General features: G+C 32.7%; 5 protein-coding genes and 3 long non-coding RNA genes across 8 annotated transcripts; 2 read left to right on the top strand and 6 right to left on the bottom strand.

Annotated features, from left to right (window-relative positions):
* Nucleotides 1–4,756: 4,756 nt before the first annotated feature.
* On the top strand, nucleotides 4,757–12,255 carry LOC111713696 (longitudinals lacking protein, isoforms H/M/V). The gene is made up of 7 exons (XM_023488628.1): nucleotides 4,757–4,878; nucleotides 5,291–5,436; nucleotides 6,319–6,434; nucleotides 7,214–7,556; nucleotides 7,846–7,909; nucleotides 10,226–10,461; nucleotides 11,336–12,255. Exons 1-7 carry the CDS (start codon nucleotides 4,803–4,805, stop codon nucleotides 11,432–11,434), a joined length of 1,080 nt encoding a protein of 359 aa, XP_023344396.1. The 5' UTR covers nucleotides 4,757–4,802; the 3' UTR covers nucleotides 11,435–12,255.
* Nucleotides 12,256–14,018: 1,763 nt separating this feature from the next.
* Nucleotides 14,019–19,661, bottom strand: LOC111713695 (uncharacterized). The gene is made up of 6 exons (XM_023488627.1): nucleotides 19,413–19,661; nucleotides 18,516–18,919; nucleotides 17,399–18,173; nucleotides 14,796–17,238; nucleotides 14,445–14,572; nucleotides 14,019–14,161 (listed from the first exon to the last, which is right to left on the bottom strand). Exons 1-6 carry the CDS (start codon nucleotides 19,500–19,502, stop codon nucleotides 14,072–14,074), a joined length of 3,930 nt encoding a protein of 1,309 aa, XP_023344395.1. The 5' UTR covers nucleotides 19,503–19,661; the 3' UTR covers nucleotides 14,019–14,071.
* Nucleotides 19,662–21,774: 2,113 nt separating this feature from the next.
* Nucleotides 21,775–62,313, top strand: LOC111713688 (transient receptor potential cation channel protein painless). Its single transcript, XM_023488624.1, has 31 exons — nucleotides 21,775–21,904; nucleotides 23,254–23,370; nucleotides 23,504–23,677; nucleotides 24,064–24,124; nucleotides 45,826–45,953; nucleotides 46,431–46,544; nucleotides 46,666–46,735; nucleotides 46,805–46,907; nucleotides 48,126–48,297; nucleotides 48,368–48,544; nucleotides 48,920–49,084; nucleotides 49,420–49,551; nucleotides 50,673–50,747; nucleotides 51,187–51,257; nucleotides 51,321–51,383; nucleotides 52,202–52,378; nucleotides 53,679–53,771; nucleotides 54,138–54,244; nucleotides 54,461–54,509; nucleotides 54,988–55,032; nucleotides 55,202–55,233; nucleotides 55,581–55,731; nucleotides 55,949–56,066; nucleotides 56,384–56,522; nucleotides 56,771–56,906; nucleotides 57,576–57,693; nucleotides 58,434–58,482; nucleotides 60,869–60,921; nucleotides 61,192–61,271; nucleotides 61,543–61,606; nucleotides 61,933–62,313. Exons 1-31 carry the CDS (start codon nucleotides 21,806–21,808, stop codon nucleotides 62,014–62,016), a joined length of 3,216 nt encoding a protein of 1,071 aa, XP_023344392.1. The 5' UTR covers nucleotides 21,775–21,805; the 3' UTR covers nucleotides 62,017–62,313.
* LOC111713690 (uncharacterized) lies at nucleotides 24,356–30,621 on the bottom strand. The gene is made up of 14 exons (XM_023488626.1): nucleotides 30,445–30,621; nucleotides 29,606–29,673; nucleotides 27,824–27,915; nucleotides 27,257–27,339; nucleotides 26,964–27,038; nucleotides 26,602–26,677; nucleotides 26,511–26,540; nucleotides 26,187–26,264; nucleotides 26,090–26,129; nucleotides 25,943–25,968; nucleotides 25,627–25,679; nucleotides 25,235–25,288; nucleotides 24,696–24,710; nucleotides 24,356–24,533 (listed from the first exon to the last, which is right to left on the bottom strand). The coding sequence occupies exons 3-14, from the start codon at nucleotides 27,872–27,874 to the stop codon at nucleotides 24,440–24,442; spliced, it is 675 nt and encodes a 224-aa protein (XP_023344394.1). The 5' UTR covers nucleotides 27,875–27,915; nucleotides 29,606–29,673; nucleotides 30,445–30,621; the 3' UTR covers nucleotides 24,356–24,439.
* Nucleotides 31,023–31,905, bottom strand: LOC111713693 (uncharacterized). Its single transcript, XR_002767769.1, has 3 exons — nucleotides 31,535–31,905; nucleotides 31,127–31,158; nucleotides 31,023–31,068 (listed from the first exon to the last, which is right to left on the bottom strand). It is a non-coding gene; the product is annotated as an uncharacterized LOC111713693 (long non-coding RNA).
* On the bottom strand, nucleotides 32,760–34,996 carry LOC111713691 (uncharacterized). Its single transcript, XR_002767767.1, has 3 exons — nucleotides 34,918–34,996; nucleotides 34,181–34,238; nucleotides 32,760–32,829 (listed from the first exon to the last, which is right to left on the bottom strand). It is a non-coding gene; the product is annotated as an uncharacterized LOC111713691 (long non-coding RNA).
* On the bottom strand, nucleotides 35,045–36,078 carry LOC111713692 (uncharacterized). Its single transcript, XR_002767768.1, has 3 exons — nucleotides 36,030–36,078; nucleotides 35,520–35,574; nucleotides 35,045–35,463 (listed from the first exon to the last, which is right to left on the bottom strand). It is a non-coding gene; the product is annotated as an uncharacterized LOC111713692 (long non-coding RNA).
* Nucleotides 40,350–45,708, bottom strand: LOC111713689 (uncharacterized). The gene is made up of 12 exons (XM_023488625.1): nucleotides 45,611–45,708; nucleotides 45,047–45,137; nucleotides 44,017–44,100; nucleotides 43,486–43,536; nucleotides 43,040–43,124; nucleotides 42,943–42,980; nucleotides 42,809–42,871; nucleotides 41,603–41,656; nucleotides 41,298–41,337; nucleotides 41,183–41,243; nucleotides 40,933–41,024; nucleotides 40,350–40,433 (listed from the first exon to the last, which is right to left on the bottom strand). Exons 1-12 carry the CDS (start codon nucleotides 45,646–45,648, stop codon nucleotides 40,384–40,386), a joined length of 747 nt encoding a protein of 248 aa, XP_023344393.1. The 5' UTR covers nucleotides 45,649–45,708; the 3' UTR covers nucleotides 40,350–40,383.
* Nucleotides 62,314–64,556: the final 2,243 nt, after the last annotated feature.

The following is a 64,556-nucleotide window of genomic DNA, read 5'->3' as shown; positions in this document are numbered from 1 at the left end:
TGGGGGGGGGGGCGTCCTTAAAAAATAACAATAAAAACCATTATTAAGATGCCATGCTTACTTTATATGTTACACACATATCGAATTTTAACCACTTTATCCTGGAAATCTAGAAAAATCTCAAATGTGAAGTATAAAAGGGAAATTGCTGATGGTTTCAAGGATTTAATTCTTTGATTAGGATATATAGCTGCGCTGGCGTTTACAGAACCAAAGTATAGAAAAAAAATTAGCTTTTTAACATGAAATGAAAAATACAAATGTTTTAAATATTTTAAGTTCTGGTTTGAATTGATTGATTTATAACTTTTTATCTCTTAGGAAGTTAATAAATATAGAAGGAAATATTAATAATAATATTTTAATTTACATCAAAATCTACCTTTTCCAGGTTTAAAAAACTGTAAAATCTATTTAGTTTTGTAACCCATATTTTTGAGTTGAGAAATCAAATCTAATTCATGTTTTCGGAGTTGTAAACCCGCAATTTCTTGACAGACAAATTAATTAGATTGCATCCCTAGGGTTGCAATCTAACATTGTGGTCCTGTTTTTAGGGTTGCAATGTAAATATCAGGGATTCAATAGGGTCATGATTTTGTTCAAAAATTGGAAAAATACTTTAAATGTGGGGGGATAGCGAAATGATTTCGCCTTTGCAAGTACAAAAATATGGAAGATTAAGCATGAATTCATTGTCCAGAGCTTGGGCTATATTTCAATTTTTAAACATTTCGGGGGCTTTATTACTTGTTGACAAACATTAACTAGTAATTAAGTCAAGTTTATGTAGCCTTTTTGAATATATTTGTTAAAATATGTAACTTTCAGATCTATATTTTAGTGATTTCATTCATATTTCAATGCACTAAATCCATAAAATTGTCAATTTAACAATTTATGTTGAAGACATGGAAGACGACATTTCATAATAGATTTGAAAGAGTTCGGAGTGTTTGATATTTTTCATTTTCTTCTTTCATATTCTCACACAAGTTCTACTTTTTATATATTTAAGTTTAATTTGAGATTTGGTTTTAGCCTTGTTCCTAGATTCCCAAGATGCTTAAAGAAAAGCTTGGAGGCTGATGGTTGGAAAACATTACCAATACTTACGATTCAATTCAAATTCACGTCAATCTCATAACTAAGAAAAGAATTTTTACGCTCAAGTAACTTCTCGTTTTTATTTTACACCAAGTGTTGTTGGATCGTTTTGGATCGTTTTGGATCGTTTTCTGAAAACTTTTATTAAAACTTCCAAAATTTAAAAGGGTTGCTTTTATTAAACTTTTTTAATAAAAAAGTTCAGAAACTTTTCCTATATTTTCTGTCAGTGTCAAAGTTTGGCATAATCTAAGAAAGACACGATTTTGAAAACAATTGCTTTTCTTGCACTCTGCCAAATTTTGATCCTGAAAGAACATATAAGCAACAAATCTATTCAAAAACTACAGGGTGTCCCAATAAACATGGGAATTAATGACGACTTTTATATTGTTTTTGGTCCATGCGGGATTATTTCGTTAAAATAATTTTGTAATATCCGAGTTAGAACAAAACTGAAAACTTCTAGTCTCGGGATTTCCAAAATGTGGTCTACCATTTTTTTACCTTGAAAATTGACTGAGATTTTGGGAAATATTTTAAAATTCCAGTTTATTTAAAATCAACATAACGGTTCAAATGTCTAATAACTTTTAAGATACAAAGAAGGTAGACCACATTTTGGAAAGCTCATTAGATGCAATATTTGTCCCCTGTATTTAGAATTGAGAAGTCCAACTTGTTAAGTTTCCTGCAAAAACTTTAGTTCACGTCAAACTAAACTAACTGCCATCTCTAACCTTCTTAACAAATTATTGTCTTAAAGATGATAGGAGAGCTGTGTGAAAACGGATCTAAGCTATCAAAGCTCTCCTGCTGCAGTAATTTTATATATATTTAGTATACTAATGTTTTGTTCATAACTGTTTTGATTTATTATTACTGCAGAAAATTATATGATTTGATTTGAAATTGTAAGTATATCAGTACAAGATTGATCCTGAAATGTTTTCAATCATAACTCCTTTAATTTCAGAGTTATTGAGCAGAACAAAAATGTTTTATATTTCTAATACAGGGTGTCCCAAAAAACATGGGAATTCAGTGACGAATTCGATATCGTCTTTTCAAATAATTCTTTGATTTAGTATAGTGATACCTACTGAGAAAGCTGTAATCTGTAAGAGTTTCGTCTGCTATGTTTACATTTTGTTTGTTTATGTTTTGACTGCATACGGTTGTACTTAGTAAAACAAGAAAATTACAGTATACAAACAAAGTAAACTTGTCCGTATTCACTGTTCATCTTGCGGAGACATTATAGACACATCTTTACAGTCTTTTACCCTTTTCATAAAATAAACTCTATCAGACATAATAATATTATGGCTTTTGAAATTAGGTATTACAATGCTAATTCATAACAAAGACGATATCGAATTCGTCACTGAATTCCCATGTTTTTTGGGACACCCTGTATGTAACCAAATTAATTTTCTTTTCTCATGCTTGTGCAATCCAAGCTAGTGGAGCTACGATGTCATGCACTCCTGTATGCCGAGTCCATTAGCGCCTGATCTAATCACGGTTCAGTCATGTGTTTGTGGTCTATTCTGAACCAATAGAAAAAGTTTGGCAGTAACATCTATCTTTCTATCTATCTCAAATTGGTAATGTTGATCCGCTCTTCTACCGAGTCCGAGTCCGACATCCGACATACGACAGCTGTTTATTTTTGTATTATTTGAGGGTTAGGTTAGGTTAAGAGAATTTCTGGGCCGAGCACTGCGGCTAGGGGGCCGAGCGCCACGGCTAGGACAGGCTAGGAGGCCGGGCGCTTCGGTCCGAAGTCCATCTAGCAGCTGTAAAACCACGTGCTAGTAGGTCGGATTGGCAGTAGGACGGATGGGCGTAGGTCCAGAAATACACCATCAGAGTTTTGAATTTTTCAATCGGCGCTATGAGTTAATGGAAATATTTACTTCTACTAAAAACTATAGTCACGTGACGTCACAAAGTGGTTTTCCTTCTGTCTAGTTTAGATGATCTGCATGATGATAGGTAATTTCCCAAGTGGGAACTTCCCAAATGTATGTTTTCCCAAATGAAAATTTCCCAAGTGACAACTTCCCCATGAAGGAAATAAGGCACCTTCCCAAATTTAAATTTTTCGAAATGACAATTTCCCAAGTGAACAGCCTGTCCTAGCCGCAGTAATTGCCCCCCCCCCTTTGTAACCTAACCTTAGATAATGTACTATATTTTTTAAAATTGAATTATAGCTGCAGCCCCGGCCCCCTAGCCCGTCCTAGCCGCAACGCTCGGTCCCCATTGTAGTCTGCGGCGGCGCCTCAGAGGGTCTAACCTAACCTTTTATAATAGACTACAAATAGGTTGTCAATACTTGTACTCGACAATCTATTTGATGTACTACATTTTCTTGAAATCAAATTACATCTGTTGTGCACGGCCCCCTAACCCATCCCAGTCGCAGAGTTCAGCCTCCCCCCCCCCCATTGTAACCTTCGGAGCCTCAGAGGGCCTAACCTAACTTTAGATAATGTGCTTTATTTTCCTAAAATCAAATTATAGCTTCAGCGCTCGGCCCACTAACCTAACCTAACCACAGCCAAAACAAATTGTAAGAGTTTTGTTTTCCAATTTCCGTATTCTATGTTGTTAACCTTAGAGAAATACTTTTTAACAAGGCTATATTACATAGGATAAAGTTTAGAATTTACACAAATAAATTATAAATATAATTGATGGTTAAATTAGAAATGTTTTCAGCAGTGTTTACTCTAGCCCCGGCAAGGCATTTAGCAGATTTCCATACAAGCAAGAAAGACTTTATGAATTGTCTTGCTTTGAAAGTTCTAGTTATATATCAAGATTTTTTAAAAAAAAGGAGTGTCCGGTGTATGCAGCCAAAATGTTAAAAATGAAGTAACAAACTTTATTCATTTAATAATGCCCTCATCCATGGGAAAATGCCGTTTATCCTTATCTTATTATTTAAGAAGTTGTCACTTCGGAAATTATCATTTGGGAAGTCGCACTTGGAAAAGTACGCAACACCGATCCTGATCCAATGTGTTTGCACCCTTAGATCGGACATTTTTTGTAAATATTTTTAATGTCAAATTAACTACTGTTTTTTTGGATACACCCTTTAAAGTGCTTTAAGTTTTTCAAATTAAATCTAAACAATTTTGGTTATTATGGAAAATGAATTAAAAGTATCTATATATGTTTTAAAGACAGTGAGTTTGATTCCTTATTTACATACCAAGGAATGAGTCTTTGCCAAAAATTCAAATTTTCTTATCCCTGTATCTTTGCCACTTGATGGTTTTAACCTTTGATATTTCAAACTTAAACTATTCGATCTAACATAATTCATAGTTTAAAATATCTAAGGTCCGCGACATTGGGTTGCAAAGATATGGGGATATAAAATCAGGGTTTGTGGTAAGGACTCAATTCCTTTCAACGATTGATTTGAGTACCAGGATTTAACCTGAATCACGTTAACAGACCCTTTTTCTTGGTTTTATAAATAAAGGTAGGTTATTGTTGGAGGAGATGTTATGTGATATATATATATCTATATATATATATATATATATATACATATATATATATATATGTTTATATTGATTTGGCAAGCATGGTGAGCAGAGTTGGAGCTGAGCCAAATGTTTACGCAGATCCTAGATATACAACATTTACCGAGGAACCACGGAGTAGGAAGGATGTGTGAGGAATATCTTCTTGCTTGGAACGATCATCATGCCTCGATTATTACCGCAATGTCGGAGCTGGCATCAGGTATTATTATTATTAGTGTTATAACCATTTATCTTGATTACCTTCTTCTTATGATTGATGTACGTTGTGTTCTGGTTCTTAAAAATAGAATTATGATGATGATGATGAAAATAACATTAAAGATTATGATAACAATAATATTTATAAAAATTATTAACATGAACGATTTTTATTCCTCTATATAATTATTATTATTTATCTTGAATACCACATATTGTTTCCTGATCATTTAATAATAATTATCATTATTACAATCACTCTTTACTATCATCATTACTGTCATAAAAATAATTAGTATTACTATCGCAATTGTTTTTATTAGTATCATCCTGAAAAAAATAATGATTATTATAATGACCCACTTTTAATGATTATTATGCCTTGAACTATGTTAAAAATTATACTACCCCAGGGGATGTACTGACTGATGTAAGCGTGTGGGCGGGAGAAACCATGTACTCCGCCCATCGTCTAGTACTGGCACTCTCCTCACACTACTTCAGGCTGGTCGTTACAGGACACAATGGGGAGGGGAAGCATCCCGTCATCTTTCTCAAGGTAGGGTTATATATACAGGAAACTTCTCAAGGTAGGTTTAGTTATCAAATATTTCTCCAGGTTGGGTTAGAAATACAGAATACTTCTCCAGGTAGGGTAAGATATAGAGAATATTCCTAAAGATAGGGTCAAATATAAAAATACTTCTCCAGGTATGGAGTTAGATAAACAGAATAGTTTACAAGGTATTGTTATATAAATATTAAAATTGAAGTAATTCAATCTTTTTGAAAAACTGATGTTCTTCTTAAATCGGGGAAAAAAACGCAACTGAAGATATCGTAATATCCAAGCACCCTCTGCGAGGAACTGAAGATATCGTAATATCCAACCTGAACCCTCTGCGAGGAACTGAAGATATCGTAATATCCAACCTGCACTCTCTGCGAGGAAAGTATTTTCTTATTGCGTTTTTACCGTTTGATAAAGTGTTCACGGAAGGGAAATTACTTTCATATTGCGTTTTTACCGTTTGATAAAGTGTTCACGGAAGGGAAAGTATATTCATATTACGTTTTAACCGTTTGCTAAAGTGTTCACAGAAGGGAAAGTACTTTCATATTGCGTTTTTACCGTTTGATAAAGTGTTTACGGAAGGGAAAGTATTTTCATATTACGTTTTAACCGTTTGATAAAGTGTTCACAGAAGGGAAAGTATTTCATATTGCGTTTTTACCGTTTGATAAAGTGTTCACAGAAGGGAAAGTATTTTCATATTGCGTTTTAACAGTTTGATAAAGTGTTCACAGAAGGAAAAGTAAAACCAACTGTAAACTCAAAAGTTTGAATGATGTCCATCTCATTTACATTGATTTCTTGTATCAAAAAGTAAATAAATTCCTGTTAATGAAATGGTGAAGAATTGAATGTATCTTGGTTTAGGATGTTAGCAGCAGAGATTTCGAGAGATTACTCCAGTATATGTATAGAGGAGAAGTTAGTGTTCCTCAAACAGAACTCTTCAGTCTTATTTCAGCTGCAAAATCTTTAGGAATCAGGTAAAAGTTTATTATTTAGTGTAGGAGCTGATAATATAATGTAGGAGCTGGTAATATAATGTAGGAGCTGATAATATAATGTAGGAGCTGATTATTTAGTGTAGGAGCTGATAATATAATGTAACAGCTGATAATATAATGTAGGAGCTGATAATATTATGTAGAACTGATGTAGGAGCTGTTAATACAATGTAGGAACTGATAATATAATGTAGGAACTGATAATATAATGTAGGAGCTAATAAGATAATATAGGAGCTGATAATATAATGTAGGAACTGGTAATATAATATAGGAGCTAATAAGATAATGTAGGAGCTGATAATATAATGTAGGAGCTGATAATATAATGTAGGAACTGATAATATAATGTAGGAATTGATGATATAATAAAGGAGCTAATAACATAATGTAGGAGCTGATGATATAATGTAGAAACTGATCATATATAATAGGAGCTAATAATATTATGTAGGAGCTGATAATATAATGTAGGAGCTGATATTATAATGTAGGAGCTGATATTATAATGTAGGAGCTGATAATATAATATAGGAGCTAAAAAGATAATGTAGGAACTGATAATGTAATTTAGGAGCTGATAATATAATGTAGGAGCTGATATTATAATGTAGGAACTGATAATATAATATAGGAGCTGATAATATAATGTAGGAGCTGATAATATAATGTAGGAGCGGATAATATTATGTAGGAGCTGAAAATGTAATGTAAGAGCTGATAATATAATATAATGTATTAATAATGAATATTTCCAGAGGACTGGCCGAGGGAGATCCTTCCTTTGCTGATCTTGAAAAATCTTCTGGTCCATCCGTCTCCCCTAAACCTGATAACAAGGATAAGAGAGAATCAACAGACACGGATACTTTAAACCTGTCAAAACGGCCTAGATATGAGTCAGGTTCGGATGGGAGTCCACCTGAACCAGGACGAAGAGCAGGAACCAAGGATGGGAATGAAGAGAGAGGGTCGGAGAGAAAGCGAAAGTTTACTGATGCGTCCAGGAATATTGGGATTAGTATGAAGGAAAATATTGAGAATGAACTTGGAGCAGAGGAACAGAGTTCTCAGAAGAAGCAAATTATCAAAGTTAGTGAGGTGAAAATTCTTGTTCCTAATCTTACCCCGTCTCGTCCTTATTCTCGGAAATCCGTTTTTCCACGTTTTTTAACATTTACTTTCTATTAACTAGCACAGGGGGTTTTAAAGATGTAATTATTTCCAAATAAAAGGATGTTTTCACCAAAAAGTAAATCAGTTTGCGTTTCTGTCATCTCAAAACGTTTTTATCACAATACCCAGAAAAGAAAATCACAGAAAAAACTAATCCTATAAACTGTCCGCTATACATTATTTGACTAGGATTTTGAAACTATGAAATATTCAGGTTTATGTAAAGCAGGAGAAGGATGAGGAGGAGAACGGAGAAAGATTTGATGAGTATAAAAGAGGTAAAACAAAGATTACACAGATAGAATTTAGGAGATAAACATTTTTTGGGTCGGTAGGTTTTGTTCACATACTCCGCCGAGCAAAGTATCTATACTAAAGGTAGGAGGGGGGGGGGGGGTAGGGTTAGCTTACATCTTACTGTACAAAAACTGGTTTAAGGCAAAGAAACAGCAGGAAAGTTCCGATATCTGTTTACGATCTTTATTAATGATATTTTTATAAAAACTAATTGCTAGCAGTTTAAATTAGTCAAAGTGTTCAGAAACCCTACTAACCCTACCTTTAGTATATTACCTTGATTACGAGTTAGAAAGCAGAAATAAGTAAGCTAGAGATTTAAAACAAAACTATAATACGTTAAAATGAGCCCCAGGGAAATATTACGGCCGGGTAGTTTACCTAATCACAGTACCCCAGACATAATCTCACGCCCAGGCGTTTTTTAATGCGACACCGATCTTAAATCTTTTTGATCCCTTTATGGTGTAAACCTTTGATATTTCAAACTTAAATTATTTTATCCAACAAACTCAATTTGGGCAAAGAATCAATTCCGTTACAGCTGTAGGATACCACAATTGTAAGAAAAAAGACTGGATAAATTCCGTACAGTCGTCTCTGAAGTCTCATCCTTTGTGGGTAACCCTGTACTTAAATCTAAACAGTAACTTCAGTTATTTAAATAGTTTACTCATCCCACCAGGTTTCATACACTCTATACAACAGTTTGGCAAGAAAGATGAATTTTGATCCAAGTATGAAATAAAACAATATGTTCATCAGAAGGTTGGATCAAACCCAGATAATACAAAGAAATACGGGAATAATTAATTTTCTTTCGAGAAACATAGGGATAAGTTTGTTATTATAGAGAAATACAGGGATAATTAGTTTAGAATAGAGAAATGCAGGGATAATTAATTTAGAATAGATAAATATAGAAATAATTAGTTTAGAATAGACAAATATAGGGATAATTATAGTTTATTATAGAGAAATACAGGGATAATTAGTTGAATATAGAGATTTTCAGGGATAATTAGTTGAATATAGAGAAATACAGGGATAATTAGTTGAATATAGAGAAATAATTAGTTGAATATAGAGAAATACAGGGATAATTAGTTGAATATAGAGAAAAGGGATAATTAGTTGAATATAGAGAAATACAGGGATAATTAGAGCAATTAGTTAAATAGAGAAAATCACACAGATATGCAGATATATAAACAAACAAGAAAACTACAGTATAAATAAACAGATAAATGAAAAGTAGTTGATAACTGAGAGAAATACTAAGAAAAAAAGAGAAACAAAGAAATATATGTTCGCACATACGTGTTTATACTCAGGAATACAGAAAACAATCAAAACAATACAGCGAGAAACACATAGAATACACCAAAATACTACGAAATATACTTGTTGAAATCAATCTTTCATTGTTGAAAGGCATAATGAGAAATCTGTAAACAGAAAATAGAAAATCAACAATGAATTAATAATTAGATTGATGGATTGATGAGAAAATGAAATCTGACAAATATTTAAGGAGTGTAGAAGAAAGATCTAGAAATATTGTCTATGACAGAAAAACCACGAGTTTCAGAATTTCTTGGCGGAGGGTTCGTAAACCGTTGGCATGTCGTAGATTGAATACTAGTTGGCAGGACGAGGTATAGCGATATTATTCCTTGGCAGATTCTAGACCTTTACTCTGCCAACTCAACCAACATATACACCCAACCTTACTCCACCTCCTCTACACCATACATAGTCATATATATATAAATATATAGACTATTCAGTAGTCTAGAGTATACCAGGGGAGTAGTCTAGAGTATACCAGGGGAGTAGCCTAGAGTATACCAGGGGAGTAGTCTAGAGTATACCAGGGGAGTAGTCTAGAGTATACCAGGGGAGTAGTCTAGAGTATACCAGTGGAGTAGTCTAGAGTATACCAGGGGTGTAGTTCAGAGTATACTAGAGGAGTAGTCTAGATTATAACAGGGGAGTAGTCTAGAGTAAACCATGTGAGTAGTCTAGAGTATACCAGGTGAGTAGTTTAGAGTATACCTGGGGAGAAGTCTAGAGTATACCAGGGGAGTAGTCTAGAGTATACCAGGGGAGTAGTCTAGTGTATATCAGGGGAGTAGTCTAGAGTATACCAGGGGAGTATCCTAGAGTATACTACGGGAGTAGTCTAGACATAGACAAAATAAAAAGTCCATGTGAATGATCAATTAAATGATCAAGGAATATTTCGTATGATCAGAGACCAAAAACGAATATTTTATAACATGACTTTTGTTTAGAGGAACGGAGTAACCAGTCTTCTCCAATAAGAATGGTTCGAAGACCTCTTCTCTTCTCTCATCCTTCTGCAGGACATACATCCCTCCCCTCCCCTCTACATTTAACCTCTCAGAGCCAACCATCTCCAACCTCACATCTATCCATCCTCCCTCCGGCATTACACTCTCCGCTTTCTCTCTCCAGTGTTAAACTCAAGGATTCAACATTGATCTCTCCAGCTTCAGTTTCAGTTCAGGTATCAACAGATTCTAGTTCCGGGTTTCTCACCGGATATATTTAGTATATGGGGGGGGGGGTTCTTAGTTTTCGTTGCTAGGAGGGGACTGGTTCCTTTAAAGGGAGTGACAGGCAATGTATGGTAGTTGAACTGTGAATGTAGTATTATAGAGTAATTGTTTAGGAATCATTTGAGAACTATCGATCAGACGTTTTTATGGTGCATATTTGTTTAGCAAGAGTGCGAATTCAATCTTTAAAATCCTAATAGATTGTCCATTTTGGAGGGATGGTTTTGAGAATAAGTTTTTTTTAAATTATTCAATGACGACCACGAGAAATGTAACAAAATATCGACAGTAAACTAACTAAACGATGAAATTTGAAGAATTTGAAGAAATATTTAGAATTTTTGTTACATTTTCCGTCGTTGTTATTTAAAAAAATGATTCTCAAAAGCATCTCTCCAGAATGGAAAATGAAGGAGAATTTTAAAAATTGAATTTGCACGCTTGCTTAACAAATATGCACCGTAAAAACGTCTGATAGATCCCAATGAATCCTAAAAAAAATCTTTACAAAACTGAATTATCAGTTCAACTACCATACGTTGCCGGTCACTCCCTTTAAAGGAACTATGTTCTTGCTACTAACCCAAATTTCTAATTATTATATCTTGGCATTCTGATGGTGTAAACTTTTGGTATTTCAAACTTTTTCATTTAACAAATTCATAGTTTAAAATGTCAAAGGTGTACGACAAAGGGTTGCAAAAAGAGAAAAGGATTAGAAAATTAGATTTTGTGGAAAGTACTCAGTTCCATAATGCGGAAAGAGATATAACTAACATCATTTCTTTCTTCTAAACTGAATTCCTCTATAATACATTTCAGAGGAATACGGGAACCTGTCATTTCTGTGGAAGAAGTTTTATGAAGAACAAACAGCTGATGAATCACGTCTGTCCAATGCGTCCACCTGCGAAGAATTAAAGAAAACCCAGAATTCTTTACACCCCTCCCCCACCTTCATCCTCAAAAAGAGCTCGCTCCCCTTCTTCCTCAGCTAGACATTCATGCTCCACTAGAACTCCTTATTCCTAATCCTAGACTTTACCTAGATCCTCTACTTCTAAACCAAGATTTCTCTATTCTTAAACCTAGATTTTCTACTCCCAAAACTAGATCCTTTATTCTTAAACCTAGATCCTCTACTTCTAAACCTAGATCCTCTACTTTTAAACCAAGACCCTTGACTTCTAAACCTAGATCCTCTAATCCTAAACCTGGATCCTCTACTCCTAAACCTGCATTCTCTACTTCTTAATCTAGATCCTCTACTCCTAATCCTAGATCCTCTACTCCTAAACCTTGATCCTCTACTACAAAACCTAGATCCTCTACTCCTAAATCTAGATCCTCTACTTTTAAACCTAGATCCTCTACTCCTAAATCTGTATTCTATACTTCTAAATCTTGATCCTCAGCTCCTAAACCTAGATCCTCTACTCCAAAACCTAGATCCTCTACTTCTAAACCCAGATTCTCTACTCCTAAACCTAGATCCTTTCTTCCTAAACCTATATTCTCTACTCCAAAACCTAGATCCTCTTCTCCTAAACCTAGATCCTCCCGTTATAAACCCTTTACTCCTGAGTCCACTGAATATAATGTTCTTAATACTTCTATGCTTCCTTTATATAAGCTTTATTCTTGTCTACGTATACATAGTCCTATATTTTCATTCACATTTTCTTTTATATCATATCTATGTGTTTTAATTGGGTTCAAAATAAATCCTATCATATTAATAACCATGGGAGATATTATGTTATATGTTAGAACGTTTTTTATACGTAAAGAAGTTTGCATATACCAAATATATTTTAATCCGTTCAGAGCTTTGGATTTTGTCAAGAGTTGAAATTTTACTTTTGTTTTGGTAGAAAAAGTAAGTATAATTTCAGTACATGTGGATAAAATCTTTACTATGCATAATGTGTACATATATCTGGTATATTTGGAATGGTATTCCAAGTCTATGCCAGAATTGATTGTAAAAGTTTGAAAGTCTGCCAAAATTATTGACTGTGAGGGAGGAGGGGGGTCTATCTTTTGGCAGGGGTTTCGGTCTTTCCTTCTTTCCAAACTCATTGTATAGGATTGCCAGGGGGGCCAGGGGGGGATAGTTCATGAGTATGAACATTATCAAAACAAGGAAGACTGAAATCCGCGGGGCATAATTCATGAATATGAACATTATCAAAACAAAAAAGGCTGAAGTGCAGGGGGGGGGGGGTTAGTTCATGAGTATGAACATTATCAAAACAAGGAAGAATGAAGTGCTGGGGGGTTTCGGGTTATTTCATGAATATGAACATTATCAAAACAAGGAAGACTTGAGGGACAGGAAGGGATTGGATGGTTCATGAGTATGAGCATTATCAAAATAAAGAAGACTTGAGGGACAGGAAGGGATTGGTTGGTTCATGAGTATGAACATTATAAAAACAAAGAAGACTTGAGGGACAGGAAGGGATTAGGTGGTTTATGAGTATGAACATTATCAAATTAAAGAAGACTCGAAGGACAGGAAGGGATTGGTTGGTTCATGAGTATGAACATTATCAAAATAAAGACTGGAGTGCTGGAGTGCCAAAAACTAAGATCAAATTAAGCGAATCTAGAGATTTAGGTCATTTTTTTCCAACAATAGCATAAGGAATAAGGATCGAATTTCACGTGGCTTAATTCAAAAATTAACTTTCTTGTTCATATTTAAATATTGATACTAACACGACTAATTTTTAATTGACATTTTTCACAACTTTTATCAGTTGTTCTTTGGATGTAAAACCGTTTTCTAATGGGGGGGAGGGGAAGGGGGTGATGCAACTGAAGAATTTTTTAACGTTCTTAAATTTAATGACAAACCTTCTCCCACCTTCATTTAACTACAGGGTGTCCCACGAAACATGACAGTTGATGAATAGTTTAAAATATCTTCTTCATTAATTTGTTCAGTTGTTTGATACCAAAGAGAATAATAAAAAAGATAAATTATATGCCAGTCCTGAGTAATATTATAGTAAAATATATTTAAGTTCAATATTTTCTTAACGAAATAAACTCAAAAAGTATTTAATATCTGATAAAGTATATGGAAGAAGACATTTAAAACTATTCACCAACTGTCATGTTTCTTGGGACACCCTGTATATCACAGCAAATGTCCACTGCTCAATTTTAAAGGTTTTTTATATAAATGTAATAAAATATTTTTACAATTGATGATATTTGCACACCACATGATAATAAGATCACCACCAAAGAAACTGAATTCTCACCACAAACTCATCTAATCCCTTTATCTTTGAAACATGATGGTTTAACCTTTTGATATTTAAAATTAGACTATTTGATCAAAAAACAATTCAAGGTCTGGCATATTGAATTGAAAACATATATGGATTTGACAATTTGAGGTTGTGATAAGAACTCAGTTCCTTTACATATTGTTAACATAATTTTACAACATTAACACCTTCTTATAAATTATTTAAGTACTGTAGACACGTTGAAATGTAAATTTTATTGGAAATAACAAATTTTCGGAATCCCAAATATCTTTCAGTTTCCTGATTTGAGAATAAGATCTTGCAGGTTCTGGGGAATCTTTTCTTCATGAGCTAAGGCTTGTTTTAGCTCAAATGCACAAACCTAAACATTTATATTTTACTAGCTTGGGAACCCAGCCTAGGGTACTCATAGTTACTAAACCTGTTTACCCGCGCTTAGTCGTAAATTATGGTTTTAGCTATTTTTCCCTATAAAAGTCGACCCACTCAACTTAGAATCTCAAGTTCTCCAGAGTTCCACAACCAAAATTTGAGGTCAATCGGTCAAGGGGTTCCTGAGTTATATTCGGACATCCAAACAGACATCAAAAACACAGATTAATACTTTTTATACATAAATAAAGGAAACCTTTCTTAGAAAATACCTGTCCTTCTCCTTTCCCATCTACATATAGAGCTGGTAATCCGTTCTCCTCGTACTCATCAACCCAGGTGTGCTCTCTACCCTGAGCATCTTCAAACTTAACCAGGTAGGGTCTCTCATCCTTCACATCTATACAGGCATATATTAGTACACGGATAATATCAATGATTGAATTAATCTTTTCAATATGGATGTAGGACGTCCCTGTGAGTCTTATTTAATTTAATTTTGGACTAGAGAAAATGTGTTTATCATGAGATCTGACATTCAACTTTAAACCAGTAAGTACCATTTAAGGGGGAGCTTTAAGAAAGGAATGAATTAGATCATGTCTAAAATATTTTATGCTTACCCTCTAAAGATTCTTGTTCCCTGGAACTATCTAAATAATCTCCAACTGTTGAGTAGAGTAGTTTAAAGCTTCTAGAACCAGAGATGGGTTTTGATTCGTCCTCTGTGCGCCAGGGGCAGAGTGAAGAATGAGAAATAAGAAGTTCTTTTGCCGTGAACACTTTTGTACATTTGTTGCATTTATAACTTTCGGGATATTTATCTTTCGGAGATCCCGATTTAGAAGTATGAGAACCAGATTTCGAAGCTAGAGAACAAGATTTAGAAGCTGGAGAACCACATTTAGAGGCTGGAGAACAAGATTTAGAAGCTGGAGAACCAAATTTAGAGACTGGAGAACCTGATTTAGAAGCTGGAGAACCAAATTTAGAGACTGGAGAACCTGATTTCGATACTGGAGAACCAGATTTAGAAACTGGAGGACCAGATTTCAAGGCCTGACAATCAGATTTAGGCGCTGGAGACTCGGTTTTTGAAGCGGGAGTACCAGACCGCCTTTCTGATCTTGTAAAACATGAGGGATTATTATTTCTCGGTAGAAGTTTCTCTGTAGATTTGTCTCTTGATCCAGATCTCAGAGATGTAGATTCCCTAGACTCAGGGTGAAAAGGTATGATTGAGATGGGAGAATGGTTCTCAGGGTTAAAAGGAGAGTTAGAGGAACGGATTCCGTTGGCTCTTGGAGACGAGTTTCGGGAAGAGGTTCGAGAACCTTCAGGAGCGGATACTGGTTCAGATTCAAGCTGTATTGGCATTTTACTGCTCGATTTCTTTCCAACCTGGTCCCAGCCGAGAAATCCTTCTATTTCTTTTTTCTTGGTCCTAATCCTGGTCCCGGTTTGGTTCGGAGAGGGGATTAACTCCTGCATATCTCTGTCTACATCTGCACTGTTCATAGGATTGGAATCTATATCAGAGATAGGATCAGACATATCGTCACTAACATAGTGAACAAAACTAAACCGCTCCAGGTTCTTAATATAGCACAGCTTTTCGTAGATCTCATCAAAGTTTGTACTCTGAGCTGACCTCAACTGTTCTTCCTTCAGCCTGATATTCTTGGTAAATATTTTCATTTCTTGAACCTGACGAGTTGGGTTGGAAGACTGATGAATATTAAGCAAATGGGTTTTCATGGTTGGTTTGCTATTCGTGGAGAATATACAATGAGAACATTTATACTTTACAACCCGAGGATCTGGATATTTATTTTCGGTCAGGGTTTCAATTATCTCCTCTATACCTATATCATGGTTCTCGGACCCAGATATATCAGAGAAATCTCGGTCTGGAAAAACTTCTTCCACCAGATTTTCATCTATACCTAGCCGAGAGAAATCGATGTGATCACATGACCCATCTTGTTGAATAAAACTTGTAAAGTCTCCTCCTCCTCTCGGAGATTTGGTCTCAACCTTGACAATATCTTGATCTACATGTTTAGTCGGAGTAGGTGGAAAGACCTGGAGAGGATCAACCTCGTCCGAGATATTGTTGGATCTAGTATTCCTTCTATCTCCCAGAAACTCCTCAATGTTTTCTATTGTTTCCTCTTCATTGATCCTCTCCTCCTTCACTTCATCCTCTTCATTCTTTATCCCGGAGTCAACTTCTATAAAATTCTTGTTGTTTACTGACTCTAATTTTCTCCTGGTAGGTCTAGAACGTTTTGGTAACTCCTCCTCTTTCTCCTCATCACTTGAATCTAATCTATCTAAAGAACCACGTGATTTTCTTAATCTTCTTCTCCCGGATAAATTTTCAAAAGATTCTTCTATACTCACATATTTACTTTTTAAAATCTTCTCTAGTTCTTCTTTGGCGGATTTATAAATTGTATTTGAGGTTGGTTCAATTCTTCTCCTAGGGCGGTTGGATCTTCTAGCTGTACTCGCGTCATCTGAACTACCTACATCATAATCATCAAACAGTTTAGGTTTTATTATTGCCCTCTTAGAACTAACTGGTTCCATGTAAGGTTTTTCTATGTTCTGCTTCTTCTTTTTCTTATCTTTTCTTCTGTCGTTTCCATTTAGGTCTTCCATTCTTTTTCTTTCTAACTGTGATTTCTCCTCTCGTCGTATATTCTCCACCATAGATCCAGGCCTGGAAGACTTTTTATTTCGAATTTGATTTTCCTTCTCATCCTGAGATATTCTTTTCTCCGGTATCAATCCTTTAACCGTCAAAATATAATTCTTCCCGTGTTTCCTTCTCTCCGTATGGTTCGGGCAATAGGAGTCAAAGTTTCCATAATATTCGTTCACTGATCCGTTCTTAATCCCACAGGGTAAATGATAGGTTTTCATGCACAGTTTCTGACAGCAGCCGACAGTAGCGTAAAGCTCTTTACAGAAGTAACATTTGAGTTTGGATCCGCGCTGCCATTCCTTGATTATATCATCAGGGAGAAACCCAACTATTCCGTCCTCTTCATCTCCACCCTAAAATATAAACTCTCCTCAACAAATGTATTTGACGATCTAACAACTTGATGAATTCTAAACTTTCTAACCCTTTCATTATCCCTCTTTTATCTTCAATAAATTAGTTTTCAATTTCGCTTTAAAACATCTCTCTCAAGTTCCATCCTGATAAACTAACCTGAATAAGTCCACTTGAGAACATGAGACAATGAAGATGAGCTTGACAAACTCCGAACCTGAAGAGTGGACCAAGTTCTAACTCATTAGGAAGATCGTAACCATAACCGCATAGTTTACAGAGTTCATCGCCTGAATCAATCTCTTGTAGTTTGCAGATATCCCCCCCTTGATCCCAACACTCATCTGAATCCTGGTGTGAGTTCTCCTCCGTCCCAACTTTACTTTTTTTAGATTTGCTGGAGACCTTCCCTCGGTCTTCTCGAACCTTTCTATGAGTTTTCTTGGTTTTCACTTTCTTTTTTCCAACAGATGTGGTTTCATGAACGGAGTCGGACTCAATGTCAGGATGGTCCGAAGAATATGAGGGAGTAGGAGGAACAGGAGAACTAGGAGATGGTGGGATAGGTGAACAAGGAGTTCTCCTTGATGATTTGGATTGTTTCTCCCTCATCACTTCTTTGGACCGTTTGCGTTTAAACGATCTTCTCCCAGGTTTATTAGGAGTATTCTGAACATCTGTGGAAGTATCGCTGTCACAAAATTTCTCTAATATATGGCTTCGTTTAGGTTTTACAACTGCCGTAACCTTAATCTCCGTCTCCTCCTCAACAGATGAACTGCTGCACTCAACCCTGGAGTCGGGGCGGAGATCATCAAACCCAACCTTCTTGTGCTGAACCTTCCTTCTAGGTTTGTTTCTACAATCTCTACACTCCAACTCCTCTCCTTTACTAGTGCTAGACTTTCCACCCAGACAACTTCGATGAAACCATCTAAACAAGATTATAGAGGGTTATAATAATTTTTAGATTTGGAATGGATTGATTGAAGAGTTAAAAATGTTCAAAAAAAAATACAAAGAATTGGCATAAGCATGTAGCGACAAACATTTAATGTATTATGTTTGGTGCACTTTTTATTAAGAACATATTAAAAATAAATTATCCAAATTGCATTCCAAAATATTAAGGAATTACCTAGTCCGCAGCAGTAAAGTCAAAATGATTTTTAATGAAAGGGGTCGTGGGGTGGTGGCAGTTAGAACAAATTTAATGAAAAAAAAACCCTCAGCATAAAGAATTCATGGATGATATTTAAATAATTAAAATCCTAACCTATCACATTTCTTGCATCCAATCATGGCTGCTCCATCCTCAACCTCTCCACAACCAGGACATGTAACCTCATCCTCACCATCCAGAACATCTACACCATCCTCACCATCCTCCTCTTCTTGAGCTCCGACTATTACCACATCATCATGTTCTTCCTTCTCCGGATCATTTCTCCCTTCTTCCTCAGTAAAGTACTCAGTTTGTCTGTGAACCCATGATATATTTGTTTGTGATGATACCGAGGTTTGAGATGATACCGAGGTTTGAGATGGTTTGTGCAGCTGGTACATTTTATCCACTAGGAACTCCTTGTTGATCAGATGGTTGAATCTAATATGATTTCTCAGATATCCAGCTGTGGTTGTACAACCACACATCATGCATTCAACTAAACTCTCTTCAACCTGCAGTAGAAATTATTATAACCACGGGGCGTCAAACTCAAGTTACAAACTTATTTGCGATAATCGACAACAGTTATTATCTTATACAAAACCTTATGCTCAAATGCCTTATCATTTCAAGGGGATAATAAAAATAATACCATGAATTTAACGGTAATTTCATAGAGAACGATTTTTGGACCCCCCCCCGCCCCCCCCCTCCTTGTACATGGATCAGCTAAATGAGGCCGCAGCGCTCAGCCCCCTAGCCTGTCCTAGCCGCAGCGCTCGGCCCAGAAAGTGTCTTAACTTAACCTAACCCGTGGCCGCAGCGCTCGGCCCCATAGCCTGTCTTAACCACATCGCTCGGCCCTGAAAGTGTCTTAACCTAACCTAACCCAAAATAATACTCAATAAATACTAATTTTGTCATGTACAAAATTGATAAAAGGGCGGCCCGGGGGGGGGGGAGGATCCAAAAATCGTTCTCTAGGACAGACCCAACTTAACATACCTCACAACATCTTCCAGTTGAACCTGGAGATTCGGTTCTTTTCCCAAAACTTGGGGTAGGGCTACAGTTTACTTCGTTACTCATTTTCATTTCTTACATTTCAGTCTGACATTTTCATTTCAATGTATTTCAGTTCCATCGTTTTCATTTTGAAGAATCATCCAGTGAAATTTGATCCCTAATTAATGTTTATTTAGGTTTCAGATTTAGTTATTAGAATCAGCTGATCAATATTATTTGTTGAAGTTTAGTTGGGTTTGGCAACCAGTAAAAGTCGTCTTCTACGTTCTGATTTTATTATTGCGAAATTATAAAATAATTCAAATATACGTCTTCTTTATTTTTGAAGAATTTGGAAGAATATCCGTTATTCCTCCTCTCCTTTCTTATCCTATAATTCCTTCTCTTCTTTATTATTCTTTATTCCTCCTCTCCTCTCTTATCCTTCATTCCTCCTCTCCTTTCTTATCCTTTATTCCTCCTCTCCTTTCTATCCTTTATTCCTCCTCTCCTTTCTTATCCTCCTTCATTCCTTCACTTCTTTCTTATCCTTTATTCCTCCTATCCTTTAATATCCTTCATTCCTCTTCTCCTTTCTTATCCTTCTTTCCTCATCTCCTCTATTTCCTTCATACCACCTTGCCTTTCTTATCCTTCATTCCTCCCCTCCTTTTTTATCCTTTATTCCTCCTCTCCTTTCTTATCCTTCATTTCTTCTCTCCTTTCTTATCCTTCTTTCCTCTTCTTCTTTCTTATCCTTCATTCCTCCTTTCCTTTCTTATCCTTCATTCCTCCTATCCTTTCTCATCCATCATTCCTCCTCTCCTTTCTTATCCTTCATTTCTCCTATCCTTTCATATCCTTCATTCCTCCTTTCCTTTCTTATCCTTCATTCCACCTATCAGCTTTCTTCTCCTTCTTTCCTCCTCTCCTTTCTTATTTTTCATACCTCTTCTCCTTTATTATCCTTCATTCCTCCTCTCCTTTCTTATCCTTCATTCCTTCTCTCCTTTCTTTTCCTATTACCTCTTCCTTTCTTATCTTTCATTCCTCCTCTCCTCCCTTATCATTTACTCCGCCTCTCCTTTCTTATCCTTCTTTCCTCCTCTCCTTTCTTATCCTTCTTTCCTCCTCTCCTTTCTTATTCTTAATTCCTTTTATAATTTATTATTCTATATTCCTCCTCTCCTTTCTTATCCTTCAATCTTCAGTCCTTGTTTCCTAATTCTAACCCTTTATTTTTTTCCTATTTTAAATAAACTTTTTTTTCTCCAATTTTTGATAAATAAATCCTGCATGTTTTCTCCTTTTTAATTTTAGAATATATTAACTGGTTGATAATTATGATTGAGGTAGCCGGATAAATAATCCATCTGATACTCGGTGGTTGTTAAAATATATCAGCTGATCCATACTTTCCCTTCTCATGTTTATATTGTATAGTTTAGGTCCTGTAGTGAGTAGAGTAGTGGAGTGGGCTCCAGCTCCTATACCTCCTCTAGCTCTAGTCCCACCCTAGATCTCAACCCACCTATTCTAGCTTGTTCTACTCATCAACTGCAGTTGCAACGTTATTTAATGAGTGTTGCATCCGATGCAGTTTTGTGAATAACGAATTACGTGGTAAAGGAGCGGCTAAAAATTCCCATTTTGACATAGTTTGCACAGTGCTCAGATACTTGAACATCAACATGGATAGAAGACATTATATTTCTGTTTGCGTCGAAAAGTTAAAAATAGTATTGATTCAAGTGAAGAGAAGCGGTGACATTTAAAATAATGATCTTACAATGTAACAATTACATTGGCCTCGCCTTCTACAGCTTTCTTACATAGAAAAAGAAATTTTTGGACCAACAAAGCCTACAAAACGTCTTAATATACATTTATTACCATAATTTTCATTTGCTTCTTATTTTCTACATTGCAATTTTTTATTTACGGAAAGAATAATTAAAGCTTGATTTGTCTAATATTTCGATAGACTTTTTTTTTTTAAATGTCAGATTTTCATTAAAAAAAAATTAAATGATTCAATTAGTTTTCTCTGTAGAAAGTATGCATAAGAGAACTCAATACTAATATTCTGTAGAAAGTATGCATAAGAGAACTAAATACTAATATTCTGTAGAAAGTATGCATAAGAGAACTAAATACTAATATTCTGTAGAAAATACTAATATTCTGTAGAAAGTATGCATAAGAGAACTCAATACTAATATTCTGTAGAAAGAATGCATAAGAGAACTGAATAGTAATATTCTGTAGAATGTATGCATATTAAGAGAACTGAATACTGATATTCTGTAGAATGTATGCATAAGAGAACTGAATACTAATATTCTGTAGAAAGTATGAATAAGAGAACTGAATACTAATATTCTGTAGAAAGTATGCATAAGAGAACTGAATACTACAGGATGAATAAGGTTGTGAAGGTTGATGAACCTGCTGCTGTTGTTTGTGCACAGCTCAGCTGCGGAGATCCTCAGGTTTTAATACTTGTTTCCTACAGTGAGAACCAGAAAACTATGGAGTAGGAAGATAATTGATGTTGTTACAAAGCAAATATAATTAGTAACTAGAAACTTCTTAAATCCCCTTTAAGTCAAATTATAGTTTCTTAACAATGCACAATTGCTGTGTCTCAGGTTTATTGGACTATTTAATGTCATAACATTAGTCTAAAAGTCGTCTTCCATTTCCAGAGATATCTGGTTCTCATTATATATATATTTGGCTCGTCTGTTTCTTGGTTTGTTTGTTATGTTTTGTCCAAAAAACGTAAACACGACTCATCCGATATTAGGCCCAAGTTTTTGTTAGTAACTCAATGAAAGACTTATGGCCGGTCAGATTTTAAAAAAGTTGCCTGAACATTTTTAAGTTGTTATTAAAAAAAAATCAAAATACTTGCAGATGCAGATAGACCATCCCAGTAAACCAGAAACCTAATAATTTATATTTTGATCAAACGTTCAATTTTATTAAACAAAATCAAAGGTTGGAGTTTTAACATTTTTTTTTGTTTTAAATATGATCCTTTCTGTATATTAACTGTATATCAATGTATCCTGAAGCTGTATCCTAAGAGTATTCTAACTGTATCCAAACTGTATCCTAACTAAATCCTATTTGTATCCTAACTGTATCCTAACTGTATCTTAACTGTATCCTAACTGTATCCTAGCTGTATCCTAACTGTATCCTAACTGTATCCTAGCTGTAACCTAACTATATCCTAACTGTATCCTAACTGTATCCTAGCTGTATCCTAACTGTATCCTAGCTGTATCCTAACTGTATTCTAACTGTATCCTAACTGTATCCTAGCTGTAGCCTAGCTGTATCCTAACTGTATCCTAACTGTATCCTAGCTGTAACCTAACTGTATCTTAACTGTATCCTAGCTGTATCCTAACTGTATCCTAACTGTATCCTAACTGTATCCTAGCTGTATTCTAGCTGTATCCTAACTGTATCCTAACTGTATCCTAGCTGTATCCTAGCTGTAACCTAACTGTATCCTAACTGTATCCTAGCTGTATTTTTACTGTATCCAGGAGAAGCTGTCTAACTGTATACTATCTGTAACCTAACTGCATACTAACTAAATCTTCATTGTATTTTAAGTTTATCCAGGAGAATATTTTTAACTATATTCTAACTGCATCCTAACTGTATCCAGAAGAATCTGTCTAACCGTATTCTAACTGTATCCAGGAGAATCTGACTAACTTTATCCTTACTGTATCCTAACTGTATTCTAACTGTATCCAGGATAACTGTATTCTAGCTGTATCCAGGAGAATCTGTCTAACTGTATCTTAACTGTATTCAGGAGAATCTGTCTAACTGTATCCTAAGTGGAGATCTAACGACGTTCTCCTGTATCCTGGCTGATATTGCACCACTAGACGATCACCACCAACTCTCTCTATCAGATGACGAGAAGAAGGTGATTACAGAATTGTTACTATTCACTTCATTCATCAAGAATTTACCATGTTATCCTTTAAACCTTCAGGAGACATCTTTGTTTTTATTTCAACTTTATTTTTATTTCTATTATTTTTCAATATTTTTTACAGGTGTATCCACTCCCTGAAGAGCATTGGATAAATCAACCTTTAATCTCCGATAATCCGAACCTAGCGCAGCAGCTCCTTCTCCAGGTCTCGGTACAGCAGGGAGCGGTAGAGTTCACCCAGCTCCTGGTCCGAGCAGGAGCTAGAGCAAACATGTACAATGATGAAACTAACCAGGATTGTCTAAACTTAGTTCCCATTTCAAAAAGATATCTTTCACTATTGGATTTTAGAATTTTTGTTTTAAAGTGTAATTTCCAGTGTCCCTTAATGCAAAGATAGAAATCCCCAATTTACAAGGGTACCCTTGAAACTTTTATCAGATCGATGATGTGGAAGATATGGTCGGGTTTTTCTAAGGCCTTAAATACGATAATTGCTAAATGTTTTCATGCTGTAGAAATGCGGCAGTTACTTTTATAGAGAAACCTCAACTGAAATTTTTTTAATAATGTTAAAATAGAGAACTAATTCATTCATGATCAGACAAATCTTTTAATGGTACTCTTGTGAATCAGGCGTCCCTTCACCCCAAGAAAATTCTAATATTTAGATATTATTAGGCTGTAATACACACAGCAGTTCTCAGTCAACATGGAGAAGATCATTTAACAGCCCTACTCAGTAAGTAAATTATTTGAATCCAGGTTTAATCTGTGACGTGTAAAATTATTTAAAAACGTCAAATCATCAAAACATTATGCATCAAGGGACCGCTGAACTACATACCGGGGATTCAAATACTTTTGGTTATCCACCACGATCTCTAGTTGCGCTCAAAAGTTTTCCAAGGTCTAGGGAATCGTCCCCCCCTAGCTCCCTTATACCTCCACTGTTTCCACATAATTATTTCAATACTTTTGATACTTTATTAAAGCCGTCTTTTTAAAAATCACTAAATTTCAAAACCAATAAAATACTAAAATATTTCGCATTTAACTAGTTGGGGGGCAGATCATCAAAGATCTCATTCGTAATAGAACCATCTTTTTTTAATTCTTCGATAACCCTACGCAAACTCTCAGGCTCATTCCTAAACACATATTTTTTATAATAAAACAATCACAAACCATATGATTTTTAAGTATGCTTAAAATAAGTATATAATACCGTTTTCTTTAATTACTACTAATATTTCCGATTGCAGCTTTGCGTAAAGATTTATTAGCTAGAAAATCCTTTAAGAATATCTTACCCTACAATCATGTTCCTGAAACAGTAAGTTTAAGTACAATATATTTAGTGTTAGAAAACATTGTTGACCTCTAAATTGTCATCGGCCTCGACCAAGTAAAATTTCCCTCGAAAATTAGAAAAGAAATGAGTTTTTGCCACTAACTCTACATTCTTATTCCCTATATTTTTGCAACCTTTGATATTTCAAACAAATTATAAATTTAAAATATCAAAGGTTTACACCAAGATATGTTTTAAAGCTTGTTGCAAATACTCCGTTCCCTAATCTCGCGAAAAAATCTCACCCTCTGTATTGGCCGTACATTAACCATAACATAGAGAAATAGTCATACCATAATTAATGATTTTTTCACTTTTATCTCTCTTTAAAAAGGTATTTTAATTCTAGAACTGAAAAGTTTTACACACATTACATGGAGTATTTTTATTAATCTTATCCCTGAAGATTCAAAACAAATGAAAGTTGGAATTTTGAAAAATTCTCCATTTTTTGGTTGGGAACATTTTTATGACTGCGCAAATAATCATAAAACTTACTTCATGCGATCGTTTTTCATATAGCTTATCCTTATTTTTCCTTCCTCATTTTTCCTATAGTTTAACTCATAAATATTAATAAAAAAACTTTAAACGATTTTATGCCTGACGCTGAAAAATTGTAGGAATTTTTTTATTTTACCACAGTTTCTTTTCTAGGTGATTTTTTTCATTTTCATTTAACGATAAAGAAATGCTTTAACTGGATAATTATTGATATTTCATTAAACTATTAATGCCAACTGACAACTATGAAAAGGCTGTTGCGACTAAAAGTTCACGGCGACACAATTCACAATTTAATTTGAGTTTTGGCATGTTTTTGCTTTATAAAATTTAGATTTATAAATAATAATTTATTAAATAATTAAATAATGGGTAGAGTTAAATTCCTGACAAGATATGAACCTTGTGTATTGAAGGATAGTACGTAGGAGGCCCTGGACTAGAGAAAAAAAAGATTCGAATTAATCAATAACGAGGAAGAAATTCTCGTTTTTCTAGGCTTGAAAGTGTTTTAATTCTTATAATTACTACATTTTCCTCCAGCTAATACTCAAGTCACTGTTGTGAAGAAACCACAGAAAATAATCATTTAAAAAATCATAAACATTTATATTTTATTCAGACCTAATCAGACAAAGGTGTTAAGGGTACGGTCACTATTTTTTTAAATGGGAAAACTTTCCATCCAATCTTTTGTATTACCTTTGAAATTATTGGAATGTTGCATTCTGAAATATTATTAAAAATTATTAAGAAAATATTTTACAAGTTATTCTTTAAATATCCGAAATAAGACATTATTAAAAATTATTAAGAAAATATTTTACAAGTTATTCTTTAAATATCTACCTTTTCTCACGAAGGGAGTCATGTATTGAATGTGATTTCTCTAAATAAAATTATAACAATAAAAAATTCAAAATCCTTTAATTATAAATATTCTAACCTGTATGTTTGTAATCAAATCAGTCAGAGATGATTCCTCCCAATTGAGAAAATTATACTTTCCATTTTCATAATTTATCTTAAAGAAATTGAGTTTTTGCCACAAACTTAAATTTACTATATCCTACGTCTTTGCAACCTGATGTTGTAAAAATAAATATTTTTTAACTTAGAGTATTTGATTTAACAGTTTGAAATATCAAAGGTTTACAACATTGGGTTGAAGCATAAAGGGATAAAAAAATCAAAGTTTGTTGCAAAGACTTAAGCCATTTACAAATAATCTAGATATTGTGTTAAAATAATTTTATCGTCACCACATTACCTTAAAATTATTAATTGTCCCTGTCTCAGTCTAAAGTAAAATAAATTTTAAAAAATTATTTAATTTTAAATTAAAAGTAAAAAAATAAAACCTTGACTGCCAATCTATATTCCTTGTCTTGGTTTAGTCTGATTAGGTAGGTTCCGGGGGGTTCATTGCTTAACAACCTTCAAACACAGATTTCTTTATATAAACTACCTTCTCCTCTTAACTTTAATACATTCTAACTTCTCCTCTTAATTTTAATACATTCTACCTTCTCCTCTTAACTTTAATACATTCTACCTTCTCCTTTTGACTTTAATACATCCTACCTTCTCCTCTTAACTTTAATACATCCTACCTTCTCTTCTTATCTTTAATACATTCAACCTTCTCCTCTTAACTTTAATACATCCTACCTTCTCTTCTTATCTTTAATACATTATACCTTCTCCTCCCATCTATTCTTACCGTTTGCTTTCATTTTTATCCATTTCTCCTACAAACTCTGTCAAGTTCCAAGGTTCCATTTCCATTTCTTTAACTCTTAAAAAAGTACCTTTTCTCTTCTATATGGTTGTTGTATTGATTTTGATATTTTAAATATTTTGTAAGGACTTTTAAGAAGATTTTTAAAAAATTTTATTTTAAAACCAGACAGAACAGAGAACTTTTAAATGAAAAGATTAAGTTAAACTCTTTCTTGCTGTATTTTTGAGGAGAAATATTGGTGAAATGAGAGTAAAAAGGTTTCAATTGTCTACCTTTTCTCATTTTTAACTTTTCTTTGTGCATCTGCAGATAAAACTCCTCGACCAAGAAAAAGCTCTTCCTGAGAATCTTTGGCCTAGAACCAAACAATTTCCATATGATTAATTATGTATTTTTTATTTAAGAAATATTAAAATCTTCAAGGTTGTAAAGAAGTTATTAAGTCAACCTTCATCTATATTCTATAATCCATCCATTCAAATTTATCTTTTTCTCAAACCTGTTAAACCCGAGGGAGAAATTTTCGCCTAGCTTGTCCAGTGGAAAAGCTTTAGAGCTAATAAAATCTTAAATTTGGGAAGTCAATCCATTATTAAGGTACGTCCAACCAATGAGAAAGGCGGAACATTTGATGAATTGTAACAACCAATAAGAGCCCTTTGAATTGAAAACCGACCAAAGGTCTGGCTTCTAATTGGTTGACCATTTTCATAAAGAGCTCTTATCGATTGAATCCGAACTAATTGAAATAAATAAAGGACCATTCTGCGCCTAAGGGTTCAAGCTAAGCCATAAAATCTTAGAATTAAAGCACTAAAAGTTCCGCCCTTTTATCTCACCTGACAAGCCTGGATTAGATTACTTAATGTGCTCTTCTCAGCTTTTATCATTCCATTTCTCTTCAATGCTATGCACTTAAACTCATCTTCTTCTAAACATTTTTTGGTTAAAGGAATTATAGACATAATTTTAGGAGAGCCTCCGTTTAGAATGTGTGTCAGATTTACAATGGTACCCTTTAAACCTTTATCTCATCATCGACAATGAATCCAGGAAAATTTGATCGTGTACACTGTTCTCAGTACAATACAGTGTACATAGTACATAGTACAGTGTACAATCCGTGCAAATTACTGAAGGAACTGAAGTTTCAGTACGGATAAGTACGCACAAATATATCTGTCGTCAATTATCAGACAAAGGTCTATATGGTACCGTTGTGAATCGAACACACCACTAGGTCTAAAGTCACTTCAAAGTTAAAGAAAAAAAGACTTAAAAATTTGAAATGCTATGTGACAAAGGAATTGAGTCTTTGCCTTGCATGCTCTGATTTTCTACTTTCTATATCTTTGGAGCCAAATGTCGTAGACCTGAGATGTTTCAAACTATGAATTCTGTTAGATCAGATAACATAGATTTGAAATATCAAAGGTTTACACCATCAGGTTGCAAAGATATTAGAAAATTGGATTTTGTGGGAAAACTCAGTTTATTTCTGAGAGACAGTTCTGGAAAGAACAATTTTCTACTTTTAAAAACAGCTTTACTGCCTAGCGTTGCTCTTTTAGGCCTAGCTGAAACCTAGATATAAAGTGACATTTAAACATTTCCATTATCTTAGGAACTTCTCTCTCCGGAGTTTGTCTTCCCGATATGTTCTTGATCACTTGATCCCAATATGTTCTTGATCACTTGACCCCGACAATGTTCTTGATCACTTGATCCCAATATGTTCTTGATCACTTGATCCCGACAATGTTCTTGATCCCTTGATCCCGACAATGTTCTTGATCACTTGATCCCGACAATGTTCTTGATCACTTGATCCCGATAATGTTCTTGATCCCTTGATCCCGACAATGTTCTTGATCACTTGATCCCGACAATGTTCTTGATCACTTGATCCTGACAATTTTCTTGATCACTTGATCCCGACAATGTTCTTGATCCTTTGATCCCGACAATGTTCAAATCACTTGATCCCGACAATGTTCTTGATCCCTTGATCCCGACAATGTTCAAATCACTTGATCCCGACAATGTTCAAATCACTTGATCCCGACAATGTTCTTGATCACTTGATCCCGACAATGTTCAAATCACTTGATCCCGACAATGTTATTGATCACTTGATCCCGACAATGTTCAAATCACTTGATCCCGACAATGTTATTGATCCCTTGATCCAGACAATGTTCTTGATCACTTGATCCTGACAATGTTATTGATCACTTGATCCCGACAATGTTCTTGATACCTTGATCCCGACAATGTTCAAATCAATTGATCCCGACAATGTTCTTGATCCCTTGATCCCGACAATGTTCTTGATCACTTGATCCCGACAATGTTCAAATCACTTGATCCCGACAATGTTCTTGATCACTTGATCCCGACAATGTTCTTGATCACTTGATTCCGACAATGTGCTTGATCACTTGATCCCGACAATGTTCTTGATCACTTGATCCCGACAATGTTCAAATCACTTGATCCCGACAATGTTATTGATCACTTGATCCCGGCAAAAAATATAAAATATCGATCCACCATGTTTTAAACAATCTAAGCGAACATTGTATAATCTATATTAGTTTGGAAGCAAACTAGATGGATACCTATAGAATATTTTTCTATATTGCTTCCATTCCACTTATACAAATGTAGTTTATCATCTCTCTCCACACTAAATAAAATATTCTAAGGTTTATCTAATCTTACCGTCCGAAAAAATTCCTGGAAACAGATTAATCAATTTATGTCATATTAGCAATTGTATTTTAGTTAAAAATCTGGGTTTCTTATTTTGTAAACATAAATTTATTACAATTTTGAAAAAGGTGAGATATAATAAAACGTTCTTACTTTTTCTAAAACTTAAAACAAATTAATCCTCTAAAATATCTAACAATCCCTTTAAAGATTTAACAATCTATTTAAAAATTTAACAATCTATTTAAAAGTCTAATGAACTTTTTAAAGATTTAACGAACCGTTTAAAGAACTAACAATACCTTTAAAGATTTAACAATCTATTTAAAAATCTAATGAACTTTTTAAAGATTTAACGAACCGTTTAAAGAACAGACAATCCCTTTAAATATCAAACAATCCTATTAAAGATCTAACGATCCATATAAAGAGATATTAATCCCTTTAAATATCTGAAAATCCCTTTCAATATCTAAAGATCCTCTTTAAAGTTCTAACAATCTAATTATGGATCAAATAATCCACTAAAAGAAATAAAAATCTCTTTAAGGATTTAATAATACATTTAAAGATCCAACAATCCCTCTAAAGATCTAACAATCTATGTAAAGATTTCACAATCCCTTTAAAGATCTAATGATTCTTTTAAAGACCAAACAACCCCTTTTAAAGCCCAAACAATCCCTTTTAAAGACCAAACAATCCATTTAAAAATAAAAAAATCCCTTTTAAGACCTAACAATACCTTTCAAGTGGAAAAAATCCGTTTAAAGGTCTAACAATTGTTTTTAAGATCTCAGACGATCCTTTTAACAATCTAACAATCCCTGTAAAGATTTAACGATCCTTTTAAAGATCTAAAAATCAATTTAAACATTTATCAATCTTATAAATGATCCAAAGATCTGAAAATTCCTTTAAAGTTCGTTACACAAACCACAAAAGAAAAGTTCCATTTTCTTTCCCCGAAAGATGCAATCTTCTTTCATCCTGAAATATGGCCGGGTTAATTTCTCAATAAAAAATTTAAATATTTTTATTTTTTATTAGATATATAATTTTATTATAATGTATTAATTTTATATTTTATATGGATAGGGAATTCAAATTATTTTATTTTAAATTATAAAATGTTTTCTCAATATTAAATAAATTAGAGATAATTATTGAAATCAATTTGAATGTTCTTTATTATAATTATCAAATGCAAAATTATTTCAATAATATAATTATTTTCTTTCTTAGAAATGAATATTTCCTTCTAACATCAAGTTCCAAAAAAAATCCAAATTTAACTAACATTAGTCAACGGTGGGTGGCAGAAGTCCTCCCAAATACCCAGATCTATTCCAGTTATATTATTTGTGTCCTAAACATTCAGAAATTATTTTTGACCATTTTGAAAGAAAAACTTTGATAATTTTAACCTGGGGTTCGGATTCTGCAATCTGTGCGGATTCTGAAAATAGTTTTTACAGTGAACAGAAGATCTATCGTTTGCAGCAGAATTCATGATTGAAATATTAAATATTTGATCAATGTTATGCTGCAGCTGGTTCTAAAAATGTATTATTCGTTTTTAAATCCAATTGTAGCAACTTAACGTTAAGTTCTTAAATTGAACGGAAAGGATAATAGAGAGAATGTATATCAGCTGTCCGGGAGAATGGAAAGGATGATAAAGAAAATATATCAGCTGACCTGGAGAATGGAAAGGATGATAAAGAGAATATATATCAGCTGACCTGGAGAATGGAAAGGATGATAAAGAGAGAATATATATGAGCTGACCTGGAGAATGGAAAGGATTATAAAGAGAATGTGAATCAGCTGACCTGGAGAATGGAAAGGATGATAGAGAGAATGTATATCAGCTGACCGGGAGAATGGAAAGGATGATAAAGAAAATTTATATCAGCTTACCTGGAGAATGGATAGGATGATATAGAGAGAATGTATATCAGCTGACCTGGAGAATGGAAAGGATGATAAAGAGAATATATATCAGCTGATCTGGAGAATATATGTCTGCTGACCTGGAGAATGGAAAGGATGATAAAGAGAATATATATCAGCTGACCTGGAGAATGGAAAGGATGATAAAGAGAATGTATATCAGCTTACATGGAGAATGGAAAAGATGATAAAGAGAATATATATCAGCTGACCTGGAGAATGGAAAGGATGATAAAGAGAATATATATCAGCTGACCTGGAGAATGGAAAGGATGATAGAGAGAATATATATCTCTAGTTTTTTCAATCATTTCCAATAGATCAGTACTAGCTATTCCCTTCTCCAGGTATAGCCAGGTGGACCCTTTTAACTAAAAAGACAAGGGGAGTCACAAAAAAAATCAAAAATTTGTTAAAATATTTTTAATTGTGATCTGTTTTGGTTTAAGAATAAATCCTTGAGTTGGAATAAAAACTAACCTCAACTTCTTCAATGACATAATGGTTAAATTTCTGAAAAAATCATTAAATATTTTTTTCAAACATTTCATTTTCTATTTTTTTTATGGAAGAACTTACCTCTTTGGTTTTGACAGAAATAGTTGATTTTCCGTTTTTATTTAACCGCAGTAGAAAAGTGTTTGTTTTCTTTTCCTAGATTATTGTTGCTAAATAACTGAACACTGGCCACAAACTCTAATCTTATAATTCCTGTATCTTTGCAACTTGATGACATAAAACTTAATTTTTTGACTATTTGAAATCAAAGTTCTACCATATCAGAGCCCGCAATTTTAAAAATTCGGGAAAAGAAGGCTCGAGATTAAGCTGGGATTTAAGTTGCGACTAATTTTTCAGAGAGTTGGGTTTATTAAAACTGTTTAAGATTGTATTTGATGGATTTTTATGGTTGAAATTGGAGTTCTGGAGTTGAAAAGAATCGACTCAACAATATGACTAATTTTCCACTAAATCCAACCAAGGTCAGTCAGGATGCAAAAATATAGAGGAAAGTTAGAATATTTGTGGTGAGTGATCAGTTCTTTTTCTAAAATATTTTTACCTAAATATTGGAAAGAGAAGGGCAAGTTCTGATTTGTCTAACCTTTAGAAGTTTCTCGAATCCTTGTCTTGTAAGGTTTAAGTCTCTACAGTCAAATTGACTGATATCCTTCTGAAAATTATAATTTCAAAGTTCTTTAAGGGAAAATATTTTCAAGTGACCTTTCATACAAAGATGGCAATACCAAAGGATTTAATGCAAGGAAAGTTATTTCAGAGATGTACGCACCTTTTGTACTGCACTGTACTGTCACTGGGCGGTAATGTAAACACAAGACGGATGTCGAAGCCTGACATGGGATCCATCTTTCACATAAATAATCAATGAAATGTTCTGGTCATAGGAAACTATTATGTGAATTATCAAAATTATCAAAATTCAATGCTTTTAACCTCCTCGGATACTAAACGAACATTGTTGCATCTATTGTTTACAAATTCCGCCCAGAGAGAACTGGTTTCAATAAGTACGCAGAGTATACGCAACTGCAATTAACTTTCCTTGCATTACCACCTTGGGTAAAATGTGTATTTTACTCAACCATGAAAAAATTACCTTACCAATTCAGGATATTTTATTTAGTTTGGGGCATGTTTGTGTAGGAAAAATCTTAAATTTATATTTCAGGGGCAAATTTGATTTTTTTGGGGGGCAATTTTCAGTTAGGGGAAAACTTAAATTTTTGTTTTAGGGGGCTTTTTTCAGTTTGGGCAAATTTGTGTATGGGAAATCTTAAATATTTATTGTGAGGGCAATTTTTTTTCTTTAAGGGCATTTCAAAGTATATGAACGGGCTTTTTTTTGTTGGGCGCAAAACTTCTTAATTTTGGAGTAATTACCTTAAAGTTGGGTGTATTTATAAAACATTTGGGAATAAAAATAAATTAAACTTAGGTGCAAATTATAAATATTCGGTGACATTCTAAAAAAGGGGGCAAATTTAAGCCTGGCGGGGCAATTTTAATAAGAATGTGTGAGTATAATTTTAAAAATCCAATTTGGCATTTTTTTTTAAGTTTAGGGACAAAAATAAAAAGAATCTGAGCTTGTATTGAAAATTGTTAAAGTGGAATTTGAGTTTGCTTTAAGAGTTTGGGGCATAAATGAGTGTAGGTTAAGAAAAATTACTGTGGAGGCCTATTTTTTTCTTCAAATTTTCAAGAAAATTAGTTTATTTGGAACAATATAGACCCTTGTTAAGGACTTCTTCCCCCCCCCTAAAGGGGTTGGCAAGCCTTCTTCAGGGGGGGCATATTCCCCTCAATCAGTCTTGGGCCCCCCCCTAGTTGCGCGCCTGAGTATTAGCACATTGCTTTATTTACTGTCAACTGGAAAATTACAGCAAAATTAATTCATGATGTCACTGCTATACGGAAATTGGACATGAACTGGACAAGCATGATAAAGTGCACAACAGTTTTATAAACTTCAACATTGCTTTAATTTATCTAATATATCTTACTATTGGTGGAAGAACGGAGAAAGGAGGCTCATGTGGAGCAACAGGTTTCTGTTCTGTGCTAAATAAAAAAAATATTGAATATTGGAAGAAATATTAAATATTAGAAAAAATATTGAATATTGGAGGAAATATTGAATATTGGAGGAAATATTAAATAAATTGGATTGACATTTTCAACTTTGAATGAAATATCTAAATATCGGATGCAGCACTTAAACATTCCTTAAATATTGGATGAATTAACTAGAATTTTAATTACATATCTACATAATGGATAAAATTTGAAAAAATATGAAAAATTTTATGAATATCTTTAAATTGGAAGAAATATATTTTTTTTGGATTAAAAATCTAATTATTGGATGAAATATCTAAACATTGAATGCAATATCAAAACATTGATTCCAAATATCTAAATATTGGCTGAAATATATAAATATTGAATGAAATATCTAAATATTGAATGAAATATCAAAACATTGATTGCAAATATCTAAATATTGGCTGAAATATCTAAATATTGAATGAAATATCTAAATATTAGATGAAATATCTGAATATTAGCTGAAATATCTAAACATTGTAGTGAAATATCTAAATATTGAATTAAATATCTAAATATTGAATGAAATATCTAAATGTTGAATGAAATATCTAAATATTGGATGAAATATCTAAATATTGGCTAAAATATCTAAATTTTGGATGAAATATCTGAATATTATACAAAATATCACCTCTGGAAGCATTCTAAATGATAAATCTTTTGATGATCTCGACAAAATATTCCAAACTGGATTTTTCCTGGAAATTGTATACTTTAAATTTAATATTTATTTTGATCTATAAATATGACCNCTTAGAGACGGTAATACAACTCAGCTGTGATAGCTTAGAGACGTTGATACATCTCAGCTGTGATAGCTTAGAGACGTTGATACATCTCAGCTGTGATAGCTTAGAGACGTTAATACATCCCAGCTGTGATAGCTTAGAGGCGTTGATACATTTCAGCTGTGATAGCTTAGAGACGTTGATACATTTCAGCTGTGATAGCTTAGAGACGTTAATACATCTCAGCTGTGATAGCTTAGAGACGTTAAAGGCGGCTGCTGAGTGATCAGCTGACTTCAATCTATCACAGTTGAGATCAATTTTAATTATACTCTAAACAAAAAATTGTCCTAATTAAGCCATCTTTCAAAGTTTATTAAAATAATCCGAATACTTTGATGTTTTTCTCTTTTTTCTGATTAACTTCCTCCCAGATTTTTTCCAAAGAACTGAAATAAAAGAAATGATGATATAAAACCAAAAGCAATGGTAGTTTTATATTTACTGTAATAGCTTTTCCACATTTTTCTCACTTCCAGGTTTTTCAGGGAAATTAATTTCTAAAAAATGATTTATTAGAGATTTGTTGCTTGTTGATAGAATATAAACACACACATTTAGGGTGCCAACTTTTTGTAAGCTCAAATTTCTATTCCTTTTTATCCAAGGTAACATGATTTATATCATTCCTAAGATCTAAAAATTATGAACGAACCTTACCATAAAAAAAGGAATTGAGTCTGTGCTAAAACCTCTGATTTTCTAATCCCCATATATTTACAACCCAATGTCGTAGACCTTTGATATTTTAAACTGAATATGAATTCTGTTTCGAATAAATAATCTAAGTTTGAAATATCAAAGCACTTCGACATTGGGTTGTAAAGATATAGGGATTAGAAAATCAGAGGTTTTCGCACAGACTTAATTCCCTTTTGCAGGGTTGCAAACATATAGGAATTGCAAAATCAGGGTTTGTGGAAAAGACTCAATTCCTAAATTTTAAAAATTTTACCTAAACATTCTTCTAAGCGTCCGTTTTGAAAACTTTCAAGTTTAACTCTATTTTGAAGTTATATTTTCTAATCATTAAAGTTTAGCAACAAATATGTTTCTTAATTTGATTTTAAAAAGCTTTGGTTGTGTGAGATAAAATTTTTTTGAAAAGGTGAACTTTCCTGGTTTTCGTATTAGATTGGATTTTTCCTGGCTTTTCAATCTTGTCCAAGTAATAAGCATTCTAGAATTTGTGGTTTTATTAAAATATCTTTATTAGGAAATAATATAGATTTAAAATATTTTTTTTATTTAGTTACAATCTTGTCCAAGTAATAAGCATTCTAGAATTTGTGGTTTTATTAATATATCTTTATTAGGAAATAATATAGATTTTAAAATATTATTTTTTATTTAGTTTTCAATCTTGTCCAAGAAATAAGCATTCTAGAATTTGTGATTTTATTAAAATATCTTTATAGGAAATAATATCGATTTAAAAATATTTTTTTATTTAGTTACAATCTTGTCCAAGTAATAAGCATTCTAGAATTTGTGGTTTTATTAATATGTCTTTATTAGGAAATAATATAGATTTAAAAATATCATTTTTTAACTTTACCTCAAATTCTAGCACTTCTATTGTTCTTTCTGGGAAGAATGATTTCTAGAAAAATAGAAGATTTAATAAGATTTAAAAATTACAAAGTTTTGAAATATAATTAATAATAGATATAAGGTAACCCCCTCGAGACCTCATTTCGCCCCGTTGAAGGGGCATATACGATTCACAACAGTATCCTTTGAACTTTTATAAAAAATGTGGAAGATCTTTTAGTTTTTCTAGCGTTATTCTGGCAATTTACTCCATTGTTTCTACAGCAGAAATCTGCAAGCCACGATTAAAAATTATCAATTTTTAACGAGAGAATAATGGGTATATCATTCATTCTTGACCTACAATTCCTTTGATCAGAAAAAAATTCTGGAAAAATGTTTCTAACTTTAATATATTTGAACTTACATAGTCAATTTGTGTGTGATATTTCATAACAATTATCATCTTCTCAAATATGAGAAGTTTGCATCTAGAAAACTTGTCTGCCCAAATATCTTTAAATTCCACATTATCATACTCCTAAAAATAAGTTAAACTCAAAACCTAGAAAATTGTAAAATAATATTTACGATTGATCATATCACCTCTTTAAGTCTTCCACCGTGCATTATTATCTTCGTATCGAACTTGTAAGTGGGTAGTTTCAACTCATATTTCAGTAATTCAAGAGAACCTGAAATACATTTTTGAGATTATTCAAGATTGATTCAAACCTAGGGGGTCTTAGTTCACAGTTAATTAACGTTAAATTGCCGCTTTATTGACAAACTCTAATTTTCAAATCTTTATATCTTTGAAAGCCAAAGTGGTAACCCCTGTGATATTTAAAACTATGAATTCAGTGAGATCAAAATAATTGAAATGTTTGAAATGTCAAATGCTTACACCATTGCATTGCAAAGATATAGGGATTAAAAAATTTAATTTTGTGATAGACTTAATTCCTTTAACCCGATGTAGCCTAAAGTCAGACCGCGTCAAGATTGTTGCACCAGCTAGCACTGAAAATACAACTGAGCTAGACAAACTATATTGACCCCTGGCAGGGCAGTACAAACTAGAATCGTAAAGGTTGGTTCAGCTCAGGTTAAGTGTGAATTATGTGTGCCAAATTGAATAAGATTTAGAAGGCAACTCCCTGCTTTATTTTAACATGAGGTTGGATCATTATCAATATTATTGACAACTGTAGGTAGATACTTCCTGAACTGCAAAGGTGTCTAGCGCACAGCGAATATTTCGTTGTCTGACTAATCAGTTTACTGGGTTTGGGGTATTGGTATGATAAGCACAAAGTTCACTGGCCATTAAAAGCTCTGCTTTCTCGTTTTAATACTTCAATGATTTAACTCGTCTTACATTATTTGAATGAAACAGTCTTTTTTCTTGAAAAATTCAGCTGACTATCTCTAAGGTTGTTCGAGGTTTGCAGTAGACGAATGAAACTATTATTGACAAAAACCTAACATGCATCTTCACAAAGAATAAGGATTGAATAAGAAATTAACATTACAAAAGTTCTGACCTACGGTGCCTAATTTTGCCTCCACGCAGGCCCACTAGTAGTCCTTTTCTACATCTTTATAAATACATCTTTTTTCATATGTTATTACCTATCTTTTCATTATCCACAGCATACCGTTCCATATGAGAGACAAGATCGAACATTAAATCATACGCTTTTTCAGCTGAATATCTAATTCGTGTCCGTCCCGTGGTTTCCCCCTTTTTCGAGATATCAGCTGAAACATAAAATACAGATCAACGATAGAAAATGTTCCTCTTTCAGTTCTTCGGTCGTAAATTCCAATTAGGTAAAGTCTTTTAATGTCTCAAAAATCGAAATCATGCATGTCGACTGCCGCAGTGTACACTATAACAGGGGGTGTCCCAATAAACATGGGAATTTGGATCATTCGTCTTTTTAAACAATTAGCGTTGTATTGCCTAATTACAAAGGTTTAAAAATTGCGTCTGCAAGGGTATATTTTATGTAAATGGTAATGTTAATCTGCAAACCATTGTATGAAGTTCTTTAACATTTCTGTAAAATAAACAGCAAAGAGGACTATCAAGTACAATGCAGTATGGAATCAAACATAAACAAACTAATTCTTAACTCAAGAAAACGAAACAAATGGATTATAGCTTTCCTAGTAGGCATCACCATACTAAATCAAAAAATCATTTTCAAAGACGATATCAAAATCGTCGACTCTTAATTCCCATGTTTATCGGGACACCCTGTATAAACTGTATTAAAGGTTTACCTAATATTAGTGGAAACCTTGGAATATGCTGAGCTATTGTTTGAACCAGGGTTAAGATACTGCTGATTCTTGAATTATCCCGGAGATGTTTGTACTAAATTTTATTCTTCATTAATTACTAGCTCAAGGCGCTCAAGTGCCCGGTGCTGTTCGTGTTATTAAAAATCCTCCAATTTGTCCGATACTCTGTAGGATAAAAGAAATAACAAATCTATCATATGTAATGAGTAGGTAATTGTAACATTTATTCAAATATCTATACTCAGTGTCAAAAGTAGATGGACGGCTATGGGAAACGTACACTATAATAATGCATATATATTATATATGTATATATTTAAAGCAGAATGAATTAAAATAGGCAATAAGTTAGTTTATAACTTTTTAAAAATGTATCTCTGAAGTTTAACATAATTTCTAAGATATAAAATTGAGGCGTTTTCTGTATTCTTTTAATATTCATTTACAATCCCTTTAAAGGTCTTTAGAATCTGTATGCAATCCCTTTATTGGTCTTTAACTCTTTAAAATACGTATACATACAATCCCTTTAAAATCTGTATAGAATTAATCCTATTTAGGGGTTTAACCTTTTCATCAATTTCTCTCTCCACAGCTACAACTTCGTCTTGGAAATCTTTGCTTTCTTTGAGCTTATCCTGTATTGTGCAAATCACGTTCTGAAAATTTAAAATCTACATTTATTTTAAAAAAAATTTAATTCATATGATATAGTCAGCTGATTTAAAAACAGCTGATTTAAAAAATAGATTTTTAAAATAATCTGATAAGTGAAGGTGTAGCCACTATTTTGAGAAAAATTTTAGTATTTTTTTTTCAGAAACATTTTTGAAGAAAATTCCCAAATCGTCAATATTTTCGGTAATAACGATGTCATCGGCATAAACTTTATGGACATTACATCATAAACTGCTTGGTTAGTGAATTCTGTTTTTCAGTCAAGGCCGCAGCTTAGAATTTTAGAATTGATTGATATAAACATGTAACCTGTAGTTGACACATGACATCACAATACACTAGAAATTTGTCTTTATATTTATCAAAAATATCAAATAGCTTCTCATACTCAATCTAAATTAAATACTATAGAAGAAATTCAATTATTTTGATGTTAATTGAAAAAGAAATTTCCGAGACAAATTTTTTTTATATTTTTCCTGGTATATTTTTGGTTTAATCATACCACATTTGGACTTAAAGTTTTGAACAAACAAGAATCAGTAAAAAAACAAATTAGATAAAAAATAATAATAAAATAAATCATAAAGCCGTTAAATGTACATTTAAACCAGTTTTAAATGGATATTTATTAACTTGATAAATATTTAAGAAAAATATTTCTTGGTAAACAGGATGAAAATAATCTTGTAATTTTACTCACTTGGATTATTTCAAGCTCAGAATCTAAAAATAGTATATTAATAATTACTGAAAAGGAAACATTAAAATAAATAATTTTTCATTTAGGTTTTATTAGGTAAAAGTAGAGATCGGTGTCCATACAGCAAGGTTCCTTAAATCATAATTTTTATTTTTTTAATGTAAATTTTGGTATTTTTTTCTAAACGATCATAAAGTAATCAAATTTGTTTTTTTGGGACACCCTACACAGTACACAGCATACAATCGTTCATAAAACAAATATAAAAATGATTTTGAACATTAATTTTATGCCTTGAAATATTTTTAACGCCTTTTTAGTAGCAGCGGAATTTTAAATTACTTTTTTGTCCCTTGGGACAATTAAGTAAAATAACATACATCTCTGCGAAGTTTTCGTTAAAAATTTGCACATTTTCATCTCAAAAGACGATAAAATTGTGTACAACTGCTTTTTCGGGAAATAAATCTGTTTACTCGACCACGGTTTCAACTTTGCAAAATTTATCTGAGGAACCTTAGGTCAAGTAAAATCACAAAACTGTAAATAATTAATATATATCTTTAAAATATCATAAATTTTTAAAAACTATGAATTAATTTTAGAATTGTTTTCATTAAAAATAATATACCGAACTCTGCATGAATATTGATAAGTTCTTTAATCCTAAGCGTGGGAAGGAGTTGAGTAATCAGGAGATTACTTGGACTTCTATTCTTCAAACTGGGGTTTAATTCTAATTTGCATATGTACATATTTTACAATAATGCGTACATTTTCCATAGAGTGTACAATTTACTGTACATACTTTCACAGAAAAATATTTAAACTATCCCCTGTAAGCTAATTCCATAATTAGAAGATATGCTAATATAGAATTCCTGACATAAAATTCTTGAATAACTTTCAAGACTTTCTCCAGATTATTTTTGTGAAACCGAGCTGAAAACAATTTTGTTAATAAAACCATTTTTTGTATTTAAAAATTTTACTTACGTAATTCTTCCATCGATTGTGTAAGGGTTTTGCAGGTTTTCTAAATGAAAAAAGAAAAAAGTTAAATAATTTGTAAAGGAATTGAGTCTTTGGAACAAAATCAAATATTTAAACCTCAATATCTTTAGAACCCGATGTTGTAAACCTTTGATATTTCAAACTCAGATTATTTGATCTAACAGAATTCATAGTTTGAAATATCTAAGGTCTGCAACATTTGGTTCCAAAGATATAGTGATTAGAAAATCAGAGTTTGTGGCAAAAACTCAATTCCTTTATTAAGTTTTTTAAAAATATTTGTTCACCTCCTCGTAGTAATTTGAAGCAATATAAAGAAGATATTCACTCTCGTCCGTCTCCTACAAAAACATTTTTCAAAAAACACACAATGTAAGTTTATTTGTAAATAAAGTACCAAGAAAATATTATGAATATGTAAAGTATTCTGAATTGAAAGATTACAACAAGAAATATAAGAGGAACTTCCATAAATTAATGTGTACTGCAGTTTCTGGGTGGAATGTAAACAAAACTTAGCCTGAACAGCACTGCGCGTGTTAACTTTCCTTCCAGAATGGAGTCACGTCTTTGCCACAAACTCTGGTGTTCAAATCCCTATATCTTTGCAACCTAATGTTGTAGACCTTAGATATTTCAATCTATGAATTCTGTTACATCAAAATCTAAGTTTTGAATGTCAAAGGTTTAAAGGAAGTGTTCGCGAACAATGAAATTGGGTATAAGCTGATATCGAATTGAAATAGAATTTTAAGTGGAACCAACCATATTTGAGCCGCGTCTCATATTTAAGCCGCGGCTTAAATTCTTTAAATTCGGTTTCAGATATTAAAATATGTAAATATCGAATCTAATTCGATGCATATTCCTATATAGTTGATATTTCATAATATTTGTATTCTTTTTATATGCGATGTTCTTTAAACGACGATGCATCGAAATGAATTCGACATATGTTGTAATATCTAAATGATTAATTTTAGATTGAATTAAATTAAAATTTATGGATTAGAAATTTGAGTTTGTGGAGAAGACTCAATTCCTTCGTAATATTTATTCCTTAGATTACGCGAGGATTTTTAAAAAATGTGACGTCATTTTATCCTTGAGATGTGAATATATCCCGGAGAGGGGGGCGGTAAAGTATAAAGCACCATTGAATTTGGGGTTTTAGCAATTAAAGAGATTGTAAGCGTAATCTCAAGTGACCTTCCATGCAAAGATGACAATGTCCGATTAACTACGGTAACCTTGAAACCTTAATCTGATCAAAAATGTGGAAGATACCATCGTTTTTCTGTTTGTTCCTGGGTGTAATTCGGGCATTGCCATTTTAGAGGCCGATTTGATTATATCTATTCCCAATTGTCTTATTGTATTTGCTAAACAATCCTAATTCATGATTGGAAATATTTTTCAAGTCAAGTTACCTTAGCTTTGTGATTACAAGTTTGGAGTGGAAATTAATTTTAAAAAATGAAGTTGAAAAGAACCTGGTTTAGTTCCTCCTCTCCTGTTACTCTTTTTTCCGATGACTTTTTTCCAACGGTGAAGTACTAGGATCAAATATTTTTTAATATTTGAATTTTATTAATCTAAACTTGAAAAAAAGAGTCTAAGATCAAACCTGTTTCGGGCTTAACTTGTAGGACAGCTTTGACAGTCCTGAGAAAGAGGTTTTTTTAAAATCTGTTTATTTAATATTAAAAGATGTAAAACTGTACCTTTAAGAACAATGTAAAAATCTGCGTACGACTTGAATACAGACGGTCCATGCTTCTCAAAGATATTAATTATCTTGTAAAATTTCTAAATATGTGAAATCACTGTTAAATTTTAAAAAAGAATTGTATTATAGAAAATATGCATATACAGAGAAACCCAGAAGAGATTAGGTTTAAGTGCAGTTAGGTTTAAGTGCAGTTTGGTTTCAGTGCAGTTTGGTTTAAGTGCAGTTTGGTTTAAGTGTAGTTTGGTTTAAGTGCAGTTTGGTTTAAGTGCAGTTTGATTTAAGTGCAGTTTGATTTAAGTGTCGTGTCAATGTAATTTTAATTTTTTACTTCTGCTTTTCTGTAAGCAAATCAAATCTAAAAAAAATCACCACACTATTTTGTTACGATGTGTTATAAAGTTATATAAAATAATAATGCTATAAATATTTATTTTAAACCTGAACATCGTCAATAAAAAACTTGATGTTTGCTTGCTCCAGAGTTGAAATCTAAACAAAGTTTAAAGGGACTGTATGTAGACGTAATTTCAAGGGACCCTCGATTACTAGAGTGGAATGTAAGATTAACAACGGTACCATTAAAAGTTTTGTCTGATCAAGCATAAATTAGCCATATTTATAATTAAAACTGATTATTTTCAATTGTGGTTTTTTTAGAACAAAAGTGACTTGCGCATTTTTTATGCAGAAAAACAATGTAAGACCGTACGAATTATCATAATTAAACAGTTTTTAAACTAGAAAAACGACGTTATCTTCCACAGGCTGGATAAGATTAAGGTTTCAAGGGTACAGTTGTGAATCGGGCATGTCTTTTTGTTGTAATGGAGGGTAATTTGAAATTTCAACGACAGTTCCTTTTAAGATCTCATCAAACAGCTGAAAAAGATGAATTGAGAAGTTCTTTTTATTTTACCTTGTCATTGGATTCGAAGCTGGATTATTTTAATTTAAAGAAAATATTCTTACATTATTAGTATTGTAGTTTATAGTTTTATCACTAAGTGAATCTTGTTTCTTCCATCTCATTAATCTGCTCAGCAGAACCCCATCCTATCCAATAATTAGAAGATTAATCTGCTCAGCAGAACCTCATCCTATTCATTAATTAGTAGATTAATCTGCTTAGCAGAACACCATCCTATTCATTAAACAGTAGATTAATCTGCTCAGCAGAACACCTATTCATCAAACAGTAGATTAATCTGCTCAGCAGAACCCCATCCTATTCATTAAACAGTAGATTAATATTCTCAGCAGAACCCCATCCTATTAATTAAACAGTAGATTAATCTGCTCAGCAGAACACCATACTATCCATTAAATAGTAGATTAATCTGCTCAGCAGAACACCATCCTATTCATTAAACAGTAGATTAATCTGCTCAGCAAAACACCATACTATCCATTAAATAGTAGATTAATCTGCTCAGCAGAACCCCATACTATCCATTTAACAGTAGATTAAATTTGCTCAGCAGAACACCATCCTATTCATTAAACAATAGATTAATCTGCTCAGCAAAACACCATACTATCCATTAAATAGTAGATTAATCTGCTCAGCAGAACCCCATACTATCCATTAAACAGTAGATTAATCTGCTCAGCCGAAAACCATCCTATTCATTAAACAGTAGATTAATGTGCTCAGCAGAATCCCATCTTATTCATCAAACAGTAGATTAATGTGCTCAGCAGAATCCCATCCTATTCATTAAACAGTAGATTAATCTGCTCAGCAGAATCCCATCTTATCCATTAAACAGTAGATTAATCTGCTCAGCAGAATCCCGTCCCATGTAGAAAATGAAAGGATTTGTAACTGCTTATCTTTATAGAAACATTTAGCATGATTATTGGCATCGTTCTCATGATCTAATGAATAAGTATCAACATATACCCCCTTGTCATTTTTCCCGAATACTCCCTTTAGTGAATAAGTATCAACATATACCCCCTTTTCATTTTTCCAGAATACTCCCTTTAAGATGTTTACCTTTAATAGTTTATACAACTCCCTTTCTTCTTGAACCTTGTCAAGATCATATTTCCAAAACTTCTCATCTCCTGTTGCATGTTTCAGCCATCTTTATACACAATATACAATATACAATATACAATATACAATATACAATATACACAATATACAATATACACAATATACAATATACACAATATACAATATACACATTACACAGAGAACATTTGTGTTAACCATTTTCTTATTGTGAGTCAATCTACATATTTATGTTTAAGAAATTAAGCGTGCATTGTACCCCTATTTCACTTGAAATTTTAAATCCTTACAGTATATCTACAGTTTTGAATTTGTTGATATTCTTAATATTTTTTGGCCAAGCCTTTAGATACGAATGCACATTCTTTTGAACCTTGCAAGGTCCCCCCAAAAATGTTGCTAATTTGCGTAATTACCCTGTGAAAAATGTTGCTAATTTGCGTAATTACCCTGTGAAAAATGTTGCTAATTTGCGTAATTACACTGTGAAAAATGTTGCTAATTTGCGTAATTACACTGTGAAAAATGTCAAAGAAAATAAACCTGAGACATTTTTCCCAATCTTCCTCTTTTCTCGTCATCTTTACACCCTAATATACATTATACAACCAGCTCCTGAACTTTTATCAACTTTAAATCAAAATCTTTATCAAAACTTAGATTTCCGGTTAATAACTCTACATATTCAAAACTTATAGATTTTTAAATGTATAAAATACTATATATATATTCCTTTTTCTATATTTTATTTATTCCAGGTGATGAAAAGAACAAAGCTGATATAAACTGTACACTTCAACCTTCAAGTTTAACTCCTCTTCATCTTGCTGCAGAGCGGGGCAAGCTGACCTGCCTCAACCTTCTCCTAGAACATCCAGACATACAGGTAATTTTATTCAAGTATACTCCTAGAGGATCCAGGTATACATGTGTACTCCTAGAGAAACCAGGTATACAAGTATACTCCTAGAGGAACTAGGTATACAAGTATACTCCTAGAGGAACCAGGAATACAAGTATACTCCTAGAGGACCAGGTTTACAAGTATATACTCCTAGAGAAACTAAGGATACAAGTATACTCCTTGAGGAACCAGGTATACAAGTATACTCCTAGAGAAACCAAGGATACAAGTATACTCCTAGAGGAACCAGGTATACAGGTATACTTATAGAGGAACCAGGTATACAAGTATACTCCTTGAGGAACCAGGTATACAGGTATACTCATAGAGGAACCAGGTATATAAGTATACTCCTTGAGGAACCAGGTATACAGGTATACTCTGAGAGGAACTAGGTGTACAAGTATACTCCTAGAGGAACCAGGTATACAAGTATATTTACTCCTGTATTGTTTCTAGATTGATCCCCGAGATGGTTCAGGAGGAAGAACTCCATTGTTCCTGGCTGCAAGAGGGAAACATGTTGAGTGTGTTAGGAAGCTTGTTGAGCAAGGTGCTAGCCTGGATATCAAGGTATTTAGAGAAAAATCAGGATAATTCGAGGATAATTGATTTAAAACAAACAGACAGAATCTAATAAAAGCTCTAAATTTCTCTATATCAAAAGCAAACAAATCGTTTTATGTTTTATTAGTGTGGAAGAACAACTCCTCGAACAGTTATTCAAGAGAATCTCCCCTATCTGGATTTATCAAAAATTAAAGGTTTTTATTTTTATTTTCATCTTTTACCATTATTTTTTTTAAATACATATGTACTGTTTCTGTTTCTAGTCAAAGAGAGACCAGTGGCCAACACAGTTGAAACCTTGTTTCAATATATTGAGAGGAAGGATTTCCTTCGGTTCAGATATACACTCACAAAGGTTTCTCTCAGGTATACGCTATATACTCTACAAGGTTCAGGTTCAGATATACACTCACAAAGGTTTCTCTCAGGTATACACTATATACTCTACACTAAGGTTTAGGTTCAGATATACACTCTCAAAGGTTTCTCTCAGGTATACACTATATACTCTACAAGGTTCAGGTTCAGATATAGACTCACAAAGGTTTCTCTCAGATTACACTATATACTCTACAAGGTTAAGGTTCAGATATACACTCACAAAGGTTTCTCTCAGGTATACACTATATACTCTACAAGGCTCAGGTTCAGATATACACTAACAAAGGTTTCTCTCAGGTATACACTATATACTCTACAGGGTTCAGGTTCAGATATACGCTTACAAAGGTTTCTCTCTCTCAGGTATACACTATATACTCTACAAGGTTCAGGTTCATATATACACTCACAACGGTTTCTCTCAGGTATACACTATATACTCTACAGCGTTCAGGTTCAGATATACACTCACAAAGGTTTCTCTGAGGTATACACTATATACTCTACACTAAGGTTTAGGTTCAGATATACACATACAAAGGTTTCTCTCAGGTATACACTTTATACTCTACACTAAGGTTCAGGTTCAAATAGACACTTACAAAGGTTTCTCTCAGGTATACACTTTATACTCTACACTAAGGTTCAGGTTCAGATATACACTCACATAGGTTTCTCTCAGGTATACACTATATACTCTACAAGGCTCAGGTTCAGATATACACTAACAAAGGTTTCTCTCAGGTATACACTATATACTCTAGGTTCAGATATACGCTTACAAAGGTTTCTCTCTCTCAGGTATACACTATATACTCTACAAGGTTCAGGTTCAGATATACACTCACATAGGTTTCTCTCAGGTATCCTCTGCAGGGTTCAGGTTCAGATAGACACTTACAAAGGTTTCTCTCAGGTATCTTCTGCAGGGTTCAGGTTCAGATATACGTTTACAAAGGTTTCTCTCAGGTTAACACTTTATACTCTACACTGAAATTGATTTCTTTATTTCTATTTAAATGAAAACATAAAAGATTATGAAATGAACCCCGTTCTTCCTACGTCAAACTTTTGACTTTTTTTCGATAAATATTAATTTAAAAAAACCTACTTTACTTTTTTAACAATAAGAGGTTTTTTACCTTTTTGATTAATTACCAACACAAATCTTCTTTGACCCTATTTCTAAGAAATTGTGTTTAGGGATGTGAGTGAGAAAAGTGTCCGAGGTTACACTTGTCTACAGAAAGCAGTTTTAGCAAACCTTCCAACATTTGTTACTCAGCTCCTGAACCACGGAGTAAACCCAAACCTTTACTCCGTGGAGAACCCAGTCCGACCCGTCCTCCTAGCCTCGTACCGAGGTCACTATCAGGTTAAAATTAAATCCATATTCGAATCAAAAAATGTTTAACAGAAAAATTTTATTAATTTAAATTTTTAAGGTTTTGAGTGTATTTGTCGAGGAACTTGAAACAGCTCTGAGCCTGGGAAAGGTTTCTAAGGTTTCTCCGAACTTTGCTGTTTGGAGCCGGGATACACAGGAGACTTGTCTTCATATGATTCTCAAGAAAAGTCACAGCAAGGCTCTTCTGGGACTTGGTTCTGATTCTGAACTCAAGGTTGGGTCTCTACGGTTGTAAAAAAAATANCCCCCCCCCCCCATTTAAAGAGTGGAATGCCCTATTAACAAGGGTGCCCTTTTTTTAGACTTCTATCTGAGTAACAAGAAAGAAGATATTGTCATTTTTTAACCAAAAAAGTGTTGAATTCCTTAAATTTCCTCCATGTCTCAGAAGCATAAATGCGCTGGTATTTTAAAGAGAAATCTCGATGATGGATTATAAATTAAGTCACACAAACAAGGATATCTTGTTAATCCTTGATCAGACAAATGTTTAAATGGTACCGTTGGCAATCAGACATGCCACTCTAAAAATTGATAATTATATTTTGTGAAAATTCTTTTCCAAATATTTTAACATTAAACTACTCAGGGGTTGGATGAGGATTACAGGAAATGTTTAAACATCCTGCTGAGCAGTGAGCAGGTTAGATCTCAGCTAGGACGGGTTATCAACAAGAGAGATATTCTCAGCTATACTCCTCTTCACTACGCAGCACAGATGTGGTCTCAAGCTGATATAACTAAACTTTTGAAGGTAGGTCTCATGTCAAATAATGCCATTTCAGTCTATTTCTTTTCTTATTTTTAAATTTTGCTAGATTCTGTCAAAATTCAAAAAGTTTCAATCAAAAATAAAAGAATTGAGTCTTTGCCACAAACTCAAATTTTCTAATACTTACATCTTTGTAACATGATGGTGTAAATCTTTGATATTTCAAACTCTGATTACTTGTTCTAACAGAATCTAAAATTTGAAATATCATAAAGTCTACGACGTTGGGTTGCAAAGATATAGGGATCAGAAAATCAGAGTTTGCGACAAATACTCAATTCCTTTAGCAATTTAGTATAATTTTGATATATATGTAGTTGGGTGCCAATATTGGAGTCAGAAATTCCCGCGGAGAAATACCTCTGAGTCGAATCCTTCCTGAAACCCTAGAGGAGTTTCTCAACCATTGCTCCAACCACGAGAACCATCCTTTACATCAAGATTTTAAGGTAAATCTTCAATTATTATATTTTCCCAACAATTTTTCATAAAATTCGGTTTCGTGGATTGTTTCTTTCAATTTGATTGTTTTATTACATACTAGAAATTCAAGGCGCTTCGCGCCCTTCTTTCTAGGCTTTTAGGGCGCTTCTCGCCCATCTTCTATTTAAATTGTGTACATGTTCTTTTTGTTTAAATTTTAAAACAAAGAAGAACAAAATTTTGCGGATTTTTAAAAAAAAAATTCGCGGATTTTCAAGAATTTAAATTTTTTTACGAAATTAAAAACCTTTAAAACACATTTTTTAAAAATTTTTATCATTCATAAACCTTCCCTGTGGTCACGTGATTCCCACAAAAAATTTGGGCCCGATCGGTTCAGCCGTTTTGACGTTTATTGGATACAAATAAACAGACAGACAAGCCAAATTTATATATAGATTATTTGTTCGTGTCTAAAATCCGAACAAAACTAAAATTTTGAATATTTTGTCCAAACACCGATAATCCCGGTTTTTTACTCACCCTGTAGTTTCAAAAAAGCATTTTTTCTAATTCATTGATTAAAATGTTAACTTTTTATTGATTCATATCTGTGAAAATGTTTTTACGAAAAGAGAAAAGCTTTTTCAACTATCTATATAAGAAAGCTCTTCGCTCATATATATACATATATATATATAATGAGTTGGTTGAGCTCTCTGGTCCCTATTTCATTACCCAATCATCAGGATTTGATGGAGCAGTGGTTAGCGTGTTTGATTCATAATCTAAGGATTCATGGTTCAAGCCCCGTCAACTGCAAAATCAAAAATCTGATGATTAGAGCCATACTGATGAGCCCTAATAGGACGAAACACTGTGTCTATGGATATATATGTATATAGCAATAGCTGGCTAAACCGAATTGGCTGAATTTTTTAAGACCCAATTGGTACCCTGCACTGGGCTTTAAAAAATCGAAATTTTATTTATCTAAAATCGATTTTTTTAAAAGTGTTTCTAAACTTCAACGGGCAAAAAAATAATTTGTATTAAAATAAAATTTGTATTAAAAATTTAATTTACCTTGATAAAAACGTGAGGTAGCATTTCAATAATTACCAGCTCAGTTTTGTTTTTTGTTAAGGTTGAGTTTAACTACAGTTGGTTAGCTCCACCAGTAGATGATTACCAGAGTGAAGAATGGGATCAACATAGACAGGAACCCGGAGCAAACCATAGTTATCTTGCTTAAAGGGACTGTAGACGTAATTTAACTGACCCTCCGTTAAAAAAAATGTGTGGCATGTCCGATTCAGAACTGTACTCTTAAATCCTTTATCTGAGAATATTGAATAAGAATGAGGAAGATATTGATTTCTATCTAAAAAGTGTTTAATTCTGCCAATTTTCTTCATTGTTTATGAAGCGTAAATGCACAAGTCACTGAGAACTGCAAATGAAAATAATCCAGTTTAAATCTGAAAAATAAGGCACTGTTGGAAATCTATAAATACAGGGTCCCTGGAAAATATGTCAACAATCCCTTTATTATAATTAAAATAAAACAATAAGTTACAGATTACAGTTACACTGTAGAGCAAACATGAAGATATTTCCTAGTTTCTGTTCTACTGTAAGATAGGTTTGCTTGGTTCCAGGATGAACTAGAGAGAGCAGGATTACCAGAGACTGAGAGTTTATGGTGTATGTCTCAATCCAAATCTCACAGGTACAGAACCAAAAACCCTAATAGTTTAGTAAATGTGGAATTTTTCTAAATTTTTTTTTTTAGGCATCTTCTTCGTCATCCGACTGTTACAAGTTTTCTTTGGTTAAAGTGGCAGAGGGTTAGAAGGTTAGTGTACAAGCTGATTTTTAGAAGTCGTTTTTTTTCATTTGTGCTTAAATTAAAATTCGTAATATTGAATAAGAAAATATCTCAATTTCTAACTTACTGTCTGACATTTGATAATTTCCGAATCACCAATGGCTACACCCAGAAAAAATATTACAGGTCTCTATCAAACAGGTCATACAGTGCCAAAAACACGGCATTTTTCAGTATTTTTCTCCCTAAAATAATTCTTTTTTATAATTTAAATTATGGTTTCTGACCAGTTGTAATAACTTTGAAGGACCCTAGAGATATATGAGAAGATCTGTAGAATAGATTCCAGCTTTGAAAATATTAAATTCGTCCTTCATGTGATGTAAAAAGGTCAAATTGTCCAAATATTTTAGTTTGGAGGTTGTTTTAGAGCCTCCTTAAGCAGAGAAAAATTGATAATACTGGAGATAAATAATGTATTTATCAAAAGTCATTTAATAACAAGTTAATAAATATTAGAATTATCTTTTTGTTGTACCTTGTTTTGTTTTGGAAAACAAATTTTAAAAATCTACTTTTAGAAATCCCCTTGTACAGGGTGTCCCAATAAACATGGGATTCAGTGACGAATTCGATATCGTCTTTTTAAATAATTCTTTATTTTAGTATAGTGATACCTACTGAGAAAGCTGTAATCTGTAAGAGTTTCGTCTGCTATGTTCACATTTTGTTTGTTTATGTTTTGACTGCATATGGTTGTACTTAGTAAAACAAGAAAATTATAGTATACAAACAGAGTAAACTTGTCCGTATTCACTTTTTATCTTGCTTAATATTCTTTTCAGGTTTTTCAGCCGGAATATTCGGATATACTTGCTGTTTGTGACCTGCCTTACTTGGTATATATTCACGCGGTTCGGAGGGATTAAACTAAACTCCTCCGAGCCTAGTTTAGATACTGGAGCCCTGGATCCTCCAGCAGTATCATCTTCGAACTCAACACAGTTCTGTAAACATCCCAGGTACAGATTCAGATAGGAATAGACAAGAAATAGATTCAGATAGGAATAGACAAGAAATAGATTCAGATAGGAATAGAAAAGAAATAGATTTAGATAGGAATAGACAAGAAATAGATTCAGATAGGAGTAGACAAGAAATAGATTCAGCTAGAAATAGACAAGAAATAGATTCAGATATGAATAGACAAGAAATAGATTCAGATAGGAATAGTCAAGAAATAGATTTAGATAGGAAAAGACAAGAAATAGATTCAGATAGGAAAAGACAAGAAATAGATTCAGATAGGAAAAGACAAGAAATAGATTCAGATAGGAAAAGACAAGAAATAGATTCAGATAGGAAAAGACAAGAAATAGATTCAGATAGGAATAGACAAGAAATAGATTTAGATAGGAATAGAAAAGAAATAGATTTAGATAGGAATAGACAAGAAATAGATTCAGATAGGAGTAGACAAGAAATAGATACAGATGGTAATAGAAAATAAATAGATTCAGATAGGAATAGACAAGAAATACATTCAGATAGGAAAAGACAAGACTGCCAACTCTTGAATGACAGGTGTTCTAAAGTGGGAAATGGCTCAAATTTGGTTGTGTTGCTGGGTACTTGACAATTTGAAAGTAAAAATGAGAAAATTTTCGTAAAACGGAAGTCTGGTCTGGAAAACCAGGACACAAACTCCAATCCACTACTGGAGTCTCTGGCTATCCCTGCAACTTGTGATTTGATTTGATTTGAATAGACAAGAAATAGATTTAGATAGGAAAAGAAGAGAGATAGATTCAGATAGGAATAAACAAGAAATAGATTTAGATAGGAAAAGAAGAGAAATAGATTCAGATAGGAACAAGTAATAAAAAATAGATAGCAATAGACAAGAAATAGATTCAGATAGTTCTTCTCAAATACTTTATTAAACAAAACAAAAGGAATCGTATACATTTATAAAATTATAATTATTAAGTGGCTTTAGATTCAGATAGCAATAGACAAAAAAATAGATTCAGAAATTTATTAGACAAGAAATAGCTATGCAGATAGTAATAGACAAGAAATAGATTCAGAAATTTATTGGATAAGAAATAGATTCAGATTAAGTCGTCTTTGTAAGTATTTTTCTAAGAAACGTGACTGAGGATTTTATAATTTGTAAAACTGCTAAATCATTAAAAATGTGTCTTTAACAGTGAGTTAAAAAAATGTTAGTTAAAAATTACAAATTTAAAGCTTTATTTTCAACTAAATCTTATTCAAAGACGGCTTTCATTGCTTTTTAAACTGAATGTAAATTCGCAGGTTTGATAGCGGAGCCCAGCTTGGTTTCTGGATGGTTTTATTCGTTATTGAATCCATTTTCCTTCTCATCTACGCGATTAGAGATCTATTCAGGTTCGAGAGAGAAACTGATTAAGCGACTCAAACTCTTATTTTCAAATCCATATATCTTTGCAACCTAAAGTGTTTTTAAGTAAGAGAGTAATTTTTTATTTATGAAATATAACAAAAACATACAAAATTATTTAAACACCTCCGAAAATAGAGGTTGTGGGAATATTTCCCCAATTCTTAAAAAAAATAAAAAAATTAAAGAAAACTCTCAAACTTTAAATATTCTAACTGAACTCATGGTTTGAAATATGAATGGTTTACGACATCAGGTCGCAATTATATGAGGTTTGAAAATAAGAGTTTAATCAGTGTCTTTTTTATAAACTGAGAATTCAATTTATAAAACTTATCTAACAATATCTTCAGAGAGTGTGGATGTAAGTCCGGGACGGATTTTATGATTGCTTTTCTCTCCAGTTGGTTCGAGATGTTTCTGGCAGCCCTGATCATACTTATCTTTATTACTGGAGAAGGTATTTTCTATTCTACCACGTGTTTCAACAAGAATATATATTTCTAGAATTGAAAACCATATTTTTAAACATTTACTGCAAAACAGGGATTGATTAAAACTATTTTCTGATGATTTTTGTTTTGTTTGATTTGATAAAGCAAACTAAACTTTACAAAATCATGTTAAAAAATGTTTTTAATTCATAAGATTTTTATTCAATTTGATGATTGTTCAGGTGGGCTGTGGTGGGTTATAACTCTTCTCTTTGTTACGCTGACATTAAGGGAGTCCTTTCCTCTATCTCAATAGTATAATTACTAATAAATGTATTTGACGTTAAATACAATTTTTTTTATTTATTAAGTTATTAACAGCAAGTTCTCTGCTTTGTATTTTTGTTTGTAAATTGCAAAAAGTATAATTTTAATTCAAAATTTAAAAAGGTATGAAACTCATTACTTTCCGTAAGTTTTAGTGTTCTAATTCTTAAATCCTGATATCGATTTAATTAGGTTATCTAGTTTTGCTATCTGAAATAGTCAATATCAAAATTATTAAAAGTTTACACAATCAGGTTTCAAAGATACAGGGAGTAAAAAATCCTAAGCTGTGCTGAATAATCTATTCTATTACTGGAATATCCCCATTTTACAAAACAGAGTGATTTGAAAATATGAAAATATGAAAATATGAAAATATATAAAATATGAAAATATGAAAATATGAAAATATGAAAATATAAAACAAAGGAAACCACTTTAGGGAAATATTTCAAATGACGGCAAGTCTTAAACGCTATTTCTTCAGGTAATTTAAAATATTTTTTTCTAAATAATTTCTGATTAATTGTCTTCAAAAGTTTTTCGTTCAATAAATTCTTTTCGTGCAATGCGTGTTCAGGATTCAGTTCGTGGAATGTAATACTTTTTATTATTTTTACACACATCAGCTGATTTTTTAATACTTTTGTTTTCAGTTTAGAGAATCTCTTGGAAATTGCCATGTTAGGTAGGTTTTCCTTTTTCCCTTTTCTAGATTCTTTTTCAAATAGTGCTTTATGTCTACCAATTCTTTTCTTCATAAATGTATTTACATGGTTTATATATCTGATAATAGATCCATCTCTTTTATACCTTTCCTAAATATTTTTAAAACCTGACGTCTTATACCTTTAATATTACAATCTATTAATTCTATAAGTTTTTTATATCAAAGGTTTACACCATCAGGTTGAAAAGATATAGGAATTATAAAATTGGAATTTCTTGCAAGTTTTCCGTTTCTTAGTTCCGACTAATTTTGATCAAATAATTGTTAGATCGTGACGAAAGCATTCACCCCATTTTGTTTTGAAGGTTTGCTTGGAGTTCTCCTGTTTGCTCCGGATACCCTCGACCCTACGGAGGACGGAGATTGTGTAGTTCTCCGACATATTGCGGCAGTTTGTATCCTTCTATCCTGGACGGAGATGATTATCCTGGTTGCAAAACATCCCAGACTCTCCAGGTATAGGCCTACTGCTTGACTTACAGTAATCAATTTATTTATTTAATTTGGGGTTAAATTGAATAATATTTATAAGGGTTATTCTGAATATCTTTTTTTGTTTATCAGATATAGGTACAACGTGTATATCTCAATATTTATACAACATGTATATCTCAATATTTAGATACATGTATATCTCAATATTTAGATACAACGTTTATATCTCAATATTTAGATACAACGTGTATATCTCAATGTTCTACAAAGTGCTTCAAACCTTCTTCCTGTTCCTTGTCTGGTATTCATTCTTCATTATAGCATTCGCCCTTGGGTTCTACATCATGCTTCATAAGGTTAATATTTTTACGACGCATTATCAAGAATATTAAACTTTTACGAAGAAACTGACTACTACACTCTAATTTATATTTCTCTTGCATCTTTGTAACCTAATTTTTGAAGACGAACCATAATATCTGTCAGGTCTAAAAGGTTTACAACTTTACTAGGTTTATTCCATCAGGTTGCAAAGATATAAGGATTACAAAACTAGAGTTTGAGATGCGCAATCAGTTCGTTTCGGAGCGCGCATGCAACAATTGCCGTATTTACATTTATTTTTAAAACAAGAAGATTTGAGATGTTTTGATCTAATGGTGTTTTTTTTCAGGATATTCCAAACTTTACTCCGGACTCTGATCATTATGTTTACTTTGACAGTCCTTGGACTAGTCTAGTAAAGACGAGCACAATGTTTGTTGGAGAACTAGAGTTCTCAGATATACCGATAGATACAGAGAGCAATCTTGGTGAGAACCCATACCTTATTCATAACCTTGAGTAAAAGGCAAAAGGCCTCTAATTATGATTTCAACTGCCTTTACATTTGCAACCTGGTGGTGTAAACTTTTTAGATTTCAAACTTTTTGATTTAGCAGATTTTATACATTTGAAATATCAAAGGTTAACGACATCACGTTTAAAAGCTATAAAGATTAATAAAATTCAAAATATGAAGCAAGAAATCATTGATTTGCTTAAAGGTATTATTTTCTAGCATGGCTGTCCTTTACCTTCCTCCTGGTCTTCGTGTTCTTCATCGTTGTGATCTTGATGAACTTGTTGAACGGTCTAGCGGTCTCCGACACAGGGATCATCATGGAGAAGGCGGAGATAGTTTCATATACTGCCAGGAACAAACATTTTATCAGAATACTTATGGTTTAATTATGGTTAGTTTAGGGTTAGTACATGGTGTGTTTGTGGCCAATTTATGTTTGGTTTATGGTTGGTATATGGTTGGTTTATGGTTGGTTTATGTTTGGTTTATTTTTGGTTAATGTTTGGTTTATGTTTAGTTTATGTTTATTCCACATCTTAAGAAGAGAGCTTGATGATATACTGTAATGAGCACATTTTGAAAATGTCAAGGTGATAGTTAAGAGATCTTTCAAAGTTTCCAAGCTTTTTAGAAATGTTTTCAAAAGATGCAGGAAGAAGTTTATGTTTGGTTTATGGTTGGTTTATGTTTGGTTTATGTTTGGTTTATGTTTTGTTTATGTTTGGTTTATGTTTGGTTTATGTTTGGTTTATGTTTGGTTTATGTTTAGTTTATGTTTGGTTTATGTTTAGTTTATGTTTGGTTAATGTTTGGATTATGGTTGGTTTATGTTTGGTTTATGTTTGGTTTATGTTTGGTTTATGTTTGGTTTATGTTTTGTTTAAGATTGGTTTATGTTTGGTTTATGTTTGGTTTATGTTTGGTTTATGTTTGGTTTATGGTTGGTTTATGTTTGGTTTATGTTTGGTTTATGTTTGGTTTATGTTTGGTTTATGTTTGGTTTATGTTTGGTATTGAGCAGGGTTGAGACTATATCCTATATGGAGAGTGTACTACTGGGAGATCCATTTCTCTTCTTATCTCACTGGCCAAGGGTCTCATGTCTAGCTCGGCTACCTAGTCTAGCACTTTGTAATCAGGTACGTATCAAAGATACAAATATTGAACAATTCTTATACACTGTACACTGCACAGGGACAAAAAAATATAAAAGAAGAAATTTATGATTAATAGGTAAAATTGAGGTCAAAAGGCCACAGCATTCTGGGAAATGGACCGAATCTGCGAGCAAATAGTCACAGTTTAATTTATCGAAGGTTTTCACCATCAGCTTGCTTTGGACATTTTTGCATATAATAGCAGTCAAAAGACTTAAAACTAAAAACACTTATCGCCATTTTTATTTGGGTTTATACGTTTTAATAAACACATATCTTTCATGTACTGTAGTGAAATAACAATAAAGGAATTGAGTTTTCCCCACAAACTTTGAATTTGTAAATCTATTACTTCTGTTATATCAAACAATAAAAGTTTGAAATATCAAAGGTTTACTTCATTTGGTTTTAGAAATATACGTATTAGAAAATTGGGATTCATTTGGTTTTAGAAATATAGGTTTTAGAAAATTGGGATTCGTGGCAAAGACTAATCTATGTACATAGAACATTTACATTTATTAAAAAATAAAAAATGTCACGTTGATCTCAACTTTTATAAACTAAAGGAATAGTTCATATTAGTTTCTTTATTGAATAGCATATTAAAACATCATGGAGTTTATTTCAAAACAGTCCGGGCATACAGTAAGATTCGCGTGTTTTTTAAATTGAATTCTTTTTATTTTTATTAACTTTTTCAACATTGTTAATATTTCTAGGTTTACTCTGCTTGTCCTGGAGCTCGAAAAGTTGGACACTGTTTAACAGGTTAGATTAATATCAAGAATATTTAATGTTAAATAATTGAATATTAGACAAGTTGGACANTATATATATCTAGGTATCCTACTGGTATCCTACTATTCTACAGTCTATAATTCCTATATCTCTGCAACCTATGAAGTAAACCTTTGATATTTGTGGAAAGATATAAGGATTAGAAAAGAGTTTGTGGCAAAAACTCAATTCCTTATTGTCGAAATTGAAAAATTGAAGATCTTTTGTTAATCTGGGTGGATTGTTCGTATATTTTTGAGATTAAACTTAGATCCTTAATTTAAAAGTTTAATCTGTAAATATCGAGTTCATTCGACGTGGCTTAGCGCTATCCCATCCAAATGCTGATTTAGATATAACTGAGCCCCCGAGCTCAGCTATATGTAGTCTAGCCTATGTCAAAATCAGTCAACTTTTGGTACAGATAAGAGTGGTCGCTCATGTGGTGCCCAAGGACAGGTTTGTTAAACAAAATATTTTTATTTTTTATTTTTGACGAGCTTAAGGGTACCTGCTCGGGGCTTTAAGTTTAAAAAACGGCCGTTTTTTGCGATTTTTACAATTTTTTAAAGCCTGAGCAGGGACCTTAGACAACAAGCAATCTTCAATTTTTTCTTCCTCTGTTATCTACATGATGTATACTAACATATAAAAAACCATTCTTCTTGATATCTAAACCCTATTATTAAAAATAAAATATTAAAAATGTAGATTTTCTAAAAAAACACGAAAAATTTGTATTTTCTTCTTGACTGCATCAAATTCAGAACCCAATTCTTCATCTTGGGTGTAGGCACCATGTTAATGAACGTCATGTAGTTCATTCTTGGAAGAATTATCCTGGAAGTAAGACCACTGGTCCTGATATAGATACTGGCCTAAAACCTTAACTTAACAAACTTGTTATACACCCTGGCTCCTTTCTATCTAAGGCAAAATCAGAAGCTCTGCAATTTTCCAAAAATATTATCAACTTCAATGTGATGAACCAGGTACATTTACTTATATCATCTCAGAAATTTATTTTAATCCACTTAACAATTAACATTCAATTTAACAGCAAATCATCATAAAAATTGTTGATCAGGAAGGGAAATGGAAGCGTAGGGACTATAAAGAACTTGCAGAGCTAGTAGTAATGGTCTTGTAAGTGGATATTAGGTTCAAGCTACATATACCTGGAGCCCTTCACAATGCCCGGTTTCTGGCTAAGGCCATACACTTCTTGAAGATATTTCTACTGATTGAACNTTAAGCTCGACAAAAATAAAAAATAAAAATATTTTGTTTAACAAACCTGTCCTTGGGCACCACATGAGCGACCACTCTTATCTGTACCAAAAGTTGACTGATTTTGACATAGACTAATATGTACTTAGCCGAAACTTTTGAATTCAAATCTGGATAAGAACCAATCCTTAAAGGCCTTTGTGGGTTTACACTCTGACTACACTCACAAATTTTTCAGAATGCTTCTTGTATCAACCCAGAGGGTGAACCATTTTATTTAGAACATCGCTTAAGCTTTCACAACTGAACTTTATATCCAGTGGAAAACTTTTAAAATTAGACTTAACTCCTTACATCGGGAAGAGTTGTCCGTTCTGTTTATCCGTCAAAGAAAAAGACAGCTGGGTAATCAGGATTTAAGACATGAGACGTTTTATCCTCAGGANGTCTACTACTATGTTTAATATTAATGATATATATATCTAGGTAGCCTACTGGTATCCTACTATTCTACAGTCTACTACTATGTTTAGTAGTAATAATATATATATCTAGGTGTTAATGGTATCCTACTATTCTACAGTCTACTACTATGTTTAATTGTAATAATATATATATCTAGGTATCCTACTGGTATCCTACTATTCTACAGTCTACTACTATGTTTAATAGTAATAATATTGTTGTCGGATAGGAACAAGATTCTCAAGTTGAACATATAAACAACAGTATAACCCTCAAATCGAAACCGATAATGAAGAATTCTCTTTATTTCCTGAAAAAATTATATAAATAATAACATATAAAACTGTTACAATGAATGTTTATAATAAAAAAATTCTTACGATCTATTTTCTGATATCAAAGGGTTAAGTCGTTGGACAGTACTAAGACGTTTTTAAACTTCTGAAATAAATGACAATTAATTATTAACGAAAGTCACTAATTCTTTATATGAAAATATTCTTTGTTTAACTTTTGAAAAATGGATGGATTCACAATGCTTTAGGTTATTTACACTCCGATAGGGAGAACAAAGAAACCGGAGGTTAAAATTATTTGGTTTGGATTTTAGTGAGAGGGGGGTCTAAGTTAAAGACGACTTTACACGGATCATAGTTAATGGTTGATAAATATATATATCTAGGTGCTACTGGTATCCTACTGTTCTACAGCCTACTACCAGAGAAGAAAGCATCTGTAAGTATACAGATTTATCGAAATCTTTCAATGTTGTGGGTTAAATTTAGGGGCGTACTCAGGAATGTGTCCTGTTCATAGCTACTGTTAATTAATAAAGTTTAATTGACATCCCCATATTACTAAATTATTTGAACTGTAGCTACGGTTGTCGACCATTTTTCCTCTCCCATTAAACTATAATTAGATTATTCAAAACTAATGGAGAACATTGGAATTCATAAACATTTTTTAGTTAATAAAATCTAATTATGTATAAATAATTTCCAGTTTCCAATGGAAGATAAGGAAGGATGTGGAGGATGTAGAGTAGTTCAAGATATTCCTCAAGATATTCTCCAGGCTGCCAGGTTCAGTTTATATATCTATGGAGAAAATATGAAGGAAAAAACCCAGAAAATGCAGGGATTTCATGTCAATTTGTTTGCTTTCTTGTCTTGTTGAAGGACATCCCATGGATATGTTTCGGCAGCAGGAGCGCAGACCTCTATTTCATCGAATGCAGGGTTGTCTGTTAATAATAAAAAGAATAATAATGAATAAATGAAAAATGAGGGATAGATAAGAAAAGGTGGAAGGACAAAAAATATCTTTCATTTATATTATTTTTATTTTATTCAGGGATCTAGCATTGAAGAAAGAAACGGAGAAGGAAGAGGAGGCTGATCAGAAAATCAACTCCAAGGACCGTCTCCAGAAATAGCAATTTAAGATTTTATCTGAGGAGGGGGGGGGAATATTGAATACTAGCCTCAAACTCTAATTTTTCTAATATCTTATATCTTTGCAACCTTATATTACAGATCATTGATATTTCAAACTATGAATTTAGCTAGATGAAAAATAAAAGTATGAAATATCATATTTTTACATGCATTTGATTGCAGAGATATAGGGATTAGTAATTTTAAGCTTTTGGTGAGTTATCAGTTTCTTTTAAATAAAAAATCAGAAACTTTTTAAATCAAATTTTCTTTGCAAGCTGTATTGTTGAGACGATGGTATGATTAGATCTTGAAGATGCTTGAGATTCAGCAGGAGCAAATACAGTCATTACAAGCTCAGCTTCAAACAGTTATCAACAAAACCTGTTAATTTGGATCAGTGATAAAAACTAGTACCTTTATCACGTAACTGCACTTTCTCGTTACACAGTTAAATAATGAGATATCAGACACGATTGGAAGTAATTCAGTCTATCCTTTTCCTTACATTTTTGATTCCATGAAATTGATTTTTTTTATTTATTACATAATTTACGGACTAAAAAAGACGCAGTAGACCAAATCCAACTTTTAGTTTGTTAAATATCAAAAGAGTTTCAAGTCGTAATAAAGGGGTTGTAAAGGAAAAATGAAAGGGGGTATAGGCTGAAACCTGAGAATCTCAGGGGTTGAACGATACCTATAAGACATCTATCTGATGTTCCTGTCTCGAGAAATTAATATAAAACTGTGTCAAATTTATACGAAAATTCATATGTATGCAATTTTGTATAAAAGTTGTAGTATTAAACAGATAATATTCAACAAATACGCAACCAATACCAATCTGAAAACGACGATATCCCAGGTTTGCTCCTATTATAATTTATATTCAAGTTTTAACAGTTTTATTTGTCCGACAAAATAATTAATAATAGTGATAATAAAGTCTATATCTTACAGTTAAATAAGTGCAATTTTGTGTTCTTTATTTTCTGTTTTACACTTTTTTTATTTGATTTTGGAAAACATGTCAACTATTGGGTGAAAATGTTTTCTTCCTCGTTAAATTTGACACTTGTGACGTCATGTATAATTGGTCTATTTCTCTGTTGCCACCTATTGTACTTGATGGAAAGTACATAACAGAGCAGTTTAACCCGAACACCTGTTATCCTATTTTATTATTATTATTTGTTACATGTTGATTATTGAACTAATAAAATATAATAAAACTGATTTAGGTCAACAAAAACTCTCTTATAATAACGATTCGTTGCAATTTTATTGTAGATAAAAAACTTTACGTTTATATTCCTCCATTAATGTTTCCTAACTCCTCTACCCTTTTTGAGAACAAAAGTCAATTCCTTTAAAGGGAATCTTAATGGATTTCCATTTAACAGCAGTGTCAATTAAACATTTGTTTCACCAGAAATGATGAAGATGTCATTGTTTTTTTATCTAAAAATTGATAATTATCAAGTGCTGTTTCTTTTAAATAGTGACTTGCAAATTTTTGCAGCAGAAGCAAGGGTGTAAATTTACAGAATTTATCAATCTTTATGGAAGAGAAATACCGATACTAGATGAGTATTACACTGAGTTAAATCTTTTAGGGTACTGTTGTGAATCGCGCATTTAACTCTTTAAATGGAGGGTGCTTGTAAGGTACTGTAAAGGAAAAATGAAAGGGATTATAGACTAAATTCTTAGCATTTTAGGAATTGATCGAGACCTATAAGAGTTCTATCTGGTATTCCTGTCCCGAGAAATTGATATAAAACTTTGTCAAAATTTTGCCCAAACTCATATATGCCAGATTTGGAATAAGATTCTAAGTTTTAAACAGATCATATTCAGCAAATACACAACCAATCTATCATTTTCATTATTAATGACGATATCCCAGAGGAGCCGAAAACTATGGTTTGCTCCTTTTATAATTTGAATTTAATAATTTTTCATTTTTAATAGATCTTATTGATATAATTATTACGTCTGTATCACGTGATCAGAACTTCAACCAATGGCAGTGCAGTATCATTGTCAAGTAATACAGACGGAGGCCGTTTCAATTTCTAGAGACAGGAACATCATATAGAACTCTTTTGAGTCTCGATAAACTCCTAAAATGCTCAGGTTTCAGCCTATAATTCATTTCTCCTTTACAGTCCCTCTAAATCACAAATCATCTCCTGAATGGGACAATGAGTTATTTGGTACTTGTCTTAAAGAATAGTGTTTATTTATCATCTCATGCATTCAGAGGGTGGATCCTGGATCTGAGAATGGGTGTGGCAAATTTTAACATTTTTGTCTTTGTGTTACGTGACGACTGTAGAGAGCTAAGGTGGGGATTGGGAAAAATTACAATAATACATGAAATTAAAGGTTTTTGAAGAATAAATAAACCTGCAACCTGATGAGGTAAACTTTTGATATTTTAAACGTATTTTTTTTATCTAACAGAATTCATAATTTGACATGTCTAAGGTCTACATCATCAAGTTGCAAGGATATGGGGGTTATATCAGCGGTTGTGGTAAAGACTCATTTCCTTTAAAGCACAATTTCGTAGTTAAATTCAGAATAATTATCTCACTATGCTACCTGAATGTATATTTAACCAATGATATGGTAGCAATATTAAGACACATACTTGAGATTTGAGGATGAAACTTTTGTATCATTAATCCCCTCAGAAAGCATTAATCCGTATATTTTGGAGTCTGGTGGTTTAAGAACATGTCTTGTCACTAAAGGTAATTGAGAGATCGTAACAATGGAGTCAGCTATTTTTTACGGATTAACCACTTGATCGTTTCAAAATTAAGTTCAGCCGTTGTAGATTAGCGTCTTTTTATATAAAAGTAGCGAGCTCTGATCATTTTTTATTCCTAGTTATTTTATATATATTATATATTTTAT

This window comes from Eurytemora carolleeae, unplaced genomic scaffold, assembly GCF_000591075.1.
Source record: "Eurytemora carolleeae unplaced genomic scaffold, Eaff_2.0 scaffold1464, whole genome shotgun sequence".
Classification (NCBI taxonomy): Eukaryota; Metazoa; Arthropoda; class Copepoda; order Calanoida; family Temoridae; genus Eurytemora; species Eurytemora carolleeae.
This window is presented reverse-complemented; position numbering and strand designations above follow the sequence as displayed.

Coding starts and splice junctions, on each gene's coding strand:
- LOC111713696 (XM_023488628.1), top strand. CDS start 4,803: ATGTGTGAGGAATATCTTCTTGCTTGGAACGATCATCATGCCTCGATT. Junction 5,437..6,318: donor ATCCCGTCATCTTTCTCAAG/GTAGGGTTATAT, acceptor ATCTTGGTTTAG/GATGTTAGCAGCAGAGATTT. Junction 7,910..10,225: donor ATTTGATGAGTATAAAAGAG/GTAAAACAAAGA, acceptor ACTTTTGTTTAG/AGGAACGGAGTAACCAGTCT.
- LOC111713695 (XM_023488627.1), bottom strand. CDS start 19,502: ATGAAAATGAGTAACGAAGTAAACTGTAGCCCTACCCCAAGTTTTGGG. Junction 18,920..19,412: donor CAACTGGAAGATGTTGTGAG/GTATGTTAAGTT, acceptor TTTCTACTGCAG/GTTGAAGAGAGTTTAGTTGA. Junction 14,162..14,444: donor ATGGGAAAGGAGAAGGACAG/GTATTTTCTAAG, acceptor ATAAATGTTTAG/GTTTGTGCATTTGAGCTAAA.
- LOC111713688 (XM_023488624.1), top strand. CDS start 21,806: ATGCATAAGAGAACTGAATACTACAGGATGAATAAGGTTGTGAAGGTT. Junction 49,552..50,672: donor CTTTACATCAAGATTTTAAG/GTAAATCTTCAA, acceptor TTTTTTGTTAAG/GTTGAGTTTAACTACAGTTG. Junction 54,510..54,987: donor TTTGTTACGCTGACATTAAG/GGAGTCCTTTCC, acceptor AAACCACTTTAG/GGAAATATTTCAAATGACGG.
- LOC111713690 (XM_023488626.1), bottom strand. CDS start 27,874: ATGATAAAAGCTGAGAAGAGCACATTAAGTAATCTAATCCAGGCTTGT. Junction 26,130..26,186: donor ATTTGATTACAAACATACAG/GTTAGAATATTT, acceptor AATTTTATTTAG/AGAAATCACATTCAATACAT. Junction 25,289..25,626: donor CAAGGTTCATATCTTGTCAG/GAATTTAACTCT, acceptor GTTAAACTATAG/GAAAAATGAGGAAGGAAAAA.
- LOC111713689 (XM_023488625.1), bottom strand. CDS start 45,648: ATGACGAGAAAAGAGGAAGATTGGGAAAAATGTCTCAG. Junction 43,537..44,016: donor TAAACTACAATACTAATAAT/GTAAGAATATTT, acceptor AACTTTGTTTAG/ATTTCAACTCTGGAGCAAGC. Junction 40,434..40,932: donor CAATATTCATGCAGAGTTCG/GTATATTATTTT, acceptor TTATGATTTAAG/GAACCTTGCTGTATGGACAC.